Here is a 72,089-nt window from a genome sequence, read left to right on the forward strand (position 1 = left end):
AAGTTTAACCTAACGTAATTTACAAGCAAGGTAAAAACAGCTAGCTTATGTTGTGCTGGAGGTCCTTCAGAGTTTAGCTTATAGGTGTCTTTTGTAGCTCTATGTCGACTGTCTGTAATAACTGTCCCTTGACTTCTTATTTGCTCCTCTTAGTCAGCTCTAGTGTTCATTAATTCTGATTTGATTTAGCTTTTAATTCTCCACTAATACTCTTTGACTTGTTTGGATCCTCTTTAATGCTCCTCTGATACCCTTTTTTGCTGAACCACCCTTGCTTACCATTGTATGGCAGAATAGGATTGCTATCATGTCCTCTTTGTTTCTTTTTCTGTAGGCTAGGAAGTCCTTCGGCGTGGCTCGAACAGTATCAAAAGGAGGAGGAGGACTGTACAATGGCAACTTCGGTTGAGGCTGTGAGCTCGTTGTCCGGAGCATTTCTGGTCAAAGGCAGTCGAAATGGCTGAAGATGCGATCTTGGTTCCTTTGCACCTGGAGCGCGCATGAGCGCTGAGTGAAAATATAACATAATAACTTCTTTACCCCTTTAATTGGCAAAAGTGATTTTAGACGGGAGATTCTTGATTTGAAGGACAGGAGCGATTACTGTTGAATGAAATTGATGGATGAGGGCCGTTGGATCATGCAACAGTGGATCGGATGGCTGAGGAGAAATCGAAATATCGTGTCGGTGAAGGGCAAGGAGTTAGGAGTCTTTATCTATATGTGATAGGTGATTTTGCAATATGCGATTGTGATATCGCATTGGGGGATCGCATAGCGGATGGTAAGGGACGAAGGCTTAAATGTGTGTGATAATGCGATGTGATATGGGATTGCGATATGCGATAGCGATATTGCATCGGGGAATCACATAGCGGATGGTAAGGGACGAAGGCTTAAATGTGTGCGATAATGCGATACGATATGGGATTGCGATATGCAATATCAACATATGTCGTTGGATGTGCGGGGGTTAATCAGACGACAGACGGTCAATTGTAATATCACGTCGGAGAAGGAAAAGGGATTTTGGAGCCTTCACATATATGTGATACATGATAATGCGATAATGCGACGATACGATAATGCGACGATGTGATTGCATCGGGGAATTTCATCAAAAAAAAAAAAAAAGAGGCGACAGGTCAACACTGCGATTTGTGATTTAAATCACATTGCAGGAGGTCAATGGATGCGGGGAGGGTTCGTAATAAGTTTCAAATAAACTTAGTAATTCCCAAAGAACATACTTATGGTTATATTTCAACCAAGGCGGGGATACATATTTATATGGGGATTTTTATTATATTTTTAATACGGGGAGGAAAATAAAGTGGGATTTATATAACAAAGTTAAAAGTTAATATTAATTTCGACTGAAAGCGCCAAGTTTAATGTTAGGAAACTTAGGCTTTAAATGGAAAAAGAATTTATACAAGAAATATCAAATGTTATGGAATGTGATTAGCGATACAGTGATATCAAGCAGATCTTAATATCTCTGGGGAAATTGGTAAATGATTTGGGGAAAGGTTAGGGGAATTAGTCATGCCTCGCTTGAGCCACTCCAAGGGAATCTATTTTGTACCTATGATGAGAGTAAATTCAACACTTTGAGAGCCAAAATTTATCACATGTCTCATTCTGCAACATCAAAACTGCCTACCCTGCCTACTTTGCCTAACATTTTTTCTTCTTTCTTCTTGGGTGCATTTGGACTAGCAAACCCTGATTTTCTTCTTTTCTTTTGGCTATCCTCCTATCTAAATCTATCCTTATCTCTTCCAGGGGCTCAGATTAAGAAGTTGAGCACCCTTTTTTCTCTACCTATCTAGTGATCTACCAAGACTAAACAGTTTGGACAAATTTTAATTCTCTATCTCCAAAACAAGAAATTTAAACCTAGAGAGGCCAAGATTAAGCTGTTTGGCCTTCCCTTAACTGTGACAAAATTACTGATTGCATGATTTGAAATTCTTCAAAAATGGAATAGTAGTGGCATTTGAGCTAGCACACTTTCTTGGCCTTTTGATTGGGGTTCATTTCTTTTATTTTTCTCTTGGCCAATTCATTCTTATTTTTTCCCTTTGATTTTTCTTTTAGGGCATATCCTCTTTATATTTAAAAAAAATAAATTATTTTCTTAGAAATATGGAACCTTTGCCACATGGAAAGGATGACATATTTGGAATTTCTACAGTCAATCATGAAAAATGACACCTATTGGTATAGGAACCTAACACTTCCAACTCATCTAGCAATCCCCTCTTTGGCCTTAGTTCAATATATTGATGAAGCACCAACTTCTTCCTTACAACTAAGGCAGTTGGAAATAATTAAGTTAGAAGAAGAACGAGAACAAGCCAAGATAACTCACGCTCTTCATCAAGCCTTAGTAAACGCCTATTTTGATTCAAACATGATATCCAGAAAAGATTTTTAGATGGGAGATTTAGTTCTAAAATGGGACAAGGGTCATGAGGAAAAAGGGAAACATACAAAATTTCAATGAATGTGGCTTGGCCCTTTTCAAATCATAGAATTCATAGGTCCGTATACTTTTATGTTATAGGATTTAACAGGAAAAAGAGATTCTTTACCTGTTAACTGACAAATCCTCAAAAAATATTTTCCATAGGAGATCATTCTTCTATTTTGTAGAGTAATTGTTTTAGTTTCATAATAAAACCGGTTGTAAATGGTTACATTAGGAATTCACGAAAAAGACACAAATTCTCTTTTAGATTTTTTTTTTTCACTTGTATAAATAGAATTCTTTTAGAAAATTGATCATTATTCTTGAAAGATACAATTACAGGCTCTACACCTAGAAATGATACTAGTTTCGACCTTGTAAATTTTGATGAAAAGAAACCTTTATTGGGAAATTGTTTTGTATCAGTCCAATGAAGTGTACCAATAATAAAATGAAGATTCTTTGTAGAAAAGCTCTTTCCAAAAACTCTACTATTATTTTCCAGAGCCATCTTAAGGAAACAATGACTTCCTCCCACGATAGGAAACTACAATGGTCAGAGAATGATCCAAAGATACACTTTAACTTAAAGAGTAAGAGGTCTCATCACGAGCCGACTTATCATGATCATAGATATTATAGCTTGCTGACTTTGCCAATACTACATACCACAATAGGGCAATGACTCAAGATTGTTGCAATCAAAGGAAAAGGGGTCTCATCACGAGCTAGCTTGTTCAGCAAAGCCATAAATCAAGTGAATGATTGTGTCATAAATTGGCTACCAAACCGAGACATTGTTCTTTAAGGGTAAAGAAAGAAAATGAAAGTAATGAGTGTGGATATGGATTTCTCTTTGAAAGTTGTAAATTTCTCTAAGTAGAATACAAGAGCATTGTTGGGTAATAGGTAACCCTATCGAGGCTATAAACACCTGTTGGCAGCAGAGGCTCTACCTACGACAAATGAGCATATTCAAAACTGATTTACAGAGAAGGCTTTGTTTTTATCTTTATAAACCAAGTAATGATTGATGTAGATACAAGGATTAGCTTGAGGGAGTAAATAAATAAAGTTGAAAATAGAAGAAACAAATATCGTTGATAGGTAAAAGCACAATGTACTTTGTCTTTCTATAATAAAGTTTGATTTTCTGAAAAAATTTCTGTTTTTGAAGTTTAGAAAATTCAAAAGAAATGAAGAGGTAACTGGTTCTTCCAAGTGAATAGCCAATTGTTGTGGCCAGCAACAACCCCCCTTCTTATTTAGTGTTATTCCTAATACTAAATAAGTTGGGGCCCTTAGTTAAAAAATTTAAAAATCAATTAGTACTTTAACTTCCTTTTTCAATAAAACTTACCATCATAAACTTAGGAGAATACACTTTAAAAAATCAAAAAACCTAATTTTTATGATTAAGTAGAATTATTCCTTAGGAAATATCACATTGCCAAGAGATAATGGATACCTCCTTACAAGCAAGAGTCTAAGATTGCGGGTTCACGATGCGTAACTACACATTAAGAAAACATTTATCACATCGCATGTCTGAAAAATCACTTACACTGAAAAACCTCAAACTACGGATATGCGATGGCGCATATCGCAAATCGCATTTCGTAGAAAACAGATTAACGAATGATTGGCATATATTGTGCTCCAGTGAATTTGCAATATAGCGATATAGAGATATAGCGATATTGCGATCTTGGGATTCGGCGATGTTGTGATTCGGCGATGTTGCGATTCGGTGATGTTGTGATTCTGTGATGTTGCGATGTTGTGATTCTGCGATGTTGCAATCTGTGATGTTGCGATCTACGATATTACGAAGCAAATCGCAAAACCGCTTCATCGTAGATCTTTTAGGCTCGTGGTTCGAAAAAGTATTTTCCATAAACTGATACCTAGTTATGCGCTTTAATGCTAATTAATGAGTTAGTTGCCAGTCATTAATGAAATATGGTTTTGTGCTTATAAAAGATTCATTTCATGTAACGTGGTGTATTTTATATGTCTTCAGCATTTAAAACTTTCCCGTTGCCTTTCCTTATCATTATTCTCACTTCACTTGTAAATTGCAAGAATGGAGAATATAGAATTATACAAAGCAGTATACAGGATATTATGGGGAGGAAGGGAGAAGCTCCAAGCTCTGATGACAAAGAAATGGCACGCTTGTATATAGACACTGCCTATAATAGAGACACTGATATTGCTACTTGGGAAAGCATGTATAGTCTACTTAAGGAAGAGAATCCAAAGTGATGGAAGTTACAGCTATTGCAGGCTCACATGGTCCTTCTGAGGCATCCATTACAGATTTAGCTTCTTCGTTTTTACACCGAATAGTGATGAGGCCCAAGATTCTCCCATGCACAGGTATGGTTAAATGGGTACTGTACAGTGCTGACATAAAAAATAGACAATTTAAAACTTAGGGTCAAGAGCTTACAGAATCATTATTTTCACAAAATTTGAGCTTTATATCCGCTAAAAGAAAATGCACAAAAGGAAAACAACGCACCAAAAAAGCTTGGATCAAGAAATGGAGGCAGTTTCCAAGCAAAACCTATTGAAAGGGAAAGCCTCTAATTGCTTAGTCACCTATAAGCCTAGAAATTTGTAAAAAGAATGCTAGAGGTTAAATAAAAAAGTAAAACTCGAATCCTAAAACCAGTGGTATTTGTCAACAATATCTTCAAAATGGTATGTATATATGCTCAACAACTGCAGACAGGCTAGAAACAAAAGGCTCAAGAAAAGGCAGAATCAATCCAAAGGTTAACTAAGTTGAATTGGGATTCTTACTGGGCATATTTGGTAAAACCACACAGCGAGTGCATGACTCTCATGTGTATCACCAATTCTGCCGAGAAGATGGCGCCAACTCTTACCAATTCTGTTTTCACAACATAGCTAAAATCGGAAGTCGGTGAGCTGACTCTTCTCAAGCAAATGCTAATTGCTTGTGATTTCAAGGATCAGATACATAAATAGTTAGTTGTTAATTTTAATTTTAGATTCAGTTTTAGTTTTAATTTCATTTTATTTTTTCCAGAAATGAGGACAGTCAATTAAACCACATCCTACATTTTTGTAATAAGTTATTTTTAGATTTAGTTAATAGTATTTAAACCCTTCTCATGCATTTAGAGAAGGGTCTTGAAATTTGTCAGAAACGTATCCCCAGAACATGCACTTTTGTACCATCTGAGGAGGTTTTGATGAATGAATGGAACATGATTTATTGATATCTGTATTTAATATCTGCTACTGATGTTGCACTTCTGTACTCTTAGTGGATGTTGGATTAAGAAGAGATAAATCATTATCGCTTGAAGCTCATGAGTAGAACTAGTTATAAATGGTACTTCTATCTCTTAACTATTTCTACCTTTATGTTAAAAGTGATATTTATGCTCAGTTGTTTATATATTGATGCGTGAATGCTTGACTTATCATTTGGCACTTTTGTACAGTGATAGATTTTTATTTATGCTTAATGTATGAGTAACTTATTATGCGATATGTTTTTCACAACTGTTTCATCTAACTTTTTATACGAAGTGGTTCATCTTTATTGAATTCTTTTCTCATAATAGTTGAATGATCTTTATTACCAAATGTTATTTGAAATCATTTTAGATTTCATAATAGAATGATTACACCCTGGGTTAGTGTAGACTTAGATATTTCTACTTATTAGAATACAATTTTCGTGTTATTAGATTAGAGTTAGAATTAGAGAATCTCACTTAGGAACTTTTAGAAAGGAAATATCAATTCTTCACACACAGACACATGAATTCAAAAACTGGTCCCATATCCCCAGTCGGACCCACTATACCAAACGGAAAAAGAGATTCTAACCAAGGTCCAGACCGGGTGGGTATCCCCCTTGTTGTAGAACCAATTTTAGGGGCTTCAATAGATTGTAGTTTTCATTTGTTCCCATGTTCTTATAAAATGTAAACCTAAGCCCATGAACCATTTTAATGTTGCATCCTTAAGAGTTGCTAGAAACAATTTAAACTTTTGAGTGGCAAGCAAGTAATCATAATATCTAAACAAGACTTCAAATTCAAATGGAAATGTTTTAGGATCTTCACTCCTTAATCCATGAAAATTTGAAAGGATCGATGGTGAGATAGTTTTCATTGTAGTTGTTGTATCTTCATCAAGGATAGGAAATCCAAAAGGTTTTGGATCTCTTCTATCTTCTCCTCTCCCTCTTCCTCCACCTCCTAGACCTCCAATACTATGTTGTTCACCATTCACATTGTGTAATTCTGCTTCCCCTTCTTCAGCCATTATAGATTCTTCAAAATTAAGGTTCCAAAATTAGATTTTCTAGTTCCTCTTCTATTTCTTTTGGTTCTTCTATCATTGGAAGGTTAAAAATACATTTCTTCCCCTTCTTCTCCACTAGGGATTTCTGGTTCTTTTCCTGGAAGTTTCTCTCCAGTTGAAGATAGAAAAATTATTCCTTCTATTGGGGATGTATGATCCTCTTCTTCTATTATGGCTTTAGTTGATGAAGTTGGTGAATCTCTAGGTTGGGTTTCAGATATAAGTACCTCAGGTAGTTTGTGTTTGCCTACAATAGATGGAATATGAGTTTGGGTGGATGGTGTGGCACTATGAAATCATGGTGGGGTGGGTGATGATGTTGGAATCAAACGTCTACTTCTACCTACAAATATACCTCTATAATCTCTTTCTATATTGATATCATTTTTTTTATTATTTAAAAAGGAAAAGAAAAATACTCATATATACACTTCTCCACAAATGGAACCAAACTGTTTGGTAATTTAATTGATGTTAAATTAGTTACATAAAATTATCAACCAAGGATAGTAAATTGATAAAATGTATGTGCCCTGTATGTGCTAAAAGTATTTATCACTTATTAAATTCCTAAGTCAATTTGAGTTATCAAGATGCACATGTTTCTCTATGGCTATATATGTAAACAAATTGATTATATGAAATGAAACCAAATCTCCTCTCCTGGCCTAAATAAAATTTTCATCCTACTTAAAACAAAATTCAAACTTGCTTCAAAAGATCTCACTCACAATTGCTTCAAATAAAATCACTCACACACTTGCTTAAAATAAAATCACACATGCTTTAATGAAAATCAAACGCACTTGCTTAAATGAAAATCATTCTTGAAAATTACATTCATTCAAATGGAAATCATACTTGCTTGAATAAAAATAAGAATCATAACCCACACTTATTTAAATGAGAACCACACATGTACTTAAATAAAACCACTCTTTAAATTTTACTCATAAATGAATCTATCTCTATGAAAACCGTGATTAAAAACTGCTCCAATATAAAGCTTAAATTCCTACTCCCATTTTGAATTATGCTCTATCCATATGCATCTGAAATCTATCCTTCCCTAATCAATAAATTGATTAGAAAAATAATTTTGAATATGTATCTAAAAATAAAAACTTCAATATTTGAATGAATTAAAAAAATATAAAGGAAATATGTGTAGAAATACTAACTGTAAATAAACAAAATCCTTATTTTATTGAGGGGGGCCTCCTATGAGAAGTAGGAAACACTATAAAGCTTTCACGAAATGACTATTGACGAATTAGAACACACAACAAGAAATGGATTTGAAATAGATTTTTTATATCACAACAAAGTACTTTCAAAAATACAATTCTCATCTTGTTTAGCTATGTCGAGAGGCATATTCATAAAACCCTTACATAATAAATGTTTTCAGAGCTTTATGGTTGTGCTAATCAACATCAGCGATAATTATGCTAAGAGAAAAGATATCATAATCATATTCATGATTTTCTAAAAACGTAGAAAATCATGAAACATAAAATATACATATCACTGGTGTGATCCGCATCCCACCTCGTTTGAATTATCCTTTGACCCAATTGATAAGGTTCCATTTTCATCCTTCCAACTTCTACAAATAGGAATAAATCATTTTCCTCATTATTTTCTAGCTACCCATGTGCCTTGTGATGAGTGCTAGTATTGCAGCAAGGATGCTGCAACTCTTCGGCTACCAACTTTACTTATCAACCCAGGGTTCATACAAACTTGGAGGTGACAGTGATATATGCACAAGTAAAATTGAAAGTCCTGCCTATTGTGATTGTTCATCTAGCAAGACATCCCAGGGGTTCCAAGCCAGATTTCTATAGAGTTAGAAGAAGCTTGATTCTTGGATGGAAGAAGAGAAAATTTATTCTAAGAGAGCTACTCTACTGCACTAATGACGTAAACAACATGCAATGCTAAATCACATCATATCCTAATTAACCATTTAAATAGCTATGCTAGGAAGGATCGCTAAATCAACATTAACCTAATGCTAATATCTAAGTTATATAATTAAAGAGCATCAAACCATACTAATGTGTAAGTAAGAAAACTAAACTAAATCTATTTTCACTTTTTTGGTTTTCTTTGGTAAAATCAAGCATGCAATTTAATTGTTCTTGTGGATGTGACAGGTGAATGGAAGTTGGTTGAGGATGGATAGAAGGTTTATGGAGTGGTTGGATGGTGTGGAATGGTCTTATGAGGATTTTTGTGACTTTCTATAGGTTCCCCATCAAGTCAACCTCAAAACAGGTTGTTTCAGGAAAACCTATAGGATGTACTAGAAACCTAGAGGATGATCGTGTAGGAATTACAAGAAACCTACAGGATGTAGCTGAGAGCTAATTGTGAGGTGTTGAGAAGCTTGGAAAAGGTGTGTGATGACTGGGATAGGGTGTTAGAAGGTCTAGGAACACTCAGGATTCAATATCCAAAAGAAGAGATGGCTATATTCGCTCAATGTGTCTAGGAGAATTTCAATGAAAATGGACCAAAAAAATAGTGAGGGTGATGGTGGAACAAGAGATGGTTGAGGTGGATGTGGTGGAAGATGGATGCTAGTGATGAAGTCTAGACCTCCTCCTAAAGTACCTACAATGCTTAAAACAGCGGTGCCTTCAAAGAACTATGCAACAAGATACATTTTCATAAACTAGAAAACCATGAATCAATTGCCCACATAATGCATGAAGAAAGTACTGAAGGAAATGAGAACATGAGTGAGATCTTATTGCAAAAATGGAGTAATGGAAAAAGATTACAATGAAATGAACCAAGTACTAAATTAAGATAACAAACTCTAGAACTCATGCAAGAACTAGAAATCTATGTTTTTGGGGTTGCTGAAGGGTCTTTTCCTCAAGTCATGGTCCCAGAGGGAGGAGGTAAGGCCGAGACACCTACTGATAACCTTATGGTGATACTTTTCTCCTTGCTAACCTTCTAGTTGAAAGAAGGCACAAATGGAAGAAAACTAAAATGCAACCAATGTACTCTACATCGCTGTAATGGAAATGTAGCTACTTAAGCAAATGAACAATTAAACCATGAATCTATGTTAGCATACATGTACAATAAAGAGGAGCCTTGGCTGCTAGGGTTGGGCCCTAACCAAAGAGCTTCAACCCTCCGAGTTGACTTAGTTCTCGCTGAAAACAAAAATCATTCTTATTATCAAAACTATGGATTATATCAAAAACTGTCACAAGTCTTGCAGCTCAAAAATAGAGTATAGTTTTACAATAAAAAATATGAATCCTACTAAGGTCCTAGGCCTATCTATTTATACATCTGAAGTCTCCAACGAATTCCTTAAAATTAGGGAGGCTTGTCTCCCAAACTCAAGATAAACTGGTGCTTTTTCTTTCACTTGCTTGGCTACCTTCTGTCCTCATGATTTGGTTGTTTGCACTCCGAGCTTATTGAGGAATATTTGAATGGAGGGGTAGTAAATGAGGAGGATTTACCTCCTATAATTCCTCTCCCTTGTCCCATTTGATTTTTAACCAAGATCCTCCCTGAAATTCCTTGCTTTTATCCTTTGATCTTGCATTAAATGCACAGTAGACCACAAAGCAAAATATCCAACTCTAACTCATCTCATAAACAAAATATAATCGAAAGTATGCAATAATTTGTGAGAATAGTTGGTTTGACTAAGCTAGGAGGTGAATTAAGGCCCATATAATTACCCAATGATGAGGCTCATCATCACCCCCGTACTGAAAGTGTTACTCATCCTTTGAACAATTTAGTCAATGTTCATGTCCTTAATGGCTCTTGTAGCCTCTCTGACATCTCATGCCTCTGCTATGGTCTCTACTTCTTCCCATTGGCTCTTTTCCTCTCCTTCTTTTCTCCCTTCTAGAATCCCTAGGAGTAGTGATGGACTGAGTTTTAGGCCTATCCAATTGACCTTCAACATTTGCATTGATTTCTTATACATAAGTGTCATGTTGAGTTTCTCTCTCAACCTTTGAGGGGAGTGATATTCTATGATCTCCAAGATGTGTGGTAGTTTGTTCCATCTCCTTAGGCAAGAATGTATACTATCATCTCCTAGCAACCTGAACATGTCTTTAAAATGTGAGATTTCTTGCTTTTGGGCAGCAAGATATCTAGGTGCCAGCTGAGGATCATTTTCAATCAAATTATGGGTGTTGATTAGGGCCATGAGATTTTATTGTTCAGCTCTAATGAAAAGAGGTTCATTTTTCTCTCTGGCCAATATTATTATCATCTATGCATCCCTTGAATCCTCATGGTTCATCCATGATGCCAAAGCCATTAATTGTAGATATCCTAGCTTGCCATTAGGATCCCAAACATTCATGCCTGTGAGGGCCATGTTCTGCAAGTAAAACTTATCCATTTTGGCCCTATCCTCTAGTGTACTTTGATCGCAAAGATCAATAAAATTCTTATAGTCTTGAAATGGCACGGTGCCCCTTTATGCTAGTGTTTTAATCTAAAACTACATCCATTTTTCGTTGAGGAAAAGAGCATAGGATTTATCTAGCATCCTATACTGGATGGTCTCCAAGGAGAGGCTAGCCATACATGCTAGTTGGTTCTCCCTTTCCTGCAACTATCCCCTCAGCCATGCATTTTCCCTCTCAAGTTGATCTCTCATTATTTCTTCTCTATCCCTTAAGCCACTTAGCTCTTTTCCCATTTCTTTCAGCTTCTCTTCCATGTGCCCAATGTCTTCCACCTCTTTCGATTTGGAAATTTTCATCCATTAGTGGGTTCTAGCCCTCTCCTTTTCAAGTTCAAAAAACAATGGGATGGAAAAATTTTGAGGTATCACCCTGCCTCCTTCAATAAACCAGTAGTAGGTTTCTAGGTTAGGTTTGGGGCTTGGCTCCTTTCTTTTAGGGTCTTCCTCTTTTATTTCTTGTTGCTCCCCTACCTTTCTTTCCAATTGATGTGCTTCCTGTAGTTTTTGCAGAGTATCCTGTAGGATTGTTTTTTCTTTCATTAGGTTTTGCTCTGGACCTTGTAGGATTTTCTTACCCTTTAAGGAAGTTGATATGGTACTAGGCCTCATTACATAGGTGATTAATGACTTAGGGGAAGGAATTTTATCTCTTGGTGTAGGGAATATTCAATCTCAATAGGACTTTTTGTTAATATTTGCTACTTCACTTGTTTGATTCTTGTGCTCTTTCTTGCCCTGAAATATAGTGGGGCTTCCCTCCTTCTTTTCCCTTTTTGCTTGACTGGGGTGTTGAGAGCAGTGAGGGCAGTTGTTGCCTCCCTCTCAGGTGCTTCTAGAGACACCCTAGGTGACTCCTCCTTGTGTTCTCCCCTTTCGGTTTCACTGCTTTCTCCTTTTTTGTTTTTCCTATCTTCTTCTTGTTCTTCCTCATCAACATTAGTTTCTTCTTTAGTTTCCTCCTTTGTTTCATCATCATTCTCCTTTTATTCTCCCTCTTCTTCTTTTGCTTCATCATGTTCCTCTGTATTAGTTTCTTTTTCATCCATCGCATCCATATCTTGATCTGTATCTCCTTCTTCTTGTTTTTCCTCTTCCTCACTAACAAAAGGACTAACATCATAAGTGAGGGTTTTGATGTCATCCTCTGTTGGCAAGTCTCCGAAGACTTACCATGTTATAGGTATTCTGAGATTTTGGAGGGAATCTTCAATGAGGATCCTAATCAACCCATGGTGAGCCAATTGTGAGGAGTCTATGAGTGATTGCATCAAGAAATAGGGTATGCTGAGTCTTTGGTTAATTGATGTTTCTACCCCAAATCTTAATTCTTCAAGGATTCTAAAATGGTAGCCATAAACAACACAGTATCTACCCTCACATGAGATATCTTTGATGATTTGGTATCCTACCTCACTCCATGGGTATGATAGACTATCCCTCCTTACTCCATTTTTATCCTATGTGGGTTCTTCACCTTCTAAAAAGAATTTCTCTTTTGCCACCTGACTATCTGCTTCGTCTTCTTTTCTCAATGGAATTCCTAGGGGATGTGTGGTGACCCTACTGATGAGCTCTGGGGTGAAGTATATGTTGAGGCCTCTAACTAAAACAGTTGCATGGATTCTATGGTGTGGAGTGAGGGAATGAGAAAATTCTTGAGCCACCCCATCATCATACCTTGTGATTTTTCCGAAAAACCCCATCCAGTTATGTCTTGTAAAGATTTCAAGTACTTGGGGGTGTTTTTGTATCCTCACAGTGTTTGTGGATTCTCTCCTATTAAACGCTCCTATCTTCTTGCTTGTGAGGCTTGAGGAGAAAATGAGAGGGTTGACACAAAAATTTTAAATTCGGGAGGAAAACAGAGTTTATTTTGTATGTAATTCACCTCCCACAGTTGCTAATTTCACTAGATTTTAGAGCATTTCTAGTTCATTTGCTTGTAAATGGGGATGGATATTTAGATCCTACCTCTTTATAATGGTAGTAGTGGACAACTCCCATGATACACCCTCTTGAACTCTTCTCTACCTATCTTGTAGACTATCTCCCTTTATACTGTAGACTGCTCTTGTAGACTGTATCTTGTAGACTTTTCCAGTAGGAATTCCTATGCATGCTCCTGTAGAAATTCTCTTGTAGAACGATGCATCCTGTCTTCCAATGGGTGGAAAAATTTATGTGAGTGACTTGAGTGAGGGAGTTTCGAGGAGGTGGAATGCATGAATGCATGCAAACAATGTTTTATTCCCCTTTATGGTGTTTCAGGGTGAGGTGGTGTGCTGGCAGCAGAGGTATGTTTCCATTTTTGGACTGTTGGTCCCCACTACCACCTCATCATTTCCACTCCTTGTAATCATCTCCCACCCTGTAGATCTGTAGTTAATCACCTCTTGTCCCACTCCTCTTCTGTCTTTGAGTTGACTGCAGCCACGTGTGAGATGACACCCCATCTTGTATGTGATGACTGAATGAAGGTGGCCAAGTCAATTGACTACCTTTTCACTTATAAACCAACTATCTCATAACCCTTACAACTTTTGCACAAATGATGCATATGAGTGAGTGAGCGGGATACCTACCTATGGTTTCGATGCCATGTTGCAGTTGTCGAAGATCGGAGGTGCTACATTGTTTATTTGCTACATGTTCATTCTTCTTCCTCATCTTGCTGTCTGCTGATGGTTTCTTCGCTTTTGTAGGTGTTTGTGACTCAAGATCTGATGTTGCTGCTACTGTGGAGCTTTTAGATCATCCTAGTGAAGACCTGCAGCTGATGATTGACATCCTATAGCATAGGCTACTACAGGATTTCCCACAAGATGTTATGTAGCTGCTTCTCCCTCAAAATTCCTTAATCATGTTGTTGGTTGGGTTGTGAGGATGGTGCAATAAATGGGTAGAGGGAGTAGGAGTGTGTGTGGAGCAAGGAAATTCAGGTAATGCTCTTACTCTCCTCTATTTTTCCTTTTTTTCTTTTTTTTTCATAACTGGCAGAAATCGATCTCTTTTTGTTTTGAATGGTGAGTGTAAGGATCATGATAATGGATGAGGTGAGTGGTCAGATCATGTCTAGGATGAATGTTAGGGACGTAACAAACCTACCATGTGCCCTCGGATTGCTTCTTGTAGGTTTTCCAGGCCACTGTAATTCCTACAAGATCATCTTGTAGGTTTTCAGGGGATCCTATAGGAATACAAGGGATCTTGTAGAAAACACAGTCTGTGCATAAATTGGAGCAGTGGAGTGGAAAATGATAGAAATGATGGAGGGATGCATGGTAACGAGTGGAGGAGATGGATAGGTGTGAGGGAAGGTTCCCTTTGGATCCTGTTTTTTCTCCTTGATTTTCTTTCTTGCCCACCTGCAAATAACAATTATATCTTTTTCTCTCTCTTTTTCTCTCTCCTTTTTTTTTTTTTGGAAAACACCTAGGCTGCCTCAAAGAGGTTTTCAACCCAGATGTTTTCCCTCACTGCCTCAAATAACGTTTTCACCCATGTATCTTCTTATTCTTCTTTCTACATTTTTTTCATCACTGGGTCGCCTCACAAGGTTTTCAACCTAAAGATGGGACTCAGGCACCTCATGGAGGTTTTCACCTAAGTCCTTACTCTTTTTTCTTAGTGACCTTGTTAGTGTTAGTATTTGCATGCTTCCATTATGGATCACATTCCTCTTTTTGCATGATCATTTTAGGTGTCTCACCTTCTAATTTCAAGTAATTCCGCTACGTCATACTTTGAAATTGATTCACTGATGGTTGTTTGAGTCAATATTTGTCTTTTCCCTCACAAAGATGTCTACTAAACCACTCTCATATTTGGCTCATCTTTTAAGACCTTCTGTCACTCTTGTTATCTCAGTCAAAATTAGTCATGAAATCACGTCTTCAATTTTTCATTTAGGTCATTAGGTTTCATCTTTCTAGGTATAGGGTCATTATTATATCCAAATAAAGGGCAAGAACAAGTGTGGGGAAGACCTAATAAAGGTCATTCAGTCTCTTTCAATAAAAATTGATATATGGATGCTTTCTTTTGTTCTTTGTAGATTTTCATCTCAATTTTTGAGTTGAAAATGGTAGATTTATTTGTAATTGTCAAATTCATTTCATGATAAAATCTCTAATTTCCCAAGCTCCTTAAACTCATATATTCCTTGCTATACACTCCATAATGCAAAGCCTTAAAGCATATCAGCCACCTTGACTACAAAACAGAGGCTTGAAAGGGAGATTGAAGATGATAGAGAAGGATGGTTTGATATGGTAAATTTTCATTTGGAGAAGCTGCTAAAAAGGATCAACATGGACAATCAAATCATCAGACACATGGCTCACCATTACAAGACCCAAAACAAGATTTGTAACATAAGAGTCAAGCAAATGAAGACAAGGCTAAAACAAACCCTCAAAGGAAAAAAGGAGGGTGATAGGCTTAGGTTGTTTGCTGAAGCTTCCTTGGCTGACCCAGGAACTTGATGGTGGTGGTCTCCCCAAATTTTTATCAATTTTGAACAAGTTTTGAGAATTTTTTCATTTTTGAAGAATTTAGTAGTTTTTGACACAAAAATTTTGGTTCTATGCACAACACCACTAGCGTTGTGATTTTCCTAGGAGAATCCAATGGCCAAAATAAGACCACCATTGGATTCCTAATGATGTAATCACGTTCCTTGTGAATTTTCTAAGCTTTTGAAGCAAAAATGGTCAGCCTAAAGGTTAAACAACACCTAAAAAAATCATGTTTCTGCCCCTGTTTTGGCCATGGCATTGCGCATAGAAGTTGTCTTGGGAGAATCCATTTTTGAGGGGTCAAATCAACTCTAAATGGGAAATTAAAGGCCGATTTGGAAAGTAGATAGGATAGGATTTCTAATGAGCTATCATGAGCTCAATGTGGACACAGGGAAGGCCTCCAAATTGGCATTGGCGCTGCGCATAGGACAATTTTATGCTAAAATTTCACTTTACTGTGCCATTATTGTAACTTTTGGGTTTTCTCTCATGGATGATGTTTTTAGTGAAGTAAATGGTGACTATGCACGTAAATAATATGAATATTAGTCACCGGAGGGTAGATTCATTGGATCAAAATTTCTCTTTAAGTCAAATGAATCAGTTTCCTCCCTTTTAAATGCAAGTTGTTAGGGCTGCCTAGATTCTAGTTTCTTGTTCAGCTTTTGATGGATTAGTTCCTCATCTTAAGGATTCGATAGCTGAGGATGGGAGGAGGTTGAATTCAGGTCTATATATTATTTTTCTTTCTCATTGTAAAGGGTTGTATTCAGTGGGATTGCTTAGGCTTTGGTAGACATCATTTTGTACTAGTTACAACAGGAGATTAATGAAAATTTTTAGCTATTTCTTTGGGATCCATGTGGTATGATGCTCAGTTTAGTTTTTCTTATGTTTTTATGTTTTAAAATGTATTTTTTACTCCATTGAATTATTTCATACTCTTTATGTGAATGTATAAAAGTATGAAAGGCAGAATCCATAACTTTCATGCTATGTTTTGGGTAGACATTTCACAGTCTGTGTTTTCTTCAGTTTAGCAAGAACCCATGATGTTTACATGCTCTTCCTAGCTCCTCACTTGTCTTTTCACCTCATCCATCAAACCCTAAAGTTATGATCATTGTACCTACCTTTCCCCCATCAAACATCCTCTATTTTTGACCTGATTTCCTTGCTGTAACTATTTGGCTCCTCCTGATCCAGAAAAACCCTTTAAAATCAAATCAAACCTTGTGCCACTATACCTAGCCTAATATCAGTTTCTATATCCAGTCAATTTGGTTGAGATCCTTACAGAGAGAGCCCTATCCTAGCCTAGTAGGGCTAGCTACTTGGCTAAGCATGGTTTATGGTTACCCTGCCATTGCCCTCCTTCAGCCTGAGGTTCAATCCAGGTGATAACATAGTGGCGACCATAGTAGGGAACGAAAGATTAGAAATAAATCACTTGAGTAAGTTGTTTTATTTAAATTCATAAGCTTGTAGATGATTGATGGGCATGGTATCCCTCGCAACATGTTTTGGGGCTCAAAGACCAAGATTTCATCAAAGATGGTGTAGAACTCCACGAAGTACGGGCGCGGAGCATGAATTGTAAAATTGAGTCATAGGGTTGTCCACCCTAAGAATTGTAATTTAATGTAAAGATGTGTCATCCTACCCATGGTCCACGGACCATGGAATTGTATAAATAGAGGGAGGCTCTAAGTGTAAAGATAGTGTTTAAGAAGGAATAGATAGAACAGCGAAGGCATGGTTCAAGGTTGAGTGTGAGATCTGAAGTGTACAGGATTATAGTAGTAGGAAGAGAATCTGCAGATGAGTGCAAAGACCCTTGCAACTGAGTGCACAGGGTGGAGTTGAGTCTGTACTTAGGATTGAAGGATAATAAAGAGAAATTTATTCTATGCATTTGTTTTGGAATCTTTATGTTAATGTTATTCATTACTTTTACTCTGTTTATTTACTACGTGCACTTGATGAATACTTGAATGAATGCTTATATGAGAATGTGATCTAGGTAATCAGCTAAGAGAGACTAACTAAGGAAGACTTGGGTAAATAACACAGGTCATGTTGTGGCTAGAACTGCGCGAAGTACCCACAAGTGCGCGTAGTGCAATAAGTGTGAAGGTTGGACTGAGTAGCAATCACCTCATATCAGGCATGTCCAGGGTGCAGAAACTTGGTTCTATCACCCTCCCATTCTACTTCTGGTGAGACCTCAATCCATGCTCCGTGGGCTATTGCCGAGAGGGCCAGTAGTACCGCAATTTTCTTGGCTAAATCACTTCCCAACCTGGGTCAGGCCCCACTAAGCCAACAAATGGTATCATTGTCAGGATCGAGATCTAAATAAGGGATGTCTGATGTTGTGCCACTGGAACGCAACAAGGAAGGAAATTGAAGAGTGGTTGGATAAGAAGATTCATGAGTTCGCGGCACAGGAAAACAAAAATTTGTGGGTATCTAATGAACAGTGGTTGGATTGCTATTTGTACATTGAAATCCACAAGATTTTATTTGCATCCTTTCCATCAGAGCTGTATGAGTGGATCATGAAGTTAGTAGATGGCCAAGGAAGGTGTAGGCTCGACAAACCAATAGTGTGGACTCTGGAACTAGTGCGCAAACTAGAAACCTTAGAAGATAAGATAGTGGGAGCTATGGACCACTGACTCGATCGAATAATAGGAGAATTTATCACTGAGTTTTCAGTGGACATGACCATGAGCTACAACGAAGCTAAAACGACGCTTTCTTAAAGGACCATGAGGTAAGTATATTAAGTCTTTGGATACTTGGATTAATATGCTATTATGTGAAAAAAGGGTCATGCGAATACATTAATGTTTGGGACTATGTGGAGTGGAAGAAGCTACAAAATCAATGAAGATTTATAAAATAGTCCCTTAATTTCACCCTCACAAGAGAGCAATAAAGATATCACGAAGGTCTCTCCAAGAAGTGCGGTCAGTTTGATAAGGCAACGCATTTTGCGGTTACCACTTGCACCCACACCGCCACTCGCTTCACCCCCTTCACCTCCATCGCCACCCACCCCAACTCCGCCACCTCCACAGTTCAGTATGGCAAGCGTGATCAAATTAGCAGTATTCAAAGGGGTAGGGAATGAAGATCTGAAGCAATTCTGGTTCGTGGTAAGGACAGTATGGGAAGCACAAGGTGTCATGAACAATAATATTAAGAAGGCTACATTGGTGAGCGTGCTGGAGGATCACGCATTAACATGGTACATCAAGCACTCTAATGACCACCCAAATGTAGGGATAGTAGAGATCCATAATGCATTGAATAGAGAATTTAGCAGGCCAAAGTTAGAAACACAATCAATCATCTAGTTTAAGGAGATCGTGATTCTCCCATGTGAGACTCCCTGCAATTTGTATTAACGGCTAAAGAGTATGATCCACGAAGCCAATATGATGCTAATAGATGCGCAACATTGCGCATGGTTTGTAGCATCTCTGGCACTACACTTGAGGACAGTGCTGTCACAATAGAAACTTTCCACTCGGGTCAAAGCATTGGAAATGGCAATGAGATTACATGAGACCCCGATATAGGACCCTGGGTTGAGAGTTCAATAAATCCATGTGCAACTACAGAACTTGTGTTTGGAAATGCAAAGCTTGAAGTAGCATAGGGCACCACAGCTAGATATGCACGAGGAAGTATGGTGCATAAAGTGCAAGGGCCAGGGCCATGACAAGGATCACTTCCCAGTATTTGTGAACTACTTGGCAAGAGGAGGGCCAATGCCACTGAGATCAAATGCGCAGGCAAGGCCAAGTGTAGCACGCACTTTATGGTGTGTGATCTATTAGATAGGAGGGAAACATACGATGGATAATTTGCATTTGTTGCAGAAGTATACACAGACACCCCAACAATTGTTTTGTGATTTTTGCAGGTCGGTAGGACATGATGAGTGCACTTACTGTAGTTATGAGCTAATGATGGATCAAACCCTAGCCTACAAGATGCAGACCAAAACTTGAGCCCTCAACCCATATGCAGGGATGGCATGCACTGGATTTCAAGGGTAAGGTCGAGGACGAGGTGGAATGGGACCAGGAAGAGGCCACAGACAGTTAATTTGTTACAATTACGGAGGGCCAGGGCACTATGCCTGTGATTGTACCAACCCAACAAGGATATCATATACATATTATGCTCATTTTGATCATGAAACAATAGATTGTCCTATGTTGATCACAAAGATGCATGAAAAAGGGGTATTCCATCCTCCCTTGACTCAAAATATACAAATGATGAGGTCTAAGTTGCGCGAAGAGGACCCAAATGTAAACATGATGCTCAAAAGTGGTATGGCCACAGGAGAAGATATAGGGAAGTAGCCAGAGGAAAGTACATGGTTTTGCAAGGCTCCTACAAAGGAACTCGAGTTTGACTTAGAACATGCAAAGGAGACATTCATGGAAGCTAAGAAGAGCTTCGTGGAGGCCTCCACTTTAGGTGGTAAGGATAAACTAGAGACAGGAATGGATCCTTCAATGCTCACTACCTTTCTGGAGACATGCATGAAACTATTACATGACAAGGCAGTTAAAGGACGATATGAGCTGATTACCAGGTGCACGGGTTTAGGAGAAACACACATAGTTAGGAAATTGTGAAAGCATGTGCTGCACACTGGAAGGGAAATCAGGTTGACTACACAGATTAGGGAATATAAAATGGATCAACTAATCCTAGATCTGGGTTTGGTCGAGAATGTATTACCAAAGAAAACATGGGAATGCATGGGTAGGCCTGCACTACAATGGTCCCCTATTCAATTACAAATGGTGAACCAACAGAAGATTTTTCCCATGGGGAGGTTTCCAGGGGTAATAGTTGATATTGAAGGTGTGGGTGCATAGGCAGATTTTGAAGTAATAGAGATTGTTGATGAAAATAGTCCCTATCCCACATTGTTAGGAATAGACTAAGCCATCGACATGAACAGAGTCATCAATCTAAAGAACCGTAAAATGATCTTTGAAATAAAGTCACTATGCGTAGTAGTCCCACTGGACCCAACTGAAGGAGTGCGCTACACTGAATGAGTGCATGATGACAAAAGCAACGGCGATCTTGATTGTATTTACAAGATAATTGCATGAGACCAGGATTGGGTGAATCCGACTGCAGATGGGAGAATCACGTGGGAGTGTGAAAGCTCTTGCAGTTCGGATTCAGATGAAGAAGTAGAGTGATGGCAGAATCAGTTGCACGAAGTGACAATGCTAAATTGCAACATGATGGTTAGATCACTGCATTGCATGACAATAGAGGCAAGAGAACTGTTGACATATGATGGATTGACAGAGGTGGATGAATTCTTGATCAAGTTTGAAAGCACAGTACCGAAGCAATAGCGGTTCGATGTGTTGAAGTGGGCACTGTGTGCAACACCCATGCGATGGTGGGGTACACATCAAGGAAACTTTGAGGACTGGCACGGATGTAGAAGGATGATGTGCCTATGGTTTAGAAGCCCTAGCTTCGAAAAAGAGTCGATCAGCCAGGACGAAGAAACTTGCACGACCACCTGTCTTGATGGGTATAGACATGTGCGGGGTAGTGAGCACACCAAAACAGGACATAGTAGTAGGGAAAGGCAATGTGCACCATAACCGTTCCATGTGGAAGCATTCAATAAGGTATGTAGAGTCCTGAATAGGGTTCACTAGGTGAGACAAATGGATTGGGACCTACACGTGTGAGCGATTCGATGAGCCTATAGGGCCATGTGGAAAAACCTAAGTGTGGAGACAATTTTGAAGTTGAGGAGTAGAGTCAAGACCACAGTTTTGGAGGAAAGGAATCCTCTTGCAATAGCTCCCATAGTTGGTGTAGTAAGCGAGGACCAAGATGAAGGAATTATGTAGCTATGTGAGGACGAACATATGTGGATTCAAGAAGCCATTTGGTGAGGGAACCTTAAGCTTCGTGAACTCGAAGAGGATCGAGTATGATTGAGGAAGAAAAGCATGTTAATGGATGTAGAGATCAAAAAACTGGAAAACAAAATCGTGAAAGCATGTCACGTCAATAAACTAAGAGTGACAAGATGAGATATGGGCAGCCATACTACAACATTAGAAGATTATCGCCGAGCATTTGTGACTCTGCTACCATGGTTGCAACCACACCTTACCAGACAAAGTAATGAGGGGAGTGCACTGAATAAGGAAGAATGTATGGCACTGACTGTGACAAGGGTAACTGAGGAGTGCCCGTGGACTAGGCTAGAGGTGAATTGAAACCTCGCATAGGTGGTGCGACCACCTGACTATCCATAGGGAGCAGAGTCTCAGCACTCCAAGAAGTTGAAAGAGAGCATGGGACTATAAAAGAGTCTGTGTGGGATCTGCGTGATAAGGATGTTGCGTGCAGGATCAGTATGTCACAGGGGTCATGCCCACAGACAGGGGGCTACGCTGCTACATTGGTAGGCTGGCAAATGACCAATGGTGTCACTATTCATGACAAGACGTCCAATTTATGGTAAAGAAGATCAAGTAGTGGGAAATTAAGACACGAATTAAGAGATAGATTTGGGACGATCTACTGCCATGAAGGCATTAGTGACTCAGAAGTGGGGTTAATGTTTGAATTCAAATTCAAGAGATGCTATAAAATCCCTAGGGCTAGCCACGAGGAAACACTTAGCTGTTTGAGAATTGAGCAATTACAGAGCAATAAGCGTCACATACTCTTACCACCTTTGACTGTAGACATGATGACTGTTGCGAGAACAAGAGTGTGAGTCGTCGAAGATACCACAGAGCCCCATATGGCCCATGAGGAGCTCGGAGAGGTGGCAGTTGTGCCAGAAATTCCAAAATCACCATGAATGTCGGGGCCGAAGAAATATAAGAAGATTATGGGCCTAGTCTGTGTATCCCAAAGAAACCCATGGTTTGACAAATTGTCAATGGAAGAAAAAGGAAAAGTTGTCACTGTTGAATCAGAATAAGAGGAGGAGGACTTGCAAGCTTGAATAGCTCAAATTGAAGTGCAAGAGAATGTGGAGGAGGATGTCTCACCAATGCCTTCTGCAAGAAGGTTACCCATGTACATCCCCCCATGGAAAGGGACAGCCAAGATACTGAAAGACCTGGAGGCCATGAAGAGTGCACTCCAGAACCCGCTCCTCCTCGACGGTATAAGGTTTGGAGGTTTTCCTTTGGGACAAGTACCTACCATGAAGTTAGAGGATTGGGACCTCATGAACAACAAAAATTTTTCACACCTAGCCATAGATAGTTTAATGAAATAGAATTCAGAGGGGCCTGTTATAGTTTTGGAGCCGCAAAAATGGTTGTGCAATGTGGAGAAGGCTGGGTTCCTCCATCTGCGATGGATATGCCACTACCACCATGCACCCATCATCATTTTTGTCATCAGGTAGCTGCTATGCATGGTGCATGATGGGTATCTCTCACTGGAGGAGCCTATTCCCATCACGGCCGACCTAATTCATAGGATTTCTCGATTTCCCTTCGAAGGACACGACCCCGCGGACATAGCGGGGAAAATAGTGACTTGGCCCTCCTAGAAGCTATTAGGGCCAAGTATAAACTAGAAAAGGAATAGAGGGGGTACGCAATCGCAAGAATTAAGGACAAAGGGGTGTGCATAGCCACCCTACTGCTAGCTGGCAAGCTGATGAGGAAATGTCATGCCGATGAAGTACCAACATCTATGATTGCGCTGGTAGAGCAGTGTGCGGAGGGGGTACCATTCAACTAGGCAGAGTTCCTCTATGATGCATTTTTTATGAACTACAAGGAGGCCCAGGAGCAAGGTAAGACCTTCCACTACGCATGGTTTCTCTTATCCATCTTGTTGGTTGCAGGGGAACTACCGGAGGATAGTAAGTTTCCTAGTATTAAGCATGATCTGCCCGAAGACATGAGGTACACCTCGCTCTAGGCTACAAAAGATGCGAAGAGGATTCGCGAGATGAAGGTGTTCTAGTTGTTCATGGAGGAAAGCATTCAAATCAGGATCAACCAAAGGCCATGCCTATCTCCCACAATTTATAACTTCTTGCAGAGCTCTACAGAATTCAAGGCGGATATGCATAACCTGTATATCTAAGTTGGAAAGTTGTAAAGCAATATCTTGGTTTTAAAACTTATACATACTGGCTTTCCAAAAATACACCAGATCCAATCTGGATCCGAATCCTTCGACCATTATCAGTGATCCTCAAAGAATTTGGCAAAAGTCTAAAAAAGTTGCAGAGAGATCTATTTTAACCAGAGAACAATCAAGTAAGGGTTTCATTCCTAGAGTTAATTCACTCCTGGGAAGGTTAGAAACTCTACAGGACATTGAGTTTGATATTAACTTTGAGAAAAGTTTATTTCGCAGTAAATATTTAAGTTGGATTGATTAGACAGTTGTTGATTCCTCTATATCTCTTCATAACCCCATTGAAGATTTGTTTTCATAGAATAAATCAGGGTCACAGCTTATTCACACTCTTTATCTCTTGCAGAACCTCTCTTCAAACTTAAACACTTGGGTGAAAAATAAGAGTCATAGGCCATCTTTCGATTTTTGACATACTTCCATTGCATCTACTACCATTCAATCTATCCCTAATCCTCTGCCTTCTTCTTCACAGAGTATTCACACCACTCAGACCATTGTTAATCCCCCTTTCATTATACCGAATATCCCAATCCCTATATTAAATCCACCACCTCTCCCTCCTCTAGTTATGGCTTCTCGATATGCACCCCTTGTTTTTCCTCAAAATATTGGTACCATTCCCCCTGATTATCAAACTAAAACACCTTTTTTCGACAGCACTCAAACTGCTACATCTCAACAACACATAGACAAGATGAATGATTTCTTTGACCTCCATGAAGTTGAAATTGAAGATGTGATGATGAGGCTATTTGTACACAGTTTTGGAGGAGAAGTTCGGAAATGGTTCAAAGCCCTACCAGAAGCTTCTACCACTACTCTACTTTTCCTTCAGAAGCAGTTCCTAGATCGGTGGGAGGTGAAAAAGAATCCCCTTTAGATTTTGTCTGAATATGAGAATGTCAAAACAAATGTTTGTGAGAGTGTACAAGACTATTGTGTGATATTTAATGCATTATGCAATGCTATCCCTGGAAATAACAAACCAGTAGAGGGACTGGTTTTCTTTAGGTTTCCAGATAGATTTGATGCTGATATGGCATATTAGTTGCGTGAATGTGATCCTACAACTCTAGAAGACATGCAAAAGAATGTTGTGAGCATAGAAATGAACTTGCTGGCTAAAAGAGAAAGAATGAGATCATAGAAAAGAGTGATCACGAAAGAAGAAACATCTACTTTAGATGCAAAAGTGGATATATTTATTCAAACAATGGAAAGGATGGTTGACCAGTTTTCCATCTCAGACAGACTTAAACCACAAATTCAAAATGCAAACTTTAGAGGGCAGCAACAACCCCAATTCCAAATCAAGAAAAGAGAGAAAAAAGCATCTAAACAACTAGTGCAACAACAACAACAAATCAAAACCCTGTTACAGTAGAATTATGTTCAAGAAGTGGAAGAAGAAGAGGAGGAAGATTCGGTAATTGAAGCAAATCATTTCTTCACTACAAATGGTATGCCTATATTTCTGACCGAAGATGAGGAGTATGTAGAAAGTTTTGTCATTCCAAAGGATGAGGACTACATCTTAGAAAATGGTGTTTATTTGGAGACATAATCTGATGATTATCAACATGGCTATATGAATGCTTTGTGTGCACATCAGAAACAATAATATTTTAGAGAAGAGATGTACTGGTCAGTCCTATTCAAAAGAGGAAGGATGTTCAATCAAAGAATGATCTCTCAAACAATCGGAAAAGAGGAAAGGAGCATGAAAATCAACATGATAGCAAGGTAAATCAGCCATCAACAAGTACAACTGCAAAAAAGAAAGACAATCAGAAAAAGGATAGTGTAACAAAGCAGCAAACAAATAAGAGGGACATTGTTGTCAAAGAGGTAGAACAAGTCACATATTTTAATTTAGAAAGTGAAATTTCTAAATTGAAAGTGTCCATTCGTTTGACCGATCTTGTTAAGAATAGCCATTACAAACACCATGTATCTAGAATACTACAATTTGATCCTTTGTCTGACATGGTGAATGTTGAGGAGGGTCATCATGAGCTTATTTTTGGTCCATCTATAGATGGTCAACTAGAATATAGGGAGGTCCCTCCCTTTTATTCAAGTCTTAGACTGCATGAGTATATTCTTCATAATGCTATTCTTGATTCCATAGCTTCTCATAATTTGATGCCCAAGGCTATCATGGAAAAGCTAGGCTTGGATATCACCTGAAAATATCATGATTTGTATTGATTTGATACTGGTAGAGTTTACTGCATTGATTTCATCAAAGATTTAGTGGTTTCCTTAGATCAAATCCCAGCCAAGAATGTTTTGATGGATGTGGTTGTAGCTGATATACCACCTAGATGTGGTATGTTGTTGTCTAGATCATGGGGAGCCAAATTCAAAGGAACTTTACAACTTGATTTCTCTTATGCTACAATCCCTGTTTTTGGTCAATTGAGGAAGTTATACCAGGAAAAGAAGATGAAATATATGATCACTAGTAAAGAGAAGTCTATAAATCATCTGATAAATGTTGTACATATAGATTTAGAGTCTTTTATTTTTTACACTGATAATGGATTGAATGATGTAGATATTCAACTCATAGAAGTAGATGATGTACCAGAAATTTCTAAGGGTTTTAGAGCAGTTCTTAATCAAGAAAACAAAAAAGTGGAAATTCATTTTGAGCAACCTCCATAGGAACAAAAAGTCAGTAAAGAACAGAAAAATGAAGCAAATAGCGAAGGTAAGATTGAACCAATAGAAAAATTCCAACATCTGGAAGATGAAGATGGCCTTTGGAGCATGGACTTCGATGGTGCTTTTGGTAAGGATGTTACGGGTATTGGAATTTAGATTCGAAGTCCTGTTTTTTAGCCAGACAAAGTTCCATGTAATGTTAGAGTGTGTACATATAAATTAGCTTTCGATTTCTCTAACAATGAAGTGGAGTATGAGGCATTGATTACAGGTCTAAATATTTTGAAGAATTTTGGTGTGAAAAGGGTTTCTATTTATGGTGATTCAGAGTTAGTGATTAAACAAGTCAAAGGAGGATATCAAGTGAAGCATCTGTGGATGAGAGCTTATAAGAACATAGTCCCAGATATCTTGAAGATGTTTCCAGAATACACATTGACAACGGTGCCGAGAAGTCAAAACATCGTTGCTAATTCACTTTCTATAGCAGTGAGAAATCTGAAAATTCCAATGAATTCTAGCAATAAATGTGAAATTCATGTCAAACATAGGCCTATTGTTCCTGATAATTTTAGATATTGGTATGTTTTCTGGGATGACATTGAAATTAATTCCTTTTTGCAGAATGAAGGGAAGTTTAAGGATGTTATCATTGATGATTTTGGTGATTCTGATGAACAAGACATTGAGGTAAGTCAGATCGATGTTTTATAGCTGAAGGATAATGTTATTCCTAGAGGTCTTATACCTTTAGAGGAGTTGTTTGATTAAGATGATGTGGCAAGAAATCCAACCTTGGTTCCTACCGACAAAGGAGTTGAAGATGTAAACATTGGGACAGCGGACAAACCCAATCTTGTTAAGTTATCAAAAACATTATCTCCCGAGTCAAATGCTAAGTATGTTAAGTTGCTATCTGAATTTTCTGATGTGGTTGCATGGGATTATGAAGATATGAAGGTCTACGAAAAGAAAATTATTCAGCACACCATTCTCATCAAACCAAATCAGAATCCTTTTAGGCAAAAGTTGAGAAGAATCAATCCAAAATTGTTACCATCCATCGAGAAAGAGGTAAATAGACTGTTTAAATATGGTATCATTGTTCCAATTAGATTCTTTGATTGGGTTTTGAATTTGGTCCCAGTGTGAAAGACGACTGGAGAGATAAGGTTGTGCATTGATTTTCGTAACCTAAATAAAGTGTCCCTAAAAGATAATTATCCTCTTCCTAAGATGGACCACATTCTACAAAGAGTAGTTGGAGCATCACGGATGTCACTACTAGATGGCTACTTAGGTTACAATCAGATTTTGGTGCATGAAAAAGACCAAGACAAAACTGCTTTCACAACACCATGGGGGACTTTTCAGTATGCCAAGATGCCATTTGGACTTAAGAATGCCAGGGCCACTTTTCAACGTGCCATGGATATAGCTTTCACTAAACAGAAGGATGTTTTCTTAGTGGTTTACTTAGATGAATTGATAGTATTTTCCAGTCCTGATGATGAGCATTTACACCACCTGAGGATTGTTTTTCAGAAATGTAGGGAGTTCTAGATTTCTTTAAATCGAAAGAAAAGTATTTTCGCCATGGAGAAAGGTAATCTCCTCGGTCATATAATTTCCAAAGATGGTATTTTTCTTGATCCTTCTAGGGTGGAGGCAATTCAGAAAATAGACTTTCTGTGCAACAAAAAGGAGATCCAAGCTTTCAATGGTAAGATGAACTTCTTACGTAGATTTATAACAAATTTGGTTGAGAATCTGCATGAGTTAACTAATATGTTGAAGAAGGATAACACTATGAAATGGACCTAGGATGCCATGAAATATTTCAACTTGGTAAAGCTTGCTTTGACCACAGCCCCTGTTTTGATCAGTCACGATTATACTCGTGATTTTATTATATTTTCATTTACATCAGAGCACACTTTGGTTGTAGTGTTGATACAAAAGAAGGATTAGGTGGAGTAGCCCATTGCAATTTTCAGTCGAACTACCAGAGATGCTACTTTTCACTATAACATCATTGAGAAACAAGCTTTGGCTCTTATAAAGGCATTGAAGGATTTTCGAGTTTACATTCTGCATTTGCATAACAAGGTATATGTTCCCAATGCAGTTGTCAAAGTTGTCCCCATGCAAACTGATCCGAAAGGAAGAAGAGGAAAGTGGATAACAGTGATGTTAGAGTATGATCTTGAGATTAAGCCCATGAAACTGATCAAAGGTCAAGGCTTGGCAAAAATCATGGCTGAGTCGAATCTTCATGCTCTAGAAATAAATATTATTGTAGCAATGTCAGATGAAGAAGATGGTGGCACACTCATTCAAGTATAAAAAATGTTTCTCAACTCACCTTGGTATTCTGATATAGTATATGTTCCTGAGAATCTTTATCATCCTCTTGGAATGCTGAAAAGTAAAGGTAGATCACTAAAACTGAAGTCTGCAAAATTCTGCATTTTGGATAGTGCTCTCTATTGCAAAGATTGGGAGGGGTTCTTCTTAATTGTTTGGTTGAAAATGAAGTTTAGCAGTTAATGAATGATTTTCATAGAGGATATTGTGGGGGTCACTTTTTTTGGAAAACAAGAACTAATAAAATCTTGAGAGTAGGGTATTATTAGCCATCTCTATTTTCATATTTATATAAAACAGTCATGAGCTGCCATGAATGTCAAGCTTTTCAAGGAAAAAGGAAGTTTCTTCCTCTTTCTTTGAATCTATTTGTAGTTAATTCACCTTTCCAACAGTGGGGGCTTGATTTCATAGGGGAAATCCATCCTACATCATCAACATAGCACAAATTGATTTTGACAGCCACCGGTTACTTCACCAAATGGACTAAAGCCATTCCAACAAGGCAAGCTATGGACATGGTAATCATTTAGTTCTTAGAGTCCAATATCTTGTCTCATTTTGGTTGCCCTCACAATATTATTTACAGATAATGCAACATCATTTAATTGAAAGAAAATGGTTGAGTTTTGCAACAAGTACAACATCACATTAGGTCATTCCACGACATACTATCTGTAGGGCAATGGACTAGCCAAGTCTTCAAATAAATCATTGGAAAACATTATTAAGAAAATGTTGGAGGCAAACAAGAAGAATTGGCATTGAAAGTTTGTCAATTCTTTGTGGGCTGATAGATTGAGCAGTAAGAAATGAATAGGTATGTCATCGTTTGAATTGGTTTATGGTACTGATACAGTGTTTCCTACGTCACTTACAGTCCCAGTCATGAGATTATTGCAAGAAGTCGGCAGTGAAGAAGATGATATTCAACACCTAATCAATCAAATGATTCACCTTCAACAAATAAGGGAAGAGGTTTCTCAAAATACTTTCTGGCTACAAGAGAAGATAAAGAAAATTTATGACCACAAGACCAAGGCAGAAAAGTTTCAGCTGGAAGATGTAGTATTGCGATGGGATGCACGAAATGAAGAAAAAGGGAAACATGGTAAGTTTGACAATATGTGGAAAGGACCTTATAAAATATCAACCTATCGAGGACAAAATGCATATTTATTGAAGGAAATAGATGGTCAATAATGCTTAGGAGGTCCGGGGAATGGTAGGCTCCCCAAACACCATTTTTTTTTATGTAGCTTGTTGAAGTTGCTTCACTATCATTGTATATACCAATTTACTTTCCTTGCAAGATTTGAAGTAGAATGTCATTTGAGCTTGGGGCCCGAAGTGAAGGCTATAAAGCTTAAATGCTTTGTGATGTTTTTAGTTGGTTTTTGACTCAGTCTAGAGTCGATTTTGAGTTAGTTTTCAATTTGTATCGAGTCATTTTTCAAAAATTTCAAAAAAGATTCAGTCTTTCATTTGTTTGGCCATATTGGCCCAATCAACTAGGCACTTGTTCTACAGTGTTCTTAACACCTCCAAGGAGCTTCCATCCCCAATAAGGCCAATGTTAGTGTCAATATTTGCATACTTCCATCAGGGATCACATTCCTCTTTTTGCATGATCATTTTAGGTGTCTCACCTTGCAATTTCAAGTCATTCCGCTAGGTCATACTTTGAAATTGATTCCTTGATGGTTGTTTGAGTCAGAATTTGTCTTTTCCCTTAGAAATATGTCTGCTAACCCACTCTCATAGTTGGTTAAGCTTTTAAGACCTTCTTCCACTCTTTTCATCTCAATCAAAATTAGTAATAAAATCAGGTCTTCATTTTTTCATTTAGGTCATTAGGTTTCATCTTTATAGGTCTAGGGTCATTATTGTATCCAAATAAAGGGCATAAACAAGTGTGGGGAAGACCTATTAAAGGTCATTTAGTCTCTTTCAATCAAAATTGATATATATATATGTTTTCTTTGGTTCTTTGTAGCTTTTCATCTTAATTTTTGAGTTGAAAATGGTAGATTTATTTGTAATTGTCTAATTCATTTCATGATAAAATCTCTAATTTCCCAAGCTTCTTAAAGTCATATATTCCCTGCTATACACTCCATAATGCAAAGCCTTAAAGCATATCAACCACCTTGACTACAGAACAAAGGCTTGAAAAGGAGATTAAAGAGGATAGAGAAGTATGGCTTGATAGGGTCAATTTGCATTTGGAGAAGCTGCTAAAGAGAGCCAACATGGACAATCAAATCATCAGGCACATGGCTCACCATTATAGGACCTGGAACAAGACATAAGAGTCAAGCAAATGAAAACAAGGCTAAAACAAACTCTCAAAGGAAAAAAGGTGGTGATAAGCTTAGGTTGCTTGTTGAAGCTTCCTTGGATGACCCAGAAACTTGATAGTGTTGGTCTCCCCAAATTTTGAGCAATTTTTGAGAATTTTTACATTTTTGAAGAATTTAGCAATTTTTGACACAGAAATTTTGGCTCTATGCACAGCGCCACTAGTGCTGCGCTTTTCCTAGGAGCGTCCAATGGCAAGAATAAGACCACCATTGGATTTATAATTATGTAAGCATGCTCCGTGTGGATTTTCTAAGATTTTGGAGAAAAATTGGTCAGCCAAAATGTCAAAAAACGCCTTAAAAATCATGTTTTTGCCCCTATTTTGACAATGGCGCTGTGCATAGAAGAAGTCTTGGGAGCATCCATTTTGCAGGCATCAAATCAATTCCAAATGGGAAACTAAAGGCAGATTTCGAATGGTGACAGCACTGGCTTTCTAATGAGCTATCATGAGCTGAATTTGGACACTAGGAAGGCCTCCAGATTGGCCTTGCAAAAAGTGTTGTGCATAGCCTTTTGGCACTGCACATAGAACAATTTTCTACTAAATTTTCACTTTACTATGCCATGACTATAATTGTTGCATTTTCTCTCATGGATGATGTTTTTACTGATGTAAATGGTGATTAGGCATGTAAATAAGATGAATATTAGTCATTGGAGGGTAGATTCGTTGGATCAAAAGTTCTCTTGAAGTCAAATGAATCAGTTTCCTCCCTTTTAAAGGCGAGTTCTTAGGGTTGCCTAGATTTCAGTTCCTTATTCAGCTTTTGATGGATTATTTCCTCATCTTAAGGATTCAACCACTAATGATGGGAGGAGGTTGAATTCAAGTCTATATCTTCTTTTTCTTTCTCATTGTAAAGGGTGCGATTCAGTGGGATTGGTTAGGCTTTGATAGACATCATTTTCTTCCAATTATAGTAGGAGATTAATGAAAATTTATAGCTATTTCTTTGGGATCCATGTGGTATGATGCTCAGTTCTATTTTTCTTATTTTTTCATGTGTTAAAATGTATTTTTTACTCCATTTCATTGTTTCATACTCTTTATGTGAATGTATACAAGTTTGAAAGGAAAAATCCATAATGTTTATGCTTTGTTTTGGGTAGACATTTCACAGTCTGTGTTTTATTCAGTTTAGGAAGAATCCATGAGATTTACATGATATTCCTAGCTCCTCACCGATAATCTTTTCACCTCATCCATCAAACCCTAAAGTTTTGATCATTGTGCATGCCTTACCCCATCGAACACCTTGCATTTTTGACATAATTTCCTTGCGCTAAATTTTGGCTCCCCTTGATCCAGCAAAACCCTTCAAAATCAAATCAAACCTTGTGCTACCATACCTAGCCTAACATCACTTTCTAGATCCTATCAATTTGGCTAATATCCTTATGGAGAGAGCCCTCTCCTGGCCTAGTAGGGCTAGCTACTTGGCTAAGCGTGGTTTATGGTTACCCTGGCATTGCCTTCCTTCAACCTGAGGTTCAATCCAGGTGATAACAAACCTGATGAGGGAGGAGCTGGAACTTGCTCCACCATCATCACTGTTTTATTGATATTGTCAATGAACTCTTGCTTTGATAAAGGCCTCTTGTACATTTTCAATCTATGTCCATTAACAAGAAATGGAATGGCTTCTTCATCTATAGTTCTGATTTGTACTGAACCATTATCATGTCATCTCTCCACCACATAAGGTATGAGCCATCTCGTCCTTAGCTTTCACTTGAAGTATTTATACCTAGAATCATATAAAAATTCCCAATCACCCTCTTAAAATTGCTTCTCCTTAATATGTTCACCATGCGAGATCTTTCTCTGAAGCTAAACTACCTCCGTATGTAGGAGGGAATGCATTTTGAATTCATCCAAGCCATTCAATTGGAACAATATTTCTTTCTTTGCATGAATGAGATCCAAATCTAGTTGGGCTTCCATCCTTAATGTGTTCTATTCAAGCTCAATGGAAATCAAAGCCTTTTTCCCATAGACCATCTCATAGGGTGTAAATCCAGTGGTGGTCTTCCATGTGGTATTATAGGCCCAGGTGGCCTCAACTAGTCTCTCTGCCCAATCCTTCCTGCTGCTACTCACTACCTTGGTTAAGATGCTCTCTAGTGCCCTGTTGGTGACCTCCACTTTCCCATTAGCTTATGGAGATATGGAGTGGAGGTCCTATGCTTGATTTTGTGATGGCTGAGTAGTTTTTCAATCATGTTGGAGGTAAACTAGTTGCCTTCATCTATGACTAGATATCTTGGGTACCCAAATTTGTAGAATACATTCTCCGTTAGGAACTCAACAACCTTCTCTTTTGTTGCTACTTTAATTGCCTTAGTTTCAGCCAACGTAGTCAAATAATCAGTGCCCACAATACTGTACTATTTTTTCTTTGAAGGAGGGTTGATAGGCCCAGTGAAGTCCATGCCCCACTTGTCAAATGGCTCGAAAGTCACTTGAGGCTGTGGGGGAATTTAATCTCTTGGAGTAGGCTTTCCCATCCTCTGGCACTGATCACACTGACTAATGTAATTTTTCACATCCTAGTGAAGAGTGGGCCAATAATAGCATTCTTGTAACACTTTGAATGTTGTCCTCTTTGCTGCAAAGTGACCTCCACAAAGCCCATCATGACAGGTTAGAAGGATGTCAAAAAATTCCTCTTCCCTTACACACCTTCTCAAGATTTGATCTGGGACATGTTTGAAAATATTTCCCCCAATATAGGTGAAGGGGGCACTTTTCCTGACTATCTTTGTCTTTTCTTTGGAGGGCAAGTTTGGTGGGAACTGTGTTGATACCAAATAGTTTGCTATAATAGCAAACAATGGAGAGATAACTGAAATAGAAAACAAGTGCTCGTCTGGTAACTGGTCATCTATCATTCCTTCTTCACCTACAAGTAGATTCACCCTAGATAAAAAAAATTCAACAACATTTTCTTTACTAGGATTATCAACAATGGTTAAATCAAATTGTTGTAATAAAAGAAACCATCTTATAATTCGAGCATTCACATTTGGTTTGTTCATTAAATATTTGATTGCATCATGGTCAGTATGCACAAATTTTTGATAGCCTATAATGTAATGCCTAAATTTCTTTAATGAACTCAAAACAACCAGGAGTTGCTTTTCAGTCACTGTATAATTTAGCTCAGCCTTTGACAAGCTCTTACTGATAAAATAGATGGCATAGGGTAGTTTCTCCTCTACCTAACCTAAGGCTGCTCCTATGGATTTCTGTGGGGCATTAACATGAATATGAAAAGGGAGGGCCCAGTTTGGGCCTTGGAGAATTGATGTAGTGGTTAACTTACCATTTAGAATGTTTAAGGCCTCTTGACAACTTTTTGAACATATAAACTCAGAATCCTTGGTGAACAACCCAAATAAAGGAGATTCCAACTTGCTGAAGTCGTTTATGAACCTTCAGTAGTATCTAGCTAACCCTAAGAAACTCCTGACATCTCTCTACTTTTGTTGAGGTGGGACCTTTTGGATGATTGTTATTTTGTTCGGGTCCACCTGCAATCCTTGCTGAGATATTGAATTACCTAACACAGTCCTTTCAGTCATTAAGAATTCACATTTTTTTGGACTGAGAGACAGGTTCATTTCAATGCATTTGTGCAATACTTTAACTAGGTTTGTCAAGGCTTCTTGAAAGTCACAGCGATAAGGTATAAAATCATCCATATAAATTTCCATCACATCATGTACTAATTTGGCGAAAATACTCAAGACTGCTCTCTGGAAAGTGGTAGGAGAATTTCATAGGCCAAAAGGAAGGACACTATAGGAAAAAGTACCCCAAGGACAGGTGAATGTGGTCTTATCCTGGTCTTCTGGGTAGATTTGGATTTGGTTGTACCCACTGAATCTGTCTAGGAAAGAAAAAAACTTTTTCCTTGCTAGGTCGTCTAGAACATGGTCGATGAAGGGTAGGAGAAAATGATCCTTGTATGTGGCTTTGTTCAACTTCCTATAATCGACATAAATTCTCCACTTACCATTTTTCTTGGGAACTAACACTAAAGGAGAGACCCACTTACTTTCGGAGATAGGGTAAATGAACCCTGCATCTAGAAGTTTTTGCACTTCTTCTTTGACTATATCTTTAAGAGTTAGATTCATCCTCCTTTGTGGTTGTTGGATTGGCTTGCAACCTTCTTTGATGTATATGTGGTGAGTACACACTAAGCGGTGTACTCCCTTCATTTCCTTGTAACTCGAAGAGAAGGCTTCTCGATTTTCTCTCAACATGTTGCATAGCTTTTCCTGTTCGAGAGCAGAAAGAGATGGATTAATTTTCAAGGTTTTCTTTGGGCCGAATTCTATAGTTTTGACACGGAGTGGGTTGGAATCAGCCAAGCATAAGTTAATTGGATGATTGTTCTGGGTTTCCCTTACTTCTTCTTCTAATGGTAATGAAATAGGAGTTGTACTTTGGAGAAGGTGTTCAATTAAGTCATCCTCATCTTGTTGTCCTCCTTCTATGGTTGCTTCCATCGGATAAATTTGAGTGGACTAAACCTCATCTTCTTCCTCCTCCTCTAAGAATAAAGGTAAATCATGCTCTAGAGAATATTGAGCATGAGGGTATAGGACTAACTCTTTGGACATATGCCCATTCTTGATGGTCATATTCCCATCTCTGTAGCTAATGTAAGCATCGGTTGTGTCCAACCATGGCCTCCCAAGGATGAGAGGATAACGAGTAAGTTTAGCCTTAGGTTGGAGAACAAGAAAATCTATAGGGTACTCTAAGAGTCAATGGAGACCATGACATCCTCCACGATTCCCTCAAGGGTGACTATGGAATAGTCTGTAAGTTGCAGAACTATTGTGGTCTTCCTCAATGACCCTTGGAGGTTGAGCTTAAACATGGTGTCCTTGGTCATCACATTAATGTCAGCCCCAAGATCAATTAGAATGTGGTGCCATTGATGTGCACATCTACTACAGGGCTTCCAAGGTCCAAATATTTCAGACATATTACCTGCCCCAGCATTAAGTCAGGCAGTTACCCAATGACATTAATGGTAGGGGCATCCCTTTTTCTTCTTCCTGGATGCTTGAAGCATTTCTCCTTATTCAACTTATTGTAAATTGGAACATCTTTTATTTCTTGGAGAAGGGGGATCTTTGCACATAGATTTTTAAATTCTCCTAGAAGTTCAGTTTCTTTTGGGGTAGGCTGGAGAGGTTGGGCTTATCTCTTAGGAAAGGGTGGATTTATTTTAAGGTTTCTTTCATCTCTTTCTTCTTCTGCCTCCCTATGTGGAGGGGGAGGTTTGTTATCCTAGAGGACTCTCCTAGATCTTAGGTTTATCTCCTCGATTTCTACAACATAAGCTAGATATGATGTCTCTCCATTGTATACATGTTGAGCCTGCCTGTTTTTCAAGTTCGGATTTGGCTGGAAAGGAATCTGGGGTTGCTTGGGTGGAGCAGAATGTAGGAGTTTTGGTTGGGTAGGTGGCGGAGGAAATGGAGCTGGAGCATTGTTGTATTGGGGCCTCCACCCCTGGAGTGGTGTATTCCACTGAAGTTGTGGCGAAGTGTAAGGTTGAAATTATTGGCTAGCTAGCTGATAATGATACTGAGATGCATAGGACCAAGGAAGGGGTGTAGACCAGGAAGGATGAGTAGGGGGTCCCCAAGAAGGTATAGTTGTGGTTTGGTTGGTGTTTTAATATGCATGGGATGACCATTGCATACCCTGTTGGTATGGTCAAGGCCGAGGAGGTCTCCTTTGGTTGATGTAGCAAAGCTACTCAGTAACTCCTTCAGCTCCTTCATATACATATTTGAGTCCGGTTAAAGAAGGGAACTTGTTTGTGGAGTGGTTTTCTTCACAGATTGAGAAAATTTCAATACAGTTCAATGGAAATTCATTCCTAGAATGCCACTTGGTGCATCTAGGAGAAAAGATGGCCAAGGCTCTCTTTGCTTCCTCTTTCTTCCTTTTGATTTTCATGGTGTCCAATTGCAAGGCAAGGGTTTGCAACATCTCACTTTTGAAATATTCCAACATATTTCCAATTTCACGCTTGATGGATGAGTTGGAAGATGATGTATTGACCATAGGTTGACTACTCCTACCCTTTTTCCTGGCTACCCTAGAATTGTTTCTAAAGACAGTCTTAATATCCTCATAGGGTAATTGGTAGATATCTCCTCCTGCTAACAAATGTAAGGTATCCATAATATCTTCCCTTACTCCTCTTAGTAGGACCAACTTTAGTGACTCGGGATCAAGTGTGCACCTGACCCTTTTGTAACTAAGCTAGAATCTTTCTTTGTAGTCTTCTAAGGATTCATCCTAGCCCATGGTCATCTTGAAAATTTCTTCTTTAATATCCTTTGACCTACAATAGTCCCGATATTTGTTGTTAAAAGCCTGCTGCATCTGATCCCAAGTTGTCATGATGTCTCCAGGTAAACCCATGAACCATGGAAATGTTGTATCCTTGAGGGTAGGTGGAAACAGTTTTAACTTTTTCTCATCATCTGTATAGTCACAGGTTCAGCATATAACAACAAACTAAAATAGGAAAGTGTTAGGGCCCTCTATGGTCAGGCTATGGAAATGAGGTAGGGAAGAGGGGCTTATATTCTTCATCTTAGTGTCCCCATTGGTTTCCCTGATGGGGAAGGCACCCTCAAATCTCGCTCTATTCCCTCTGTCATTTTACTTTTCAGCCATTGGTTCAGTAGGAATGGGTTGCTCTTCTTCTTCTTCCCCTATAGGTTGTTCAAATATGTCAAGTTTCTCACCTAAAGGTTCCTCTAGTTCACAGCCACCTAAGAAGAGAAGGTTTCTTGTTGGATGCAGTGAGGGTATTTGGCAAGAATTTCCCTAAATTGTCCCTATTCCTACTAGGCATGAAAGGAAGTGTTTTTGGGTTGGTTTTTGTAATATTTTTTAAGTTGGAAAGTACTTTGCCGAAATAAAATTGTTGATTTAATGAAAAATTCTTAAAGAAAGAAAAGTTACTTGTTGAACTGAAATTCTACTTGCAGAATGGAAAGGAAAGGAGAAAATGACAACTGAAAGAAAGGAAGCTACAAGTTTACTTTTGCAGAAAAAGACTAATGGAAAAAAATTGGAGACTAGAAATAGAAGAAAAGAAAGCAGTAATCACATTCTAGTCAGACACCTCCCTGATAATGGTGCCAAAAAGTGATAAGCACTAGTATTGTAGCAAGGATGCTACAACTCCTAGGCTACCAACTTTACTTATCAACCTCGGGTTTGTACAAAGTTGGAGGGGATAGTGCTATATACACAATTAAAAGTGAAGGCCCTACCTGTTGTCACTGTTCAACTGATGAGAGACCCCATGGGTTTCAATCTAGACTTCTATAGAGTCAGAAGACGCTTGATTCTTTGATGGAAGAAGAGCAAATTTATTCTAAGAGAGCTACTTTACTGCAGTAATGACGAAAACAACATGTAATGCTAAATCACACCATATCCTAATTAACCATTTAAATATCTATGCTATCAAAAAATTGCTAAATCAACACTAACCTAATTCTGCTATCTAAGTTATAGAAGTAAATAGCATCAAACCATACTAATGTGTAAGTAAGAAAACAAAACTAAATTTGTTTTCACCTTTTTGGTTTTCTTTGGTAAAATCAAGCATGCAATTTAATTGTTCTTGTGGTTGTGACAGGTTGATGGAAGGTTGTTTAGGATGGATAGAAGGTTTATGGAGTGGTAGGATGGTGTGGAAGGGTCCTAGGAGGCTTTTTGTGACTTCCTAGAGGTTCCCCATCAATTTGGCCTCAAAACAAGCCGTTTCAGGAAAACCTACAGGATGATCCTATATGAATTACAGGAAACCTACAAGATGTAACCAAGACATAATTTTAAGGATTTGGAGGTGTTGGGAAGCTTCGAAAAGGTGTGTGATGAGTGGTATAGGGTGTTAGAAGGTCTAGGAACACTCAGGGGTCAATATCCAAGAGAAGAGATGGCTAGATTCGCTCAATGTCTCTAGGGGAATTTCAATGAAAAAGGACAAAAAAAATAGTCAGGGTGATGGTGGAACAAGAGATGGTTGAGGTGGATGAGGTGGAAGATGGATACTGTTGATGAAGTCTAGACCTCCTCCTGAAGTACCTACAATGCTTAAACTATCTCCAAGAACTATGCAACAAGATACATTTTCATAAACTAGAAAAGCATGAATCAATTGCCCACATTATGCATTAAGAAAGTGATGAAGGAAATGAGAACATGAGTTAGATCTTATTGCAAAAATAAAGTAATGGAAAGAGATGACAATGAAATGAATCAAGTACTCAATCAAAATAAAAAACTCCAAAGCTCATGCAAGAACTAGAAATCTATGTTTTTGGGGTTGCTGAAGGGTCTCTTCCCCAAGTCATGGTCCTAGAGGGAGGAGGTGAGGCCGAGTCACCTGTTGACAACCTTATGGTGATATTTTTCTCCTTGCTACCTGCTAGTTGAAAGAAGGTGCAAATGGAATAAAACTAAAATACAACCAATCTACTCTACACTGCTATAATGGAAATGAAACTACTTAAGCAAATGAACAATTAAACCATGAATCTATGCTAGCATACATGTACAATAAAGAGGAGCCTTGGTGGATAGGGTTGGGGCTTAATCCAAGAGCTCCAGCCCTCTGAGTTAACTCAATGCTGGCAAAAACTCATTCTTATTATCAAGACAATGGATTACATCAAAAAGTGTCATAAGTCTTGCAGCTGGAAAATAGAGTAGTGTTTTAAAATAAAAAATCCGAATCCTACTGAGGTCCTAGCCCTCTCTACTTATACATCTAAAGTCTCCAATGAATTCCTTAAAATTATAGAGGCTCGGCTCGCAAACTCGAGATAACCTGGTGCTTTGTCTTTCACTTGCTCAGGTGTCTTCTAGTCCTCATGATTTGGTTGTTTTCACTTCGCGCTAATGGCGGAATATTTGAATGGAGGGGTAGTAAATGAGGAGGATTTACCTCTTATAATTACTCTCCCTTGTCCCATTCGAGTTTTGACCAAGGTCATTGGAAAAATTCCGTTCTTTTATCATTTAATCCTGCATTAAACACACATTAGACCACAAAGAAAAATATCTAACTCTAACTCATCTCATAAACAAAATATAATCAAAAGTTTGCAATAAGTTGTGAGAATAGTTGGTTTTACAAAGCTAGGAGGTTAATTAAGGCCCATGTAATTACCCAATGATGAGACTCATCACCTTGTTTCTCAGATGGAGCTACGCAACCTATCGAGCCTTGGATCTAGCTACATAAACTTTTATCAGCTACAAAACTATTGCAATTTGGTATCTTAGGTAGATATTAAGTTAAATAATAAATACAAATGCCAATTATGAAATATATGATGATTATATACATATTATGATTCAACCTTGTAAATTGATACCTAGATTGTAAGTTATGAAGATCAAAAAGGAAGGATTAAGGTGGAAAAAGGTGTAAAAAAGAAGCAATTATGAGGTTCAATAGTTGGATACCTAATGTGCTCCATAATTTTTGAATTTCATTTCCTTTATCTCTCCATGATTCTACTGGGATTTATTTCATGGGATTATGTGTTTAGCCAACCCTCTGCATCAATTTCCTCTCTTCCATTTCTCCTTTCCATCTTTACTACAATGACAAATTAGGTTGCATTCTTTGTGTGTCAGCCACTAGACTTCAGTTTTATTCTTGGGGATGATACATTGTTTATGTGTATATTGAAGTTGCCTCTCAGAAAGGTAATTGAACCAAAATATAAATTATTTTTACATCCATCTCATGATTTGCACTAACTTATCTTCAAGAGAGAATAAGATTTCTTAGGCACTAACCTCTCCTTAACCCAGGGGTTGTCTTTAGGAGCTACAATATCTTCTCGCATCATTGCTAGGGAGCGAATAATAATATTTTTCCATGGGTATGATATTAGTGCATTCCTTTTGTCAAGTGATAAAAATAATTATAGGTTGAAGATCTCTCACCTTCGTGACTCGAATTTTATAAACCTTAGCTTCATTATCCCGACTCTTAAAACTCCTCATACTCGTTTTGATACTTCTCGGTAGAAAACTCTTCTTGTATTCAACCCTGAAAAATCATATTAAGAAGGACTCAGAGAAAGAGTGTCCTTATTGCTCCAAATCCTACAATCTCGTTCCCTGAATTGACATCATCCATATCTCGGAAAGTTGAGATAAATTCCTCTTAGTCGTCTTCCAAAGCTTCCAAACATTCAGGAGGAGGTTGTCAATTGTTCAAATCATTTTCCCCGAGACCAAAATTTGAAGAGACTTTTGTCATTACACATATTTTTACTTTTCAGACCCTCCTCAAAGTTGATGAAATTAAATATATCCTTATTAATAGTCTGAATTAGAGCATTGCTCAGCCCCAGATAGCCATAATCCATACAAATCCCCAACAAGGCCTTATGGTAAATCTTCCACCATATTGATCTGGATTTAAACAAGAATGCAACAGATTATAGAGATAACCATATACACAAAGATGAAGTGGAAATAATACTTCATTTCATTAATGGAAAACACTGAAATATGCTTACAACCAGAAATGGAAATAAACCAGCTAGGGTGATGGTAGCTTATCTCTGAGAAGAGATGTGTGGCTACTTGCCTATGAACTGTGTTACAGTGAGGCTCAAAGGCCTATTTATTGTTCAGAAACAATGGAAAACCCTTCACATTCCAAAACCTAACCCTAGAAGATGAAACACCAAATTGTGGGCCCCGTTTTTAGGTAAGTTGGTATATCAACTTCCCTGGGTCACGAATTGGTCGTATTATCTCCATTTGACGCACATGATAGTCCATTGGAAAGATCTCTCCAAGGACTATGACAAGAAATATAGTGTTTTGATAGAAAATTCGTTGGCGATAGATTTCGCAAAAAACGTCATTTAGGGCCTCAAAATGGCTCCAGAGTTTTAGGACCGGAAAAATTGCTAAAAATAGTAAACTATGCTATAATTAAGGAAACTGAAAAAACTAAAAGAAGCACTAGAGGGGATCCAAGTGGAATTAGCGAGTGGCCACTAATATCCACCTAGATCATTCCTCCCCCCTTAGGAAGCAATGGTCCCCATTGCATTGAGTTCCTTCAGGAGATGAGGGAACTTTTGCTGCACTTGGTTCCTGGTGAGCCACTTACCCTGATGAAGCAGTTGTCCTACTTTGACAACTGGATACAGTTGGATATTTTGCTAGCGAGTGTGCTTGATCTATGTGTCCATGATCTGATCAGTTGCACCTTGTTCCATGCAAGCTGGATTTAACTATGTGGGTGTGAGTTGTTCTGCAATGTCGGACGTGTCTAGTAATGGTGGAAAGTATGGCCGAAGGCGATCGACATTGAACACTGAGTGCAGGCCAAGGAATGGAGGAATGCTGAGCTCAAATGCATTATCTCCCACAGCCTTGGTAATGGTGTAAGAACCATATCGGAGTGGTCTGAGTTTCTGATAGGCTCCGGTAAGGCGTTCCTTTTGCAAATGCAACCAGACTTTGTCACCCACTTGAAACTTGTGTGGCAACCGATGTTGATCATGTCGTTGCTTGTACTTAGCATTTTATTTCTCTATAATCTCATGGACCTATTGGCAAATATGTTGGATGTGCTCAATGAATATGTTTGCCTTATCTATTTTGGACTGGACATGATCAGAATCTACGTGAGTAGCTACAAATGGCATGGCCACATCGATGGGACATAGTGGCTAGAATTCCAAGCCCACTTGAAAGGGGTTGTGGCCAGTCAAGCTATCGAGAGCTCGATTGTAGCTGTGTTGAACATAGGGGAGGCTCTCATCCCATGTGCGTGGATGCTTTGAGTTGTACATGCACAAAATGTGTACGATCATCCTATTGACAACCTCTGTCTGGCCATCAGTTTGAGGATGGAAGGCTGTGGACTTAGTGAGTTTGGTGTCCAGCATCGACTAGAGACTAGACCAAAATGTAATGAGGAACTTTCTATCCCGATCTGAGATGATAGACTGTGGGATCCTATAGTGTACCCACACTCGTTCAAAGAAGAGTTTAGCAGTGGCTTCTGATATGATATTCTTCTTGCAAGCCGCCATAATGGCCATCTTTGAGAACCTATCGATGACCACAAAAACACAGTCATTTCCATGCTTAGTGGAAGGAAGGCCTGACATATGATCCATGGAGATGGATTCCCAAGGCCCACTAGGAGTAGGCAGTGGGGTATAGAGGCCTTGCTTCTTGATGGTCAGTTTGGCAATGGCGCAGACAGTGCATGATCTGATGTACTTCCCGACATCCTGTCGAAGATTCGGTCAATAGAAATACTTCTGCAGTACTGCCACTATTTTTTCGACCCAAAAATGACCAACAGCCCGACTGTAGTGTGCTTCCCAAATCATCTTGGCACACTCACTTGAAGGAACACAAAGGTGACCCAAGTGGAATAACAGGTCATCCTGGAGGTGAAAATCTAAAACATGCTAACCCTCCAAGGGGGGCTAGTATGTCTAGCCAAATTTCAGGTCACTTCTATAGAGCAGTGGCCAATCAGAAGTCTCATTCCCACAAGAGTTGAGCACGGTGGTTAACGCCATGATCGGTGGTTGACTGAGGCAATCTGCAACATTATTAGTGTTGCCCTTCTTATACTTGATATTCAAATGGAATTGTTATAGGTATGTGGACCACTTCTGATGCTGATCATTTTGCAATTTCCCTTGGGTCTGTATGAACTGCAGGGGTTGGTGGCCTGTGTGGATGACCGTTTCCTTCCCCAAAATGTAATGCTTCCATTGTCAGCAGGCCTGCACAATGGAATACATCTCTTTAGCATAAGTGGGATACTTTTGTACTGTGTCTGAAACTGTTTCACTGTGATATGCCACTAGATGCCCATGTTGAGTAAGGACTGCCCCAATCACATAGTCAAAGGCATCTGTCTCAACCTCAAATGGTTGTTGTAAGTTTGGTAACGTGAGCATTGGTGCCATGTAGATGTGATCTTTCAATTCTATGAATGCCTTTTGTTGAGATTCAGACCAAAAGAATTTTGCTTTCACTCATCCCTTGATGACTTAACTCAAAGGCCAACTGATATGAGAAGACCCCAACACGAACCTGCGATAGAAGTTGGCAAGACCTAGAAAGTTGCGGAGCTTTGTTAGAGTGGTTGGAGATGGACAATTCTGAATGACCTGGATCTTGGCTAGATCCGCATGCACCCCCTGTTCATCAATAATGTATCCCAAATACTGAACCTAGGTCATGCCAAAAGTGCGTTTCTCCAAATTTGCACATAGCTTGTGTTGTCGCAGTGTTTGGTGAACCTGTTGAATGTGGTGGAGGTGCTCTTCCCAACTCTGGTTAAAGATTAGAATGTCATCCAAGTATACCACTACAAATGAGTTGGTTAATGGCCGCAAGATGTCATTTATTAGCCTCATGAAGGTTGCAGGAGCATTCGTCAACCCAAAAGGCATAACCAACCATTCATAAAGGCCCTCCTTGGCTTTGAAGGCAGTCTTCCACACATCAGAGGGTTTGATTACTACCTGGTGATATCCTGACTTCAGATCAATATTTCTGAAATATTTTGGCCCCATTAGTTGGTCCAGGAGGTCATCAATCCACGCGATCGAGTACCTATTACGGAAAGTGATCTTGTTCAGCACCTGATAGTCGATACAGAGTCTCCAAGTCCCATCCTTCTTCTGTACCAACACAATTGGGCTCCTGCAAGGCGATGAACTCGGATGGATGTGGCCTTTCTATAGCAGCTCCTGAATCTACCTCTTGATTTCATTGTTCTCCAGAATGGAGCGTCGATAAATTGGTCCATTGGGTAGCGGCGCACCTGGGTCAGATCGATGGAGTGCTTGACCTGACAGTGTAGAGGAACCCCTACGAGGGAGGTGAAGATGTCCTCGTACTCTTCCACGACCTTGTCCATCTGTAGTTGTCGTGCAGAGGGGCCCTGTCTGGAGGTTGTAGCCACCGTCTTCTTCTTTCCTTGAGGGCGTATCGTTAGGAAAACAAATTTTCCAATTTTGGAAATGAACTTACTGAATTGTTTTGCAGTAATCAAAGAGATGGTAGTAGGCGGTGCTACCGCTGGTATCCTGTACAACTGATTTCGCAATGTAATAATAACAACATGGGGCCTTGATTCATACACAGCATGTCACTTCCAGAAGTATGCTTGTCCTAATAATACATCACAAAATTTAAGGAGAGCAATGTCACACAATACCTCATCTATGAAGGGCTTTATGTTGTATGGAAGGCGACACTGTTGGCTCACGCGAAGATCCTGTCCTTGGTGCAGCCACTCGATGGTGTACGGTTGTGGATGTGTTGTGGTCAGTAAGCCCAACCGCTTCACAACCTCAGCTGAAATGAGGTTCTTTTGGCTCTCGCTATCAACAATGAACTGTAGCGGGGAGCCCCTTACTGAAGTTTGGGAGTGGAAGAGATGCTCCTCCTCCTCTGGATCTTCGGGTTCATTTTTCTAGATCTTGGTAGTAGCAACAGTGGCTTTGGGATCCGCATCAATGATCTGCTTCCCTTTGTCATTCCTCTTGTTGGGTTCTGACTCAAAGTCGAAACATGCATCTGATTCTGAAACCTTTAGCTTAGCCACCAATGACTGCTTGGCTTGACACTCACTTTTGTTGTGAGTGGAGCTCTTGTGGAACTCACACTATTTTCCCATGTCCTTTTTTGGCTTTGTGGCACTGTTCTTTGCTTATAGCTTTGGCAGGTTGTCTTGGGCTACCCTGCCTTGGCTTTGTCCTTTGTTCTGTGGTTTAAGGGCACCTTTCCCTTGCTTTAGATTCGCAGATCCAAAGTCTCGCTTCTTTTGTTTAAACTTCTGCTTGATCTTAATTGTTGGCATTATGATTCAGGTGTTGTCCTTGATGGCAAACCCTTTCAGGTGATAAATCAAGAAGGACGCAGGAAATATGTTCAGCAAGTGCGTCCCCGCAGGTATACCATACAGAACCCGCGTCCAGGGACGCTGGCCAGCCGTTCAGGAGGTGCGTCCGCCCAGTGCACACATTTCAAGGCAGAGAAAAGCACGTGGGGGTTTCTTGCGTGGTATCTAGCCGACGTTTTTGTGTTTCTATGGTGTCGGCTCGTGGTATTGTTCCATGTTTTGGGGAGAAGCTTGCCTATATAAAGCAAAGGAGTTCATTTGGATTAAGCATCATCTTGGTTGAATATCTTTTGGTGAGATCTAGTCCAGATCTATGAAGGCGAATCTTCTAATGGACTGTGATCTCTATGGCGCATGATCAGATCTGTGGATCTGAGTGTTTGGGTTGGTTCTGAAGTCCTCATATCTTTTATATCTGAAGGGACGCAGGTTCAGTGAAGGGAAAGTGCGCCGGGACGCAGTACAGTAAAGGCTCAGGTGCGTCTCGGAGGCAAAGGACGCGGCGTGACTGTGTTATTGGGTGCGTCTCTGAAGCAAAAGACGCGGCGCGATAGTGTTTCTGGGTGCGCCGGTCGCAGCAAAGCATAGAGGAACAGTGCGTCGGCACGCAGAACAGTGGAAGGTAGACTGCGTCCAGTCGCAGGTCACAGAAAGAAAATATGCGTCCCTGTCTTAAGATGATCTGTTGACTGTATATTTCTGTTCATAAGGTGTTCTGGGTTATTTCTGTAATTACTGATCTGATATCTGTAGTGGACTGTATCTGTTGTATACTTGTTGATCATTTGATTCTTCATGAAAAGAAGTAGGGGGTTGTAGCTCCCTTCCAGGAGAGACTGGAAAACGAGAGAGAGTTGTAGCTCTCTGCAGGTTGCAGCCTGCGTGCTGGTAAAGGACTGCACCAGTACAAAATCATTGTAAAAAGAATTTCTTGAAAGAAGATAGAGACATATTGCAGCAGGTGGTTTTCTCCCGCATTGGGTTTCCACCTTACATCTTGTGTTCTTTGGTGTGACTGTCTATTTTCTTTATTCATGCTCATTATTTTATGGTACTGATATGCAAGAATAATTCAAAAGATCAAATAAGGAAGATTTGGTAAATTGCTTGATAATACTGATTCACCCCCCCTCTCAGTATTATTTCCAACAATTGGTATCAGAGCAGGTCCTTCAGAAAAGCTTGATCGCTTGAAGGTAGATCGTTCATCATGAGCAACTACGAGAGAGAAGCATCAATCAGGCCACCAGTTTTTGATGGGACAAACTTCAATTATTGGAAGGTAAGAGTTACTGCATATCTTCAATCTCTTGGTACTGAAGTTTGGGACATTGTAGAAACAGGCTATGCTTTTCCTTCAGCTACTCCTACAGATCCAGCTGAGAAAAAGAAGTATGAAACAAATGCAAAAGCAGTCAGTACTCTATTAGGAAGTATATCCCAAACAGAATTCATGAAGGTAATGCACTTCAAATCAGCAAAAGAAATATGGGACAAAATGATCACAAGCTATGAAGGAGATGAACAGGTAAAACAAGCCAAACTTCAAACTCTCAGAATTCAATATGAGACTCTCAAGATGTATAATGATGAAAGTGTGGCTAATTATTTTCTTCGGGTAGATGAGATTGTAAATTGTATGAAAAATTTGGGTGAAGAAGTAAAGGAGTCTCTAGTAGTTCAAAAGATTCTAAGATCATTATCCCCCAAGTTTGAATCCAAAGTATCTGCAATAGAAGAAAAAGAAAATCTCCGTGTTCTTACTATGTCTCAGCTACATGGAATTCTAACTGCTTATGAAATGAGAAAGGGAGGACCATCAGACAGAAGGGAGGCTGCTTTTAAAGCATCAGGCAAAGAAGATTACTATGAAGCAAGCCATGATCCAGAAGAAGAGGAAGAAGAATCAAATTTTGTCAGAAATCTTCAAAGAGGTTCTGGAAGGTTCAGAGGTAAGCTACCTTTCAAATGCTTTGCTTGTGGAAGAGTAGGTCATTATGCTGCAAAATGCTCTTATAAGGATAAAGGAAAGGAACCAGTTAGATGGAACAAGAAACAAAGCGCAAATAAGAAAAGCTACTACACCCATGAAGATAGTGATGGCTTATCAAACAGTGATGAAGATGAACAAGGTAATAAATATAGGTTGTTAATGGCATTTGAAGATGATGATTATGAGGATGCTGTAGATGTGGATAACCTTTATGATGAAATTACTAGACTCAAGAGATGCATAGAAGAAAAGAACATGATTATTGATACTCTACAATTCCAAATTGATGAAAAGGAAAAACATCTTGAAAAATTAGAAGGTGAAATTGTTGGTCTTAGAAAAGAAATTGAGAAAACAAAAACTATTAATCTCAAGTTTGTCAAAGGATCTGAAACTTTGGATGAGATTATCAGTGTGCAGCGGTCTCCACTAAATAAGACAGGTTTGGGCTATAATGGAGAAACTTCTCAAGCATCCACTTCAAAAAGTTATCTTGATGCAGCAAGAAGAAATGAGCAAGAGCACAAGGAAGATCATCAGGTAAAGCAGGGACAAATGTCAAGCAGAAACTATCAGGGGCAATCCAGCTTAAGAGTGAACAAAAGCCACAACCAGCCACAGGTAAAATCTTCTCAATTTGGTTCAAGAATAGATGAAAATAGAAATTACAATCAGTTGGCTGGTAGATCCAATAATCGCAGAAGCTTCTTCAATGGACAATGCTTTTCTTGCCATAACTTTGGTCACAAAGCAGCTCAATGTGTTGCATATAAAACAATCATGACTAGGGAAGCTCAAAAACAAAGAAGTATGACAGGGATTACAAAAAGGACCTATAACAACTTTTCAGCTCTTGAAAATGAAGTTGAATGTTCTATTTGCAATAATTTTGGACATAAAGACTTTGAATGCAGAAGCAGGTTTCCGGAAAGAAAGGTACAAGAGCAGAAAAAGGAACAAGCCTCAGGCGCCAAAACATGGAGAATAAAGGAACCTCAAACAGAAAGATGTGGGATAGCATTTTATGCAGAAGGACAAGAAAATCTATGGTACATTGACAGTGGATGTTCGAAGCATATGACAGGTGATAAAGAAAAACTTGAGTCTTATTCTAATTTAGAAAAGGGAAAGAAAGTCTCTTTTGGAAATGATACTCCTGCAACTATAAAAGGAAAAGGTATTGCTCCTTTAAAAGAAGATGTTAAGGCTGGAAATGTTTTGTTTGTTGATGGATTGAAGCATAATCTACTAAGTGTCAGCCAGATGTGTGATCAAAGAACCGAGGTTATATTCAGATCAAATGGATGCCTTGTTCGTGATCTTGATACAGGTAAAACAGTTCTCAAAGGAAAGAGAACTCCAAATAATCTATACATATTTGATGAAGGACAACAACAATGCTATCTAAGCAAGAATGAAGAGCACTGGTTATGGCATCGAAGGTTGGGACATCTAAGCTTCTCACAAATAAGGAAAGCTTGCAAATATCAGGCAGTTCGCGATCTTCCAGATATCAAAATTCCTGACAACACCATATGCAGATCATGTCAGTTTGGAAAACAAACCAGAACTAACTTTCCAGAGAAAGAAGGATCAGCCAGCATGCCTCTTGAGCTAGTACATACAGATGTATGTGGACCATTCAGAAAAAGAACACCTAGAGGAGAGGAATACTTGATATTATTTATTGACGATTTCTCCAGGTTTGTTTGGTTAGGTCTTATGAAGCACAAAGATGAAGCATTCGAAAAATTCAAAACCTTCAAAGCCTTGGCTGAAAATGAATCAGGTCACAAAATTAAGTGCCTCAGATCTGACAGAGGTGGGGAATTTACTTCAAATGAATTTTTCGATTTCTGTGATGAACATGGGATAAGGAGAGAATTCTCTACAGCTAGAACGCCTCAGCAAAATGGAGTTGTTGAAAGAATGAACAGAACAATCCAACAAATGGCTCGTGCTATGCTTGATGAATCAGGAACCCCCGCAACCTTCTGGGGTGAGGCTGCACATACTGCGGTTATTATTCTCAACAAGACAAATGTCCGGGTGAACAGCACTCAAACCCCTCATGAGCTCTGGAGTGGTAAAACTCCTTCGGTAAAGCACTTCAAAATATTTGGGAGCAAATGCTATATCAAGAATACTGAGGAGCAGCTTGGCAAACTTGATCCTAGAGCAGATGAAGGCATTCTTCTTGGCTATTCTCCACATAGCAAAGCATACAAATGCTACAATAAAAGACTTGGCAGAATTGCTGACAGCATTGATGTAGTGGTTGATGAAAAGGGATATATTCCTAGGCAAATACATCGTGAAGACATCGAAGAAGATGAGAGCTACCCTCAAAGACAGAATGATGAAGAAGAAGAACCTCAAGAAGAATCTCAAGAAGAACCTCACGAAGAAGCAGAAGAACGGACAAGAATAGAAGAAAAGACTCCATCCAGATATGTTCAGAAGAACCATCCAGAATCTCAGATCATGGGACAAAAAGAAGCAGGTATACAAACTAGAAGAACAGTTGCAGAAGCTTCAAGCTATTTGGCATTACTTTCCTCCACCGAACCAAAAAATGTGAAAGAGGCATGCAAAGATGAATGTTGGGTGAAAGCAATGGATGAAGAACTTGAGCAAATCGAAAAGAACAACACTTGGGAGCTGGTTCCTAGACCAAAAGATAAGAATGTTATTGGAACAAAATGGGTCTTCAAAAATAAATTGAATGAAAATGGAGAAGTAATTAGAAACAAAGCCAGACTCGTCTGTAAAGGGTATGCGCAGCAAGAAGGAATAGACTTTGAAGAAACTTTTGCTCCTGTTGCAAGACTTGAGGCCATCCGAATGTTCCTTGCTCTCTCAAGTTTTCAGAACTTCAAAGTATTTCAAATGGATGTGAAATCAGCCTTTTTGAATGGAGACTTGGAAGAAGAAGTGTACATTGAACAACCAGATGGGTTCATTCTTGGAAATGATCCAAATCTTGTATGCCGATTGAAAAAGGCTCTCTATGGTCTCAAACAAGCTCCAAGGGCTTGGTACTACCGGTTGGACAAATATCTTCATCAACAAGGTTTCTTAAAAGGTTCAGCAGATAGCAATCTGTATATAAAAGTTGAAAATGAAAAATTGCTAATACTTGTTGTGTATGTAGATGACATTATTTTTGGCAGCAATGAAGAAGCTATGAGTCAAAGCTTTGCCTCAGTCATGCAGAAAGAATTTGAAATGTCCTTGCTAGGAGAACTGACATATTTCCTTGGTTTGCAAATCCAACAGAAGGAAGGAGGAATCTTTTTATCTCAAACCAAGTATCTCAAGCAGATTTTGAAGAAATATGGCATGGAAGATGCAAAACCAGTATGTACACCCATGGTCACAGGATGTAGTCTCAGTGCAAATGATGAATCTGCAGCTGTACATCAACCAACCTACAGATCTATGATTGGAAGTTTACTATATTTGACAGGTACCCGACCAGACATCATGCATGCAGTTGGAATAGTTGGAAGATTTCAGGCAAATCCAAAGGAGACTCATCTTCAAGCAGTGAAGAGAATTTTCAAATATCTTCAAGGGACTCAAAATTATGGCTTATGGTATCCTAGAGATACAGATCTTACTCTTCATGCCTATACAGATGCAGATTGGGCCGGAAGCATGGATGACAGGAAAAGCACAAGTGGTGGTGCGTTCTTTATGGGTCCCAGACTGGTCTCTTGGTTCAGCAAGAAACAGAGTTCAATTGCCTTGTCTACAGCTGAAGCAGAATATGTTGCTGCTGCATCTTGTTGCACCCAACTCCTTTGGATGATGCAGAATTTGCAGGATTATCAAATCACTTGTACTCCTCCAATCCCTATCTTATGTGACAACACAAGTGCAATCAGCATCTCAAAGAATCCGGTTATGCATTCAAAAACCAAGCACATACCAATCAAGTACCATTTTCTCCGGGAACAAGTACTTGAACAGAAGGTCAAGTTGGAGTATGTTCCTTCTAAGGAACAAGTTGCTGATATTTTCACCAAACCATTGCCCAGGGACACTTTTGAATACCTCAGGCAAAAGCTGGGGGTTGTTGATACATCATCTTACTGTTGATCATCTTCCTATTTGGTGGTATAGGCTCAGGGGGAGCACATAATGCATTGTTGGCATTATGGAAAAGGAGATCTTGGAAATAGTTGCAATATGTCTCTATCTCCTTCATGATGGATTTCTGGTTACAGATCTGGAGATGCATGAGCATAGGGGGAGCATACCCTTTGCTCTTGATGTCAAAGGGGGAGAATGAAGCTGAAGATTATGTGGTTGCCATCAAGTCCAAAGGGGGAGATTGTTGGCATTATGATTCAGGTGTTGTCCTTGATGGCAAACCCTTTCAGGTGATAAATCAAGAAGGACGCAGGAAATATGTTCAGCAAGTGCGTCCCCGCAGGTATACCATACAGAACCCGCGTCCAGGGACGCCGGCCAGCCGTTCAGGAGGTGCGTCCGCCCAGTGCACACATTTCAAGGCAGAGAAAAGCACGTGGGGGTTTCTTGCGTGGTATCTAGCCGACGTTTTTGTGTTTCTATGGTGTCGGCTCGTGGTATTGTTCCATGTTTTGGGGAGAAGCTTGCCTATATAAAGCAAAGGAGTTCATTTGGATTAAGCATCATCTTGGTTGAATATCTTTTGGTGAGATCTAGTCCAGATCTATGAAGGCGAATCTTCTAATGGACTGTGATCTCTATGGCGCATGATCAGATCTGTGGATCTGAGTGTTTGGGTTGGTTCTGAAGTCCTCATATCTTTTATATCTGAAGGGACGCAGGTTCAGTGAAGGGAAAGTGCGCCGGGACGCAGTACAGTAAAGGCTCAGGTGCGTCTCGGAGGCAAAGGACGCGGCGTGACTGTGTTATTGGGTGCGTCTCTGAAGCAAAAGACGCGGCGCGATAGTGTTTCTGGGTGCGCCGGTCGCAGCAAAGCATAGAGGAACAGTGCGTCGGCACGCAGAACAGTGGAAGGTAGACTGCGTCCAGTCGCAGGTCACAGAAAGAAAATATGCGTCCCTGTCTTAAGATGATCTGTTGACTGTATATTTCTGTTCATAAGGTGTTCTGGGTTATTTCTGTAATTACTGATCTGATATCTGTAGTGGACTGTATCTGTTGTATACTTGTTGATCATTTGATTCTTCATGAAAAGAAGTAGGGGGTTGTAGCTCCCTTCCAGGAGAGACTGGAAAACGAGAGAGAGTTGTAGCTCTCTGCAGGTTGCAGCCTGCGTGCTGGTAAAGGACTGCACCAGTACAAAATCATTGTAAAAAGAATTTCTTGAAAGAAGATAGAGACATATTGCAGCAGGTGGTTTTCTCCCGCATTGGGTTTCCACCTTACATCTTGTGTTCTTTGGTGTGACTGTCTATTTTCTTTATTCATGCTCATTATTTTATGGTACTGATATGCAAGAATAATTCAAAAGATCAAATAAGGAAGATTTGGTAAATTGCTTGATAATACTGATTCACCCCCCCTCTCAGTATTATTTCCAACAAATGTCACACAATACCTCATCTATGAAGGGCTTTATGTTGTATGGAAGGCGACACTGTTGGCTCACGCGAAGATCCTGTCCTTGGTGCAGCCACTCGATGGTGTACGGTTGTGGATGTGTTGTGGTCAGTAAGCCCAACCGCTTCACAACCTCAGCTGAAATGAGGTTCTTTTGGCTCTCGCTATCAACAATGAACTGTAGCGGGGAGCCCCTTACTGAAGTTTGGGAGTGGAAGAGATGCTCCTCCTCCTCTGGATCTTCGGGTTCATTTTTCTAGATCTTGGTAGTAGCAACAGTGGCTTTGGGATCCGCATCAATGATCTGCTTCCCTTTGTCATTCCTCTTGTTGGGTTCTGACTCAAAGTCGAAACATGCATCTGATTCTGAAACCTTTAGCTTAGCCACCAATGACTGCTTGGCTTGACACTCACTTTTGTTGTGAGTGGAGCTCTTGTGGAACTCACACTATTTTCCCATGTCCTTTTTTGGCTTTGTGGCACTGTTCTTTGCTTATAGCTTTGGCAGGTTGTCTTGGGCTACCCTGCCTTGGCTTTGTCCTTTGTTCTGTGGTTTAAGGGCACCTTTCCCTTGCTTTAGATTCGCAGATCCAAAGTCTCGCTTCTTTTGTTTAAACTTCTGCTTGATCTTAATGGCATATCGGTATGCTATGCCAAGTGAGGAGATGTTCAGGAATTCTATTTCTTCCTGGATGTACTTGTGCAGGCAGCCGCGGTATTTGAGTATCAAATGCTGCTCCAAATCCTTGATACCCAACTTCATGCCAAGGGTATGGAAAAGATTGGTGAACTCTGGCACATCTTGATCCCTTCCCTGCCGCAGCGTGGTCCACTTTATGTATTCATCCTCATAGCTTCCAACAAGGTAGTATTGCTCCTTAATGGCATCCCGGACTGAATTCCAGGTGGGTGCAGCTGAAAATAGTGAGCTTGTACTTTCATCCTTCTACTCGCAGTAGGTTTCCCACCAGTCCTTCATGTGGGGGGCTGCTTTGAGAAGAGCGAAAACAATCTTTTCCCGACTCAAAAATTCATGAACAGAAAAATAACCCTCTAGCAGATTTAACCATTTATCTATGGCATCTGCGTCTATTTGACCATTGAATATGGGGATTTCAAAATTAACTTGTACCTTAAAGGGCGTGGTGTTTCCAGGGTACCTACTGGAAGCCGATGCGTCACTTTTGGGTAGTTGCTGAAGGATTTGGGCAAAGCTATCCATCATCGTGTTCCGTTGTCGCTTGAGGGCTTCTTTGAGCAAGATTTTGATAGGATCTCCTGCTCCCTCATCTTTCTTCTCATTCTCCATGGCACGCTGTCAGGATTTGTGAGGCTAGTCTTGCAAAGGTTCGACCAGTTCAAGCCCTAACTCCTTATATCCCAACCTCGTTGGGGACATGCAAAGAAAAACAGAGAAAAAGCAAACCACTCTGATAGCACTGATCCAGACTTAAACATGAACGCAACAAATTATAGAGATAACCATATACACAAAGATGCAGTGGAAATAATACTTCATTTCGTTAATGGAAAACACTGAAATATGCTTACAACCAGAAATGGAAATAAACTAGCTAGGGCGATGGTAGCTTATCTTTGAGAAGAGATGTGTGGCTACTTGCCTCTGAACTATGTTATAATGAGGCTCGAAGGCCTATTTATTGTTGAGAAACAATGGAAAACCCTTCACATTCCAAAACCTAACCCTAGAAGATGAAATGCCAAATTGTGGGCCTCGTTTTTAGGTAAGTTGGTACATCAACTTCCCGGGGTCGTGAATTGGTCGTATTATCTCCATTTGACGTGCATGATAGCCCATTGGAAAGATCTCTCCAAGGACTATGACGAAAAAGATGATTTTTTAATAGAAAAATCACTGGCGTTATATTTCCCAAAAAAATGTCGTTTAGGGCCTCAAAATGGCTCCGGAAGTTTAGGACCCGAAAAACTGCTAAACATAGTAAACTGTGCTATAATTAAGGAAAATGAAAAAACTGAAAGAAGCACTAGAGGGGATCCAAGTGGAATTAGCGGGTGGATGCCAATATCCACCTGGATCACATATCCATTGCAAAGCATGGTTGTCCATGATTTTCTACTTAATATATATGGTCCACCCAACCTACCACAACCTTTGAATGGGGCACCAAAATATTACCTTAAACTCCTACCCAAATTCAAAAGAGAGGATGAGATCCCAGCCTAAAAGGACATATAAACCTTTTATGCATTTGTTGAGAATCTGAATGTAGAACACCTAGATGTGGTACTAAGACGCTTTGTTTAGTATTTGGACAGAGAGAATCTACCACATGCTTCAATCAATACATGGGAGGAGATGGAGAACTCTTTCATTCAAAAATGGGGTGAATGAAGGGACCATGGATATGTCCTTACAGAATTCAATGCAATGCAAAAAAACACATTGAATATGTCTCAGAATTTATAAGGAGGTTTAAAAAACTATATAACAATCTTCCTGTTGAAATTATACACCCACATGCTCGTGCCAAAGTGGTTTTTGTTGGAGCCTTTGAACCACAATTTGGGTTTACTCTTAGAGAAATAAGGTCACATACTCTAGATCAAATCTGAATAGACACCCTAGAAGTTGGAGCAAATTTTACCTCCACTGGAAAGTGGAAAGGGAAAGTTGAATATGGTGACGAAAGGTGGGGAAATGAAGAAGCCAATTAGTCTAGGTATGCAAAGGAAACCCAAGAACATAAGTTAAATGAGATGAAAAACCTAATCCATAGTTTTCTAACAAACTTGTAAAAATGGAGTTGGAAAACAAGAACCCCGCTGGACCAAGTTAGCCAACTCCGAACAAAACATTGAATCCCCAATATAGGAGGCCACCTTTGTAGCTCTTGCAAAGGGAAATAAATGATAAACCATGTAGAAATTTTGAATAATTTAACACATATTCAACAGAGATTATCCTGATCATGTACTATTGCGGAATACATACACAATACATAAGCTCCTCTACGTTGATCATCAATATATCAGCATCAATAACAATAAAACATCAAGAGCATTCACACATTAACACAGTATGTAACCCGGGGAAAGCATCTCGCTAAAAACCCCAACTATTTGTATATTAATGATTGAGAACATGTAACATTACAAAGTACAATGCTTATCACAAGCAATCCAATACCAGCTCCACCTGTTACACACAATACAGCTCAGATCTGATCTCCAAATCTATTCCACTGCTTGCCTGCCTCCACTGCTCAATACCTGCTCAAGAACTGATGAGAATGGCTTACCCAACTCATATTTCACCTCAAAATAATCACTCACACTTTGTTGGACGTGAGAAAAGGCTACAATACTGGGCAAATACATGAGCAAACTCATTGGCATACTCAATCCCTTGATTGTGCAAGATCTGGTGCACAACTATAGTCACAACTGATAGCAATCTGATTCTCTACCACCTGTCCCTGTTGAACTGAACATGCACTGACATGCAACTGAGTTAACTGATGTATTCATTAGTTGCATCATGAGTTAATAATTAGTTTAACAACTCATCATTAGTCTATTTGCAGTTAGACTAATTACAACTAGTTTAACTAAGTCAAACTGAACACAACTCCATCAACTCCACAATCAACTGCACCAAACTCAACTGATTGAGTTCTAACTGAAGTCATGCATGCAACAACTCAACTGACTCATAACAAAAGCGTGTTTCCTTCTGAAAGCTGCATGTGCCACCTCTGTAGCTCAAACTGAATTGCTCCAAGAGAATAAGATCAATTTTATAGTCCAAATATTATTATGAGACAATAATATTTGACTTTTCTATTTTTGATAGCCAGTCTAAAAATAGACTTTGATCACTCACACTGTGATCACTCACACTTTGATCAAAAATAGAAGTCCATATATTTTTCCCAACTTGACCAATCATCCATAAACAGCAACCTGCAATCCATAGACATGATCCATATGTCTAAAAATAGACATAGTCTAAAAATAGACTTGCGCCAAAAATAGCCTGCGGGCCCACTTAGTGAAGGCGACTCTTTTCACTAAGCTCCATCATCTTGTTGCAATATCAACAATCCCTCTCGACAAGATATGGATTATCAACAACCCCTATCCTGCCTCGGTGGTACTCGAATTTGCTCCTGGTGAGAGCCTTCGTCAGAATATCAGCATCTTGATCCTCCGTTGGAATGTATGAAAGCAACATGATCCTCCGCTGCACACAATCTCTGATATGATGGTACCTGATGTCAATATGTTTAGATCTATCATGAAATATAGGATTAGCCGAGAGTTTAATGCAACTCTTGTTATCACAGTAAATCACAGTAGGATCCAAATGAGAACCGAACAAACCAACCAGGATCTTCCTCATCCATATAGCCTCACATGCAGGCAAACTTGCTACCATATACTCGGCCTCCGCTGAACTGAGTGCCACGGATCTCTGCTTCCTGCTGTACCAAGAAAATGCTGTCGATCCGATACTGAAGACCCCTCCTGATGTGCTCTTTCTGTCCGTTGGGCTCCCTACCCAATCTGCATCCGTGAAGCCACATAGCTTCACCTCATCCTCCGGTCTGTACCACAAACCATATCCCGATGTGCCTCTCAAGTAGCGCAATACATGCTTGCCCGCCTTCCAGAAGAGCTAGGTAGGCTTAACCATAGCTTGTGAAAGCTGGTTAACTGCATAGCATATATCGGGTCGTGTATTGACCAAATACATCAGCGACCCCACCAACTGTCGATAAACAGTGGCATCCACTTCTTCTCTCGAAGTGGCATCCTCCTTCCTCCAACCTCCAGGAACAGGAGTATCAACAGGCTTGCAGCCATGCATGTTGAACTTCTCCAGTATCTCCCGAGCATACTTGCCCTGAGAAATAAACAGTCCACCACTACGCTGCCATATTTCCAATCCTAGGAAATAGTGAAGGAGGCCCAAATCCTTCATCTCAAACTCTGTAGCAAGATCCTTCTTGCATGACAGTTTCAACAGCTCATCACCCGTTAGAATCAAATCATCAACATACAGTACAATGATAAGCAACTTACCCTCCACCACAATCTGGTATAGGTTAGGATCCGCCTCGCTCTTGGAGAATCCAAGTCCTGTGAAATAGCTGTCTATCCGTGTGTACCAAGCACGTGGTGCTTGCTTCAACCCATACAGCGCTCTCTTGAGCCTGCACACATGCGACTCGCTGCTGAAGACCTCAAAGCCTTCGGGCTGCTCAATGTACACCTCCTCCTCAATGACTCCATTGAGGAACGCAGTCTTCACATCGATCTGATGAATGTGCCATCCCATCTGCGCTGAGAGAGCAAGAATCGTCCGTATGGAAGAATACCTTGTGACAGGTGCAAAGGTCTCCTCATAATCGATCCCCTCAATCTGTGAAAAGCCTCGGGAAAAAGATCTTGCCTTGTACTTCTCCACACTCCCGTCAGCTGCCTGCTTAACTTTGTAGATCCATCTCGAACCCACCACTGATTTCCCTTCCGGTCTAGGAACAATCTCCCATGCACTGTTTCTGACAATAGAATCATACTCTTCCACCATGGTGTCTACCCATGTGGGATCCTCCACAGCTTCCTCGAAAGAGGATGGCTCAGTCACAACACACTTGCTCATAAGAGCCATGTATCCAGTGTACCGATCAGGTGACTGTCTCTGCTTGCGTTGGGCTGTAGGTGGTCCTACAACTTTCTCTGCATCTTGAGCCAGTCGCTCAGCTTCTGTCAAACGCTTTCGCCCTCTGATGGTTGGCACTGCATGAGTGGTCTCTTCCACTACATGAACCTCGTCCTGTGGCTGATCCACGTCCTGAAGCTCATCCTTAGGAACTAATAGCTCCTCATCTACATGCAAGTGTAGCTCCCTCTCAAGCGAACACTTCATGGCTTTCTCCTCCTGAAAATTTATATCCTGTCGCACAACAGTTTTACCACTGTCTCGCAAATACACACGATAGTTGTGGGGCGTATCATTGTACCCCACAAATATCCCAACCTCTGCGGTCGGATCCAACTTCTTCTTGGCATCCTTCGTCACATGCATGTAAATGTTAGCACCAAAAATCCTCAAATGAGAAAGATCAGGCTTCTTACCAGAATAAGCCTCCTCGGGTGTACTCATGCCAAGTATCCTATGAGGACAACGGTTCTGCACATAAACTGTTGTATTGCATGCTTCCGCCCACAAGTGAAGGGGTAGGCCCTGATCATGCAACATTGCCCATGCAACACCCACAATCGTTCTGTTCTTTCGCTCAGCTACCCCGTTCTGCTGTGGGTTATGGGGAGCTATGAGCTCTCTACGAATCCCTTATGCCTTGCAGAAATCCTTGGACTCGTCCGAGATTTATTCACCACCATTATCGCTCCTAAGAGCCTTCACCTTCTTCCCCGACTCCTTCTCGACCAGTGCTTTGAATTCACAGAACTTTGAATATGTCTCGCTCTTCTTCTACATGAAGAAGATCCAGCACTTACGAGAGAAATCATCAACAAAAATCACATAATACCTATGTTTTGCTGTCGAAGCAACTGAGAAAGGTCCACACACGTCTGTGTGAATTCTCTCAAGGATCGTCGTGGCACGACTATCCTTCTCGTGAAAGGTGGCTTTCACAAACTTCCCCAAAGTACACCCCTTGCACTGATCTGACTGCGCAAGTGTGCCTTTAGGAAGCCATGTAGTGATCTGCTGCAGTATCTTCAAGGCTCCATGGTGAAGGTGACCAATTCTCCTGTGACACAACTCGCCATCATCCCGGCTCACCAATCCTTCTGCCTTGCTTGCCATTGCTACGCATCCATCTACATGCAATTGATAAAGGTTCCTCACTCGAACCCCTATCTTCCGGGTCTCACCAGTTGTCTTGCTGCGCAGGAAAGCATTTCCCTCGCTGAAAACAACATCATACCCCTTGTCTTCTAACATCGCCACTGAGATAAGATTCTTCTTCAATCCTAGAACATGCATGACTTCCTTCAATACGAAGAGTTTACCAGACTCCCTCTCAAAGGAAATGGTATCGATACCGGTCGCACTGTATCTACCATCATCGCCCATCTCGATGTGCACTCCAAGATCTTTGTCCTCCAGATCAGAGAACAAATCTTTATCTCCCGTCATGTGAAAAGACGCACCACTGTCCAAGAACCACACTGATCCCATCACACTTGAAACCAAGCATGCGATCAATGAAAAATCAAGCTCAAACTGTGAGGCTAGAGCCTCTTCTGCTGAAGATCCAGCAACCTGCTTGTTCTTCTTCTTCTACGGACAATTAGTGGCATATTGTCCGTGCTGGTGACAGTGAAAACACTTCACCTTGGACATATCCTGCTTCTTGCCTTTCGCACCGGAATGAGAAGCTTTCTTGTTCTTCCCCTTCTTTGCTTTGGCAGCCAAAGCATAATTCTCTTCGTCAGATACCTTTGATGAAGATCCATTCTTACATTTATTGTTTCTGAGTTTATCCTTTAGCGCTAGGTCGCTCTTGCTTTGGAATAACATTTGCAATCCGTTGAAAGACATTTTCAACAACACTGTTACAAATTCGAATTTCCACCAGCTCCAACTCAACCTTTTCCGATCTAGAATTCGTCAGAACACAATATTTCTCGTACAGAGATTGACTGTATGGGCATTCACCAGATATCTCACCTTCCAAAGGAAGGATGAATCCAGAGGCTACCTGGCCCGATTACAGACTCTGCTTAAAGAAATAGAATGTAAACACTTCCTGAATAGTAGATCTGATGATCAATCCTCGCTTGATATCCTGTAAAAATCTCTTCTACAAATCAAGCAGCTCTGATGCCATGTAGAAATTTTGAATAATTTAACACATATTCAATAGAGATTATCTTGATCATGTACTATTTCGGAATACATACAAAATACATAAGCTCCTCTATGTTGATCATCAATATAGCAGCATCAATAACAATAAAACATCAAGAGCATTCACACATTAACACAATATGTAACCCGGGGAAAGCATCTCGCTAAAAACACCAAATATATGTATATTAATGATTGAGAACATGTAACATTACAAATTACAATGCTTATCACAAGAAATCCAGTACCAGCTCCACCTGTTACACACAATACAGCTCAGATCTGATCTCCAAATCTATTCCACTGCTTGCCTGCCTCCACTGCTCAATACCTGCTTAAGAACTGATGAGAATGGCTTACCAAACTCGTATTTCACCTCAAAATAATCACTCACACTTTGTTGGACGTGAGTAAAGGCTACAATACTGGGCAAATATGTGAGCAAACTCATTGGCATACTCAATCCCTTGATTGTGCAAGATCTGGTGCACAACTATAGTCACAACTGATAGCAATCTGATTCTCTACCACCTGTCCCTGTTGAACTGAACATGCACTGACATGCAACTGAGTTAACTGATGTATTCATTAGTTGCATCATGAGTTAATAATTAGTTTAACAACTCTGCATTAGTCTATTTGCAGTTAGACTAATTACAACTAGTTTAACTAAGTCAAACTGAACACAACTCCATCAACTCCACAATCAACTGCACCAAACTCAACTGATTGAGTTCTAACTGAAGTCATGCATGCAACAACTCAACTGACTCATAAGAAAAGCGTGTTTCCTTTTGACAGCTGCATGTGCCACCTCTGTAGCTCAAACTGAATTGCTCCAAGAGAATAAGATCAAGTTTATAGTCCAAATATTATTATGAGACAATAATATTTGACTTTTCTATTTTTGACAGCCAGTCTAAAAATAGACTTTGATCACTCACACTGTGATCACTCACACTTTGATAAAAAATAGAAGCCCATCTATTTTTCCCAACTTGACCAACCATCCATAAACAGCAACTTGCAATCCATAGACATGATCCATATGTCTAAAAATAAATGTAGTCTAAAAATAGACTTGCGCGAAAAATAGCCTGCGGGCCCACTTAGTGAAGGCGACTCTTTTCACTAAGCTCCATCATCTTGTTGCAATCTCAACAAACCAAACCATTTTCAAACTCCCCTATGTTTAGAAGATGATCCCGAGGAGACTGTTGAAGAAAATATCGAAGCTCAAGAAAACTAGTTGTCTTCTCTCTCAGAGGGAGAAAATGAAATAAAAGCATAAGTAGGAGAAGGGGTTGAGTTGGACACCCCACCAGATGAAGAGGAGATAGAAAGTTACTACAAATATTTTGTTGATTTCATGGAAACCCAGTTTCAAAGGAAATATGATCTCAAGTCATCTAGAAAAATGTCCAAGGGGAAACATCAAATTGAAAAAATGAATCATCTGAGTTCGCCAAATCCAGCCGATAAAAAGATAGAAACCACTCAGCCATGTCTCGCCAACCACAAAAGAATCGTCTTTCCCTATTCCCAATGAGTCTAGAGCTACCAAAGAAAAGAAATTACCCCCACTGATAAATCTAATCCACAATGACAACAATGAGCTTGTTGGTTCTACTAAAATTGATAAGAATCCTTCTACCTTTATTCTTCAAAGGGAGTTGGACAAAGCCAAGATATCAGTCCCTTTAATTGAATTATTGCAACAACATAGTTAGAAATCTCAAGTGTCTCAGTTTATGAGTTCACCCACCATTACCCCCTTGCAGGATAGCCTTATTCTACAGGAAAAGAGGCCCATTGTTGTGTTTGGACCCCATGTGGAGGATTAGGACTCTTCAACTATCCCATTCTATGTCACCTTGGAAATTGATGACCTACTGCTACATAATTATATGCTTGACTCAGGAGCATCCCATAAATTAATGTAATTATATGTGATGGAGCACATGGGACTAAAGATAACAAAACCCTACAAAGATCTATACTCTTTTGATTCCAAAAGAGTAAAGTGTCCTGGTATGATCAAATATTTAGTGGTCAATTTCACCCAAATCACAGTGAAAAGTGTAGTTATGCACATTATATCACTGAAATCCCTGCAATATTTGGTATTTGTTTATCGAGGTCATAGGGGTTGAAAATTGGGGGGTCCATCAAACTAAGTCTAACACATGTTACCATTCTGGCATTTGGTGGAGAGGAGTGTCGATTATTAGAGAATCCATATTTGTGAAGATAGCCTGTTGGGTCCCTATAATATTAGTGATTACCCCATTACTATTGTAGTTATACCCCTTATTTATATTGTTGTGCCCCTATTACCCCCATGTTGTTATTTCTGTGCCCCATAGAATCCCTCTATTGTTATTTTTGTGGCTTTATATTATTATTGTTAGGTCGGCAGGAATGAATAAAATTATGGGTGCTTCCCAAATCAATCAACACTATTACCTTTTTCTTCTTGATTTGTCCTTCTATCTTGATGGTTTGAGGAGTGGTAATTCCCGCCAATGCATTACAAGATATGGTCGGATTTATTTTTTCTTCATCTAGGCTTTGTTCCTGGAGTATATCTTCTTCTTTTGACCTTTCTTGCTCCTTTTCTTCTTCCTCTTCACAATCTATGTAGAATAATTTCTTCTCAGCACACTTATGACCTTTAGTGTATTTTCTTCCAATTTTTGTGGTGTCAACCTTATAGGTTGTGGAAGACTAGGGGCAACAACACTTCGGTCTTTATAGTTGTGAGTGGTATGCTTCCTGGTTGCCATAATTTTGCTTTCCATTTTTCTTGCTAACCTGAAAGCATTCTCTAATGAATCAGGTTCCCAAAGTTGAACATCATGTTGGATATTATCCTTTAAAGACCCTATGAACAAATCAATCCTATGCTCCTCTGGAATATCTTTTACCCTTATGTTCAATTTTTGGAACTCCTCAATGTGCTCCATTACTGAAGCCTTTTGTTTGAGACTTATCAATTGGCTAAAAAAAGTGTTTCTTTTTATATCTTCATAATGTGCTATCAATTCTTCCGTAAAAATTGCCCAAGTGATAAATTGTTTACGAGAGCAAAGCCATTGATACCATACAAACTGATTTGGTTCCAAATATACAGTTGCCACAAAGGTGGACTGCTAAAATAATGCCCTTGTGTATGGTAAGGAGAAGGATTTTTCTTGTCTAGTATTATAAGAAGATGATCAAATCACGGGAGACACCCAAGTGGAACGTACAAGTCAACTAAGTAATAAATCATTAGAGCAGGATGATGTATGGAAATTATATTTTTATGGTGCTTATTCTAAGGAAGGAAATGGGGCAGGTGTGTTATTGGTATCTCTAGAAGGCAATTTGATCCCTCTTTCTTTCAAGCTCGAGTTTGAGGCCACAAACAATGTTTTTGAATATGAAGCTTTATTTTTGGGGCTCCAAGCTACTAAAATCCCTAACATCAGGTGCTTGAATGTGTTTTTGGATTCAGAGCTGATGATCAAATAAATAAGAAATCATTGTCAAACCAAGCACCCAAGACTGAAATCCTACATGAATGAAGTTTGGTATTTGATTGAAAACTTTTTCTTAGCTTTCAATATTCAGTTTATTCCCAGGAAGCATAATAGGATGACAGACTCCTTGCCTATCGTTGCTAGTAATTTTAAGCCTCCTTAAAATCCCTTGCTTAGATATGAAGTTGAGGTCAGGTATAGGTCGTCAGTAGAAGACAATGTGAAGTATTAGCAAGTGTTTCAGAATGAAGTACAGATCAAGTGCTTCATGGAGTTTGTTGGGAAATTCTTGAACTTTGTGATTGATCAGGAGGACAAGGAGATGACATGTGAACAGTGAGCCAGTTGAGAGGAAGCCATTTTTGGTCAAAAAAATTCACAACTAAAGGGGAATACCACCCCCATAGGGTTGGCCCCATTAGAAAGGCTTTTCAACTCAAATGATGTGGTTGTTAAGACAATTGAACAAGAGTTTGAGGAGTAGGTGGAGGATTGTAATATTGGCACCAAATAAGATCCGAGAATCATCAAATTAGCTAAAGGAGTTCTTACGGAATAAAAATGAAGGTACCTGTACCTTTTCATGGAGTACATGGATGTGTTTTCTTGGTCATATGATGACTTGAATACTTTTTATCTTGGTGTTATACAACACAAGATTTCTCTAAAATTGGGGTAAATCCATATAAGCATAAGCTCAGGCATATTAATCCCCAGTTACTTCCATCAATTGAAAAGGAGGTGAAGAAACTACTACATGCTAAGATAATTGTGCCTTTGAGGTACTTACATTGGGTAGAAAATTTGGTTCCTATCAGGAAGAAGAATGGGGAAATAAGGTTGTGCCTAGATTTCAAAATTTTAAATAAGGCCTCACTAAAACATAAATATCCTCTACGTAAAATTGATTCTATTCTATAGAAAGTGGTAGGTTTTTCCTAGATGTCTAGGATGTATGGTTTCTATGGATACAACCAAGCCATTATGCACCCTCAGGATCAGAAGAAAACAACTTTTACTACACCATGGGGAACTTTTATGTATGCTAGAATTCCTAGCATTTGTTGGAGAGTGGGATAAATTCATAGCAATATACCTGAATGAAACAACTATTTTCTCTAAGTCAAATGAAAAGCACCTAAAGAACTTGCAGCTCACCTTTTAAAACTATAGAAGGTATGTTTTTCATTAAACCCGAAGAAATTCCAGTTTTCTTTAAATGAAGGGAAGTTATTACAACACATTGTAGCAAAGGAAGGAGTAAATATTGATCCCAAAAGGGTGGAGGCTATTAATAATATTCCTTTATCTAGGAATAAGAAGGATATTTAGGTTTTCTTGGGTAAAATAATTTTTCTAAGGAAATTTGTACCAAACTATGCAGGAATTATCAAGGAAATCACAGAAATGTTGAAGAAAGATAGGGAAGTCAAGTGGACCATAGAAGCTTGGGATTCATTCTCTAGAATAAAACAATGTTTTGAAAAATCTCCAATATTATTCAGCCAATATTATCATAGGCCCTTCTTCATTTTCTCTTTTGCCTCTCCCAACATGGTGGCAATTGTTCTATTGTAGAAAAATAATATGGACATGAACAATCCATCACATTTTTTAGCCAGGTGTTGTAAGATAAAGAGCTAAAGTATAATATCTTAGAGAAAAAAATCTTATGCCTTGATTAATGCTCTAAAGGCCTTCCAAATTTATGTCTTTTAGTCCAATATAATAGCACATGTCCCCGCTACCGCTACGGAAGACATTCTCATGCAGGGAAACAGTGAAGGTAAGAGAGGCAAGTGGATTGCAAAAAATCAAGAATATGACATGGATATCAAATTGATATAGATTTAAATAGGAACATAACAAATTACAAATATAATCATACATATAGAGATGCAGCAGAAATAATACTTCATTTCATTACTATAAAACACTAAAATATGCTTACAAACAGAAATGGAAATAAACTAGCTAGGGTGATGGTAGCTTATCTCTGAGAAGAGATGTGGCAACTACATGCCTCTGAACTGTCTTAAAATGAGGCTCGAAGAACTATTTATTCCTGAGAAACAATGGAAAACCATAAACATCCCAAAAACCTAACCCTAGGAGATGAAGTGCCAAACTATGGGCCTCGTTTTGAGTAAATTGGTACATCAACTTCCCGGGGTCATAACTTTGGCATATGATCTTCGTTTGATGCGCACAATACCTCTTTAGAAAGATCTGTCCAAGTACTACAACTTTGGGAAGAGAAGATTTTGTCTATGGACCCATGTTACTCCCATTTTTACAAAAAAAAACATCATTTAGGGCCTCAAAACGGCTCTCGAAGTTCAGGACCCGAAAGACTGCAAAAAATAGTAAACTGTGCTACAATTTAGGAAACTGAAAAACTGAAAGAAACAATGGTGGGGGTCCAAGTAGAATTGGCGGGTGGCCACCAATATCCACATGGATCATTCCTCCCCCCTTAAGAAGAAATGTTTCCAATTACATTGAGTTCATCCATGAGATGAGGAAACTTTTGCTGAACTTGGTCCCTGGTTAGCCACATGCCCTGCTAAACGAGTTGGCATGCTTTGACAACTTGAAACAGTTGGATCTTTTGTTGGTGAGTGTGCTTGATCTATGTGTCCATGATTTGATAGGTTGTAGATTGTTCATGCAATTTGGATTTAACTCTATGGGTGTGAGATGTTTTGCAATGTCGGATGTGTCTAGTAATGGTGGAAAGTATGGCCAAAGGCAGTCCACATTGAACATTGGGTGCAGGCCAAGGAGTGGGGGAATGGTGAGCTCAAATTCATTGTATCCCACACCCTTGGTAATGGTGTGAGGACTATATTATAGTGGTCTAAGTTTTCAATAGGCTCCGGTAAGGCATTCCTTTTGCAAATGGAGCCAGACTTTATCGCCCACCTGAAACTTCTGTGGCACCCGATGTTGATCATGTTGTTGCTTGTACTTGGGATTTGATTTCTCCAAAATGATGAGCACCAGTAGCGTAAAAATGATGCTACAACTTCTCGTCTACCATATTTACTTATCAACCTGAGTTTCATACAAACTTGGAGGTGACAGTGCTATATGCAAAAGTAAAAGTGAAGGTCTTGCCTGTTGTCACTATTCATCCAGTCAGAGACCCCAGGGGTTCCAAGCTAGACTTCTATGGAGTCAGAAGAAGCTTGATTCTTTGATGGAAGAAGAGCAAATCTATTCTAAGAGAGCTACTCTACTACAGTAATGAGGAAAACAACATGTAATGTTAAATCACACCATATCATAATTAACTATTTAAATGTCTATGTCAAGAAAAATTACTAAATCAAAACTAACCTAATTCTAAGCTACATAAGTAAAGAGCATCAAACCATACTAATTTTTAACCAAGAAACCTAAAGTAAATCTATTTTCACTTTTTTTGTTTTTTTTGTTTTTTTACGTAAAATCAAGCATCCAGTTTAATTGTTCTTGTGGACATGCTAGGGGGATGGAAGGTTCTTGAGGATTGCTAGAAGGTCTATGGAGTGGTTGGATGGTGTGGAAAGTTCCTAGGAGACTTTTTTGACTTACTAGAGGTTCCCCATGAATTCGACCTCAAAACAGGCCGTTTCATGAAAACATACAAGATGATCTTGTAGGAATTACAAGAGACCCACAAGATACATCCGAGAGCTAATTGTGAGGTGTTGGAGGTGTTTGGAAGCTTGGAAAAGGTGTGTGATGAGTGGGATGGGGTGTTAGAAGGTCTAGGAACACTCGGGAGTCAATATCCAAGAAAAGAGATGGCTAGATTCGCTCAATGCATCTAGGGGAATTTTAATGAAAAATGACAAAAAGCTAGTGAGGGTGATGGTGGAATAAGAGATGGTTAAGGTGGATGAGGTGGAAGGTGGCTGCTGGTGATGAAGCCTAAATCTCCTCTTGAAGTACCTATTGTGCTTAAAACATGTGTGTCTTCCAAGAACTATGCAACAAGATACATCTTCATGAACTAGAAAAGCATGAAACAATTTCCTATATTATGCATGAAGAAAGTGCTGAAGGAAATGAAGGTATGAGTGAGATCTTATTGCAAAAATAGAGGAATGGATAAATATGACAATGAAATGAACCAAATACTAAATCAACACAACAAACTCAAAAACTCATGCAAGAACTAGAAATATGTGTTTTTGGGGACTACTGAAGGGTCTCTTCCTCAAGTCATGGTCTGAGGGAGGAGATGAGGCTGAGACACCTGCTGAAAACCTTATGGTGATATTTTTCCTTGCTAACATGCTAATTTAAAGAAGGCACAAATGGAAGAAAACTAACATACAACCAATCTAATCGACACTGCTGTAATGGGAATGCAACTACTTAAGCAAATGGACAATTAAACTATGAATCTGTTAGTGTCAGTCTTTCCAGCCTTCCTCCAGTGATCAAATATGCTCTTACAAAGTGGTCTCAGAGTGTCAAGGTCAAATTTTGTCATTTCAGTGAGTCTTCAAGCAAAATTTGGTCACTAGGCATTAGGTCTGGGGTTTGCTTTCACTCTTTTCAAAATTTCCCAAATGCCAATCTATGTCACTATTCAGCTGATTCTATCATCATTCATAGGGTTTTCATCATCATGTCAAATTCTAATGAGTCATTTTACACCTTGTTCATGCTTCAGTTGCGCCTAGGTAAGGTCATTTCCGTCTCCTAGGGTTTTGAAGGCAATTTCTCTTGGACGGTCAAATCATCGGAAAAAATTGTATTCTGATGTTCATACACCTTCCCCTATCCTTAAAGTACCTTATCAAATTCTTCCCATCACTGAGATCCCCCAAATTCCTCATTTTTGCACAAACCCTAGTTTCTTGCCACAACTTGGCAATTTTCTAGGTTGGGCCTGTGTTTTGCCCTTTTGGACCCCTTCCCCTCACTCAATCTCCATGATTCCAATTTCCCCTACTTCCTAACATCCCTCCCTACTTCCCAAAATTTCCCCAAGAATTTAGAAGCCTCTTATCCCTTCATTTCGCTTCATTTCGACAAAATCCCTTGTTTCACACATCGGGATAGGTTTTACTCACATGATGTTTCTGAGAAATAAAAAATGAATTTGGGAAACATGAGAGAGGTTTTTGTCAAAAACATGCCAAGGAAGAAAAACGTCCTTCACTTTTTACACAGGTGTCATGGTTTTAGAGAAATGTCAAAAATACCGTTGCCTCAAGAGAATCGAATGCACCTCTGAAGTGACCTTGGAAAAATCAAGTTTTCTCCTAGCTTGATTGGCCAAATGACTTTCTTGATGAGTTAAATGATAACTAGACACAAACATCTTTCCAATTAGCTATCATGAGCGCAATTTGGAGTTGAGGAAGGCATTCCAAAGTTGACTGCAACAGCACTCTGCCTTGAGGCAGCCTCATTTGGCACATTTTGACTAGTCTTGGGATATTTGATTTTTGACAGGACAAATGAACTCCAAAATGAAAAATTATAGTTGTGTTGGAAAGTAGAGTCAAATACCTTTCCAACGAGCTATCCTGCATCTGATTTCAAGACCAGGAAGACCTCCAAACGCCTCCTGCAAAATGCACTATGTAGCTGGGTGTGCGCTACGGATCAGGTTGGGTGCGCTACGCACCCAGGGCGCGCTACGCATCAGCACACTTTTCTCAGTGTAAATTTACTCATACGCTATGCACCAGGGGCACGCTACGCGTTGGGTGAGGCGTGCTACGCATTGGGAATTCTGCCCAGAAATTCGCCAGCAAGTATTCAACTCCTCTCCTAACTCAAGCAAACCACAGGTAGGCTTCATTTCCATGGCTGGTTCTTGGTTTTCCAAGATTAATGAGAAAAAATTATGATAGATGTGCCATGAAAATTAAATGTAAAAACCCTAAATTTGCTGTGTGGATTCAAAGGCCTAGTTTGCTAGGGTTTCAAAATTACATGCTGCTAAGGTTTTCCCACTTTTGTGTTTCCTACCCCTCCCATATTCACCAACGTTTTCCTTAAAAATTCCTCATAAAACCCTACACTATCCCCCTACAAAATTCTAACCCCTCACTTCTATTACAAGCATAATATTCCCTACTTCACCCCAAACCCTAAAATATCAGAATTTCTATGCCCTTTCCCTTCCCTAAATTCCTTCTTTTATTCTCATTGCCCCTATTTCCTTAATGTTTCCCCTTTCCTAATATTCCCTTATGCATTTGTGTCCCCTTGGTCATAGCATTGTTAGAGAAAAAAAGCAGTTCACATTCAATTGCACACCACAGTTTCATTCAAGGCAGTTTGTATATCAGTAGTCATGTCATCTGGTCACTCATCTGAATATGAGGCAGAGATCGAAAGTGATTCTCCCATGAGAGAACAGGAATCTCGGAGGCCTCAGAAAAGTGACAAACATGTCAGGGAAGAACCAATCAACCTTAGAGAATTGTATGCTTGTCCTCTTGCTATGCATTGTTTTGAGCATCATGAGACCAGGCCTATTTTCATTACATATCAGAGAGGCACTAGAACTTTGTTCGCAGCAGCACTGTAGGTACGGGATAAGGGCAAGAAGCCCAAGCATGAGGAGAGGCCTTCAGGTGAGCCATCAGGTTTTTTTACTAGTCATGATGAGATAGCTTCATATATAAGGTATCTAGAGCAGCGCAATAAACAGTTAGAGGACGAGCACACACTTATAGAGCTGCAACGAATCCGTGAAGACCGTAGGTTGGCCCGTAAAAGACCGGGTGAT

The sequence above is a fragment of the Pinus tabuliformis genome, chromosome 3_2 (assembly GCF_031772625.1).
Source record: "Pinus tabuliformis cultivar Carrire ecotype Pingquan chromosome 3_2, CPIR1, whole genome shotgun sequence".
NCBI lineage: Eukaryota > Viridiplantae > Streptophyta > Pinopsida > Pinales > Pinaceae > Pinus > Pinus tabuliformis.